Consider the following 53,745-nt stretch of genomic DNA (forward strand, 5'->3'; position numbering starts at 1 on the left):
CCACTAGGAAGGATATAATAACAATAACAACAATAATAACATGAAATAAAATGTTGGTGAAGATGTGGCAAAGTTGGAACTCTCATACATTGTTGGTGGGAATGTAAAATGTTGCAGCCACTGTGGAAAACAGTTGGGTATTCCTCAAAAAGTTAAACATAGAATTACCATATGACTCAGCAATTCCACCCCTAGGTATATACCCCAAAGAATTGAAAGCAGGGACTCAGATACTTATACACCAAGGTCCATAGCAACATTATTCACAATAGCCAAAAGGTGAAAACAACCTAAATACTCATCAGCAGATGAATGATAAACCAATTGTGGTATGTCCACACAATGGAATATTATCCGGCCATGAAAAGGAATGAAGTACTGATGCAGGCTTGTCAAGAGTTTAGCTAAGCCACTCCTGGGTATTGCTGCCTCAGCATCCATTTAGTTTGGCCAAGTTGCCTATAAGGACCTTAAACTGACACTATCCCCTCATGCAAGCACATACCCTAGATGGCATCCACAGAGTTACAAGCATATGTAAGTTCCTGATATGTTTCCCCAACAGCCCTTGTGATCAACAGCCTCCCCACTGCCCAGCACTTGTGTTCCTTAGGCATCCCTTAGGAGATACCCACTGTGGAGCTTACCAAAACCCTACTCTTTTGTTATGAATTGACCAATCTGGCCCTAAGCCAGGCACCCCAAAACACTCCACCCATGTACATATCTGAAGGGAATTAAAACATTAATTCTAAAAGATACTTGAACCCCAATGTCCATAGCAGCATTATTTACAATACCCAAGATATGGAAGCACCTAAGTGTCCATCAACAGATGAATGAATAAAGAAGATGTGATGCGGTGTAGATATATACAATGAACTATTACTCAGCCATAAAAAATAATGAAATTCTGCCATTTGTAACAACATAGATGGATCTAGAGGGTATTATACTTAGTCAAATAAGTCAGACAGAGAAAGGTAAACACCATATATTATCACTTATATGTAGAATCTGAAAAATGAAACAGATGAATGAACACAACAAAACAGAAACAGACTCACAGATACAGAAAACAAACTAGTGGTTACCAGTGGGGAGAGAGGAGCGGAGAAGGGCAAGATAGTGGTAGGGTATTAACAGGTACGAACTACATTTATAAAATAAATAAGGATATCTTGTACAACACAAGGACTATGACCAATATTTTATAATAACTTTAAATGCAGTATAATCTCTAAAAATATTGAATCACTGTGTTCTACACCTGAAACTAATCTAATATTGTAAATCAACTATACTTCAATTAAAATAAAATTTAAAAAAAAAGAATTCAGGAAAGATGACATGGAATAATAAAACCCTTCTATGGCAAAACAAAAACAAAACAAAGCAAAAAAACACTCCATCCATGGAGCCTAATAAAGGCATGTGCCCCGGGTCTTGCCTCTCTCTATCTGTCCCCGCCTTGACCCGCCCACATGGCCCCTTGAGGTATGCCATGCACTTCCTCCAGGACCTGTGGGTAATGAACGTCTCTATTTCAATTTCTCTTGTGGTCTGTTGAACTAGGGGACTCACCAGCACCCTGTGCTCCACTGAACAAATGTTCATTTCACAAAGTCATAACAACACTAAACATGGATGAACCTTAAAAACACTACACTAAGCAAAGGAAGCCAGATACAAAGGACCATATATTGTATCAATACAATTCCATTTACATATAAGCAATATCCAGAAAGTAGATTAGTGGTTGCCAAGGATTGGGTTGGAGGGGGGAGTGGATGAGAAATAGGAGTGACTGTTTAAAGGGTATAGCATTTTCCTTTGCGGTAATGAAAAAGTTCTGGAACTGTATAGTGGTGATGATTGCATAACATTGTGAATATACTAAATGCCACTGAATTGTACGCTTAAAGTGATTTAAATGGTGAGTTTTATGTTATATGAGTATGACCACCAAAAAAGCAAAACAAAACAAAAAACATATGGAAAAGGAGTTGGCATGGAGTGAGGGGGAGTTAGCCAGCCGCAGGAAACAGGGAGAGGTGCTTTCCTTGGGGCAACCCAGGCCAAGGGGAGCTGCAGGGCAGGGACATCTCAAAAGTCCAGACGTGCACCTGCAGTTTCCACATAACTGCCTAAGGTGACCCTTAGGCAGTTGCCAACTAAGCACAAAAAAGACTTCAACAAATTCCTATCGAAGGGCTGGAGACAGAAATGAAAGAAACTTCCTGCCTTTGCGGTGAAGAATGATACGTTCCCCTCCCCACTTCACCTGCAGCAGAAGAACATATCCTTTCTCCCCTGAGAATTCCGCGTGTGCCCTGGAAATCCTAAATCATCCTCCCCCAATCACCACCACCTGAAGAATGCCTCTTAGAAGGTGAAAGGCAGGGCGTTGTCGCCCTCCTCTGGTCACTGAGCAGCTTTGGTTTTCTCCCTCTGAGAAAACCACCGGGAAGGTGGTTACTACCCGCTGGCTGAGGCACCAGAAGTTCCCCCCTCACTCTGTGTGTGCATTCCTGGGTCTTGAGATGTTCAGGAAGCTTGAGGGACTGGGGTTGTGAAGGCAGCACACCCTTTGCTGTCCCCTCACCCCTTCACACACATACACACACACACACACACACACACTGGTGTCCTGCACCCTCCACCCTCCCACGCGGCAGGCTCCTGGGTCCCAGCCTGTCCTCCTCTCCCATCTGACCCTGCAGACACCCACATCCCTCCGCTCGCTGCTCAAAAGAAAGGTTCACGCCCTCCTCCATGTTCACAGCTAATCCCTACTGAGAACCTGGAGAAATTACAAAGATATAATGCCTCCCATTTGCAGTGCCACACTTCTCCTTTGTGGGGTGATATATTGGGGATGACCCCAGCTCCCATTCCTAGGGAGGGAACTCTCCTACACCCTCACCTTCAATCTGCCCAGACACAGTGAGGGCCATTGGGACTGCTCACCACGAAGACTCTTCTTCCCAGGCCAGTGAAAAAGATCAGACTGGCAAACAGTTGTCCCCTTTGTCTCAGGTGGTCTCATTTCATCTCTGAAGACCTAACGGGGGGCTGCCCAGACCACAAGAACTTCTGCCCTGGGCCTTTTATGTAGATAAAGAGCTGCCTGCTCAGGGTAACAGGAGAGATCACGACTAGCTTGCCCGCCCAAAGATACAGCCTTTACTAGCTGACCACTTTACTGTGACATATCCATAAACCACCAGAAATATACTCAATCTCACAATTGATAAGAGAAACGCAACATAAAATTGCAGTGAGATGCTATTTTTTACTACCAGATTGGCAGAGATCAAAAAGTCTGATAAGGAAATTCCCTGGTGGTCCAGTGGTTAGGACTCAGCACTTTCACTGTTATGGCCCAGATTCAATCCGTGGTCAGGGAACTAAGATCCTGCAAGCTGCACAGCCCGCCAAAAAAAAAAAAGTTTGATAATTTACCAAGTTGGCAAAGCCAGGCTGTTTCCTATTTGTTGCACATGGTGGTGAAAATTAGTGCAGCCTCTACAAAGAACAACTTGGCAATATCTGTCAAAATTTTAAATGCACAGATGCTTTCACTCAACAATTCAACTTTCACATATCATCAAGTATATATTCCTCTACGTGGATGAAATGATAAGGATGTTTATTGCAATACAGCTCATAATAACAAAAGATGGGGAAATCCTCAATGTTCAATAGGAGATGGGTTAAATAAATCATAATACAACCGCACAATGGAGCACTACGAGTTTATTTTTTTACACTCACAACACATCTTAATTCAGACCAGCCATATTTAAAGTAGTCAATAGCCACTTGTGGCTGATGGATACCATACTGGACTGTGCATACTAGAGTCCCAGGACACAATGCAAACATCCCTGAGGAGGGTACTACTGCACAATCACTGTTCATGTGTCATAATCCAACAGCTCTGTCTCCTTGGAGGTCAGAGGGAACAGGGCCCTTATGAAATAGGATATGGAATTATTGATTATCGATTGTAATAGAGAAAAGTCAAGGCCAGACTAAGAAGTGCAGGTTCACCTGGGGCTGCTGCCACCCGCCTCTGGGCAGGGGTCCCACACTAGAAGTTCTCCACCCGGACCCATGGTCTGAGATAGCAGGCCAAGGGGCTGCAAGAGGGTAATTACACCCAGGGCTGAGGGCCCCTGGCGACGACTTTCAGAAGAGGAAGTGAGAAGGGGTGTCGCGGGGCCATACAGAGAAATGAGGAGGGCCTCACGCCTCCATCCCCATCCAGCTAGGCTGCCTCAGCTGACAACATTGTTAGCCGTCATCCACTCAGAGCACCTCTCGTCCCAGGAACATTCCATGTAGCTGAAGTGAAGACGTTAGCTCATATCAGCCCAACCACGTAGGCAGAATCCTACAGGCAGCACTTCCAAGTGGGGTCCCACGGAAAGAGCAGGAGTTCTTAATATAGAACGCCTTCCTCAAGAGATCAAGAGGGCGCCAAGGTCCTGGATGGTCTCTAAGGGCCCTGAATGTAATGAATGGATCAGAGAAGGGATTTATCCCTAGAGCCCAAAAGTAGGTTGTCAAATCCTAAGTGCCTCAGAAGAAAAAATAGAGAAGAAAAAATGGGAGCCCGGCTAGACTGGGCTATTTGTCGTGGTGGGATGGAGGTGGTTTTAAAGCACCTGCACTGAGTTTTCTAGCACTCTTTGTGATACAGGTTCCTTAATAAGTAGAGTATATTTGGAAGAGTTTTTCTCTCTGCAGTTACCTAAACATACCTTGTACACACACACACACACACACATTCATGCCCCACTGATTTTTGGAATTAATACCAAAGAAATAGGTTTAAATTTGGCAAGAAATGACAGTCTGATGGCAGGAGGGGGTGTACAGCGATCCTAATTGACTATGCTTGCCTTCCTTGCAGATTCTGTGTGGTTAGTTCAACTTGTGCTGTTTATTAAATAGTCCTAGAAAGGACAGGGCAGCGTGAGGAACTCGGAGTTCTTCAGGCAACCTTCAAACTTGCCATAACAGGCAGGGCTACAATTAATAACCCAGCAGAAGAGTACGAAGCCTAAACGGAATAATAAGTGTTCACTCACTGAGCTGACCTCAAGCGAAAGGGCTGTGCTCAAAAGAACAAGGAAAAATGCCTGATGGGCCCCTGAGGGCAGCTCTGTTCGTAGTGGGGAGGGAGGAGTTGAGTTTTGAGGCCAGAAACGATTTCTACCTTCCACCCAACAGACCCAGCAGGCAAATCCCATCCTAGTCAGACCCCCACTTCCGGTGAGCCCCCTATGTTGTCTTGTCCACCACCCCTTCATGCAAGGACATCACATAGCACAGAAACTGCATTATTCAGCCCAGGGGAGCCAGGGGAGGGCCAGAAAGGGGAGACTGGAGGGCTGAGCGAAAGAAGAGGCAGGGGGAGGTTGCCAGTTTGTTTTTTTATTTTGAATCGTTGTTTCATGCCCACGCATGTAAAAGAATTGCCTGGTGCCTTTCATTGTTTGAGAGATCACCATTCACTGCTCTTATTAAAGAGCGTTATAAATGAAGAAAGCCCCAAAGCTCAGTCCCCTGCCGTGAACTGTGGGTCATTTGCCACACCACGGGCTCCAGCTCTAGAAACACCTAGAAGCATGAAGGGTAAGATTTGGATGCCCCCTTAGAAAAGGTATAAGCCCACGTCCCCCCTTCTGACACCTCCCCATGCTACAGTCTGAGAAGTGCCTTCCCAGGAGCCAGCTGGGGACAGCCTTACATTAATGTTGGGGAAACCAGAAGTTACAGGCTTTGATTTCTCAGGCAGACTTCATTTACTGACATGTAAGTTTAAATCATATTTAATAAAAAGCCTTGTGAAATCCAAAATGCTAGGCCAGCCATTACTTTTCTTGGGAAAGGTAGAGCGAGGAGGTCAATCAATAGTTAGGTCCAGAAATAAACCAAGTAGGGCAAAGGTCTTTTAAGTTTATAGACATACCTCAGAGTTATTGCAGGTCCAGACCATTGCAATAAAGCGACTATTGCAATAACGTGAGTCAAATGAATTTTTTGGTTTCCCAGTACATATGAATGTTTCCACTATACTGTAGTCTATTAAGTGTGTAATAACATTATGTCGGAAAAAGCAATGCACATACCTTAATTTTAAAATACGTTATTGCTGAAAAATGCTAACAATCATCTGAGCCTTCAGTGGGTCATAATCTTTTTGCTGGTGGAAAGTCTTTCCTTGATGTTGATGACAGCTGACTGATCGAGGTGGTGGTTACTAAAGGTTGGGGCAGCTGTGGCAATTTCTTAAAATAAGATGTATCGAGTTTGCCACACCGACTGACTCTTCCTTTCATGAACTATTTCTCTTAGCGTGCAATGCTGCTTAAAAGCATTTTACCCACAGTGGAACTTCTTTAAAATTAGAGTCAATCCTCTCAACCTTTGCCACTGCTTTATCGACTAAGTTCATGGAATATTCTAAATCCTTTGCTGCCATTTCAACAATCTTCACAGCATCTTCACCAGGAGTAGTTTCCATCTCAAGAAACCTCTCTATTTGCTCATCCATAAGAAGCAACTCCACCTCCACCAAAGTTTTATCGTAAGATGGCAGCCATTCAGTCACATCTTCAGGCTCCACTTCTAATTCTAGCTCTCTTGCTGTTTCTACCACATCTGCAGTTACTTCCTCCACTGAAGTCTTAAACCCCTCAAAGTCATCTGTGAGGGTTGGAATCAATTTCTTCCAAACTCTTATTAATGTTCTTAGTGGCATCTAGAATGGTGAATCCTTTCCAGAAGGTTTTCAATTTACCCTGCCCAGATCCATCAGAGGAATCACTATCTATGGCAGCTATAGCCTTAAGAAATGTGTTTCTTTTTTTTTTTTTTAAAGAATTTTATAGTAATCTTTTTTTTTTAAATTTATTTTTATACTTATTTTTGGCTGTGTTGGGTCTTCGTTTCTGTGCGAGGGCTTTCTCTAGTTGCGGCAAGCGGGAGCCACTCTTCATCGCGGTGCGCAGGCCTCTCACTATCGCAGCCTCTCTTGTTGCGGAGAACAGGCTCCAGACGTGCAGGCTCAGTAGTTGTGGCTCACGGGCCTAGTTGCTCCGCAGCATGTGGGATCTTCCCAAACCAGGGCTCGAACCCGTGTCCCCTGCATTAGCAGGCAGACTCTCAACCACTGCGCCACCAGGGAAGCCCATGAAATGTGTTTCTTAAAGAATAAGACTTGAAAGGCAAAATCACTCCTTGATCCATGGGCTGCAGAGTGGCTGTTTTGTTACCAGGCATGACAACAACATTAATTTCATTGCACATGGAGCATCAGAGCTCTTGGGTGACCAGGTGCATTGTCAATGAGCAGTAAAACTTTGAAAGGAGTCTTTATTTCCTGAGCAATAGGTCTCAACAGTCAGCTTAAAATATCCAGTGAACCATGTTGTAAACAGATGTGCTACCATCCAGGCTTTGTTGTTCCATTTATAGAGCACAGGTAGAGGAAATTTCGCATAATTCTTAAGAGCCTTGGGATTTTCAGAATGATAAATAAGCATTGGCTTCAACTTAAAGTCACTGGCTGCCATTAGCCCCTAACAAAGGGGTCAGCCTGTCATTTGAAACTTGGAGGCCAGGCATTGACTTCTCTTTAGCTATGAAGTCCTAGATGGCATCTTCTTCCAATATAGGGAGGGCTGTTCCATCTACATTGAAAACCTGTTGTTTAGTAGAGCCACCCACACTGGTTACCTTACCTAGATTTTCTGGATAATCTGCTGCAGCTTCTACATCAGCACTTGCTGCTTCACCTTGCACTTTGATATTATGGAGACGGCTTCTTTCCTTAAACTCCATGAGCAAACCTCTGCTAGCTTCAAACCTTTCTTCTGCAGCTTCCTTGTCCCTCTCAGCCTTCATAGAATTGAAGAAAGTTAGGGCCTTGCTCTGGATTAGGCCTTGGATTAAAGGAATGTTGGGACTGATTTGATCTTCTATCGAGACCACTAAAACTTTCTCCACATCAGCAACAGGCTGTTTCACTTTCTTATTATTCTTGTGTTCACTGGAGTAGCACTCTTCATTTCCTTCAAGAACTTTTTCTTTGCATTCACAGTTTGGCTAACTGGCATGAGAGGCCTAGCTTTCGGCCTGTCTGTGCTCTCAACGTGCCTTCCTCACTAACCCTAGTCATTTCTAGCTTTTGATTTAAAGTGAGAGATACGTGACTCTTCCTTTCACTTGAACACTGCGAGGCCACTGTAGGGTTATTAATTGGCCTAATTTCAATATTGTTGTGTCTCAGAGAATAGGGAGGCCCAATGAGAAGGGGAGAGATAAGGGAACAGCTGGATGGTAGAGCAGTCAGAACACACACAACGTTTATTAAGTTCGTCGTCTTATATGGGCATGTTTGTGACCCCTCCAAATCAATTACAATAGTAACACCATAGATCACTGATCATAGATCACCATAACAAATACAATCATGAAAAAGTTTGAAATATTGAGAGAATTACCAAAATGTGACACAGAGACATGAAGTGAGCAAATGCTATTGGAAAAATGGCACTTGTGGGCTTGCTCAACGCAGGGTTGCCACAAACCTTCAATTTGTAAAAAATGCAATATCTGGGAAAGGCAATAAAATGAAGCACAATAAAATGAGGTACGCCTGAAAACAGACTTAACTGTGTATATTCCATTATCAAGATAATATCTTTTCTTTGTTTACTGGTAGCTAATAAGAAGCAACACATAAATAAAATAGGTTAACCATCTAAACAAGTAAACTGTGTTTAATACAGGAAATTAGATTGTTCCCTTAAGTCATAAAATTTTTGTTTAGGGAATTGAATTCATTTGCTAAGGTTGTAAGATGAGCTCACTAGTGAATTAATTTAATCCAGCGTTCTGCACATGGTGTAGATTTTCTTGCTGGTCAGAAAATCTCCAATTCCTGGGTTCGTTTTTCTCAGGCTTATAAGGGTCTAATAAATAAACTGTCACTCTAGCAGCTTTAAATCTAAACAGATTGAAACTTTTATTTTTCCCTAACAGAGTCATAAATGTTTTGAGTTAAATTTGATCCCAATATTCGAGTGATCCAAAAGGAAATCACCATGATTTCTGAACATTACTCTTCCTATCATATAGAAAAGGTTTGGGTGTAACTAAATTGTGCAAAATAGATCCATGCTGAACTTGTAAATGGAATCCTATTTCACAGAGTAACAGGGGTACTTGTTATCTGGCAAAGCATCTTGATGTAAAGCCATGTACTGTACCTAATTTTACTGTTTTCATATTTTTAAGATTTTTATATGTAGATTTTTTTTTGGGGGGGGGGTTGCATCAGGTCTTAGTTGCAGCTCGTGGGCTTCTCTCTAGTTGTGGTGTGTGGGCTCCAGAGCGCACAGGCTCTCTAGTTGCAGCACGCGGGCTCTCCAGTTGTGGCTCACGGGCTCCAGAGCACGTGGGCTCAGTAGTTGCAGCGCATGGGCTTAGTTGCCCCATGGCATGCTGGACCTTAGTTCCCCGACCAGGGATCGAACCTGCTTCCCCTGTATTGGAAGGCGGATTCTTAACCACTGGACCACCACGGAAGTCCCGATTGTTTGTTATTTTTAAATAGAAACCTGTGTTAATATTGTATTTCATTCTTTCCACCGCTTTCCCTTGTGTAAATAGGCTACAATAATGAGTGGCTACCATGTAAATAACACCTCATCTTGGGGTAACATTTCACAGTTTACACAGAATGTCTCATTTGATTATCAGAATATCTTGTGTGGTGAGTTTTCCTCCCACTTCACAGATGAAGGAACGGAGGCTCTGAGAGATTACGTGACTTGCTGAAGGTAATAAGCCAGCAGGTGACAAAGTCAGGGTGCAGGTCTTCTGTTGCCAAGTCCTGTGTCCTTCCAGTGCACACGATGTCACATTTGGGAATCAAGTTTCTCTCTTTCTCCAGGGAAGCTATATCTGCTGATGCAGTCAATATAAGCACACGGAAAGCTTTGGACTTCTGGTCACATTTTTTCTATGGCAGAGGCCTGTGCCTCTAGTAGCATGGGTTAAGAAATGACATTTTAATTCTCTGATCTACATTTCTGAAAAACATTTCTTCTTGCAGGGAGACATTTGGGCCATTTCCTGGTTAACATTTGCTGCAGGAAACTCATTAGCTCATTAGCTTGAAAGGAACATGATTACAGCAGTCACATTTGGAAACAGAAGGTAAGGCGTTAACTATTAACAAGAGATCACTCCCAAGATACAACACAGAATGATTAACAGAGCTGTTGGGACTGTTAGGACGGAATGAACAGAGCCCTTGGAGCTATCTCTGGAGCAAGAAAAGGCCCACCTCCTGCTCTGAGGAGTCACAGCACCCCAGCAAGAGCCCAGTGGAAAAGAACAACTTGTTATTCTTATTCAGTTACGATTCATTCTTATTAAGATGCATTAAGCCATTCCAACACCTACAAGGTGACAGATTCAGGCTTGGTTGAGGCACCAGCATTTGCAATTCAATAAACTCAACCATCTTCAGTGAATATGGGTGGGGGGCCAGGCTCAAAGCTACAGTCTTGGGGGCCTGGTGAGGAGCAGGATGCACAGCTACCCCTGGGACTCCAGTCATTCACTGGGGAGAATTGGGATGAGACTCACATCCCCATACTGCAGGCCAGAATGGACCTTGCTGAAGACCCGGGTGCCTTCAGAAAGAGAAGGAACAATATCTGGAGAGCTGGTTGCAGGTGAGGAGCAAAATTAACTAGAGTTTCCAGAGCACCTTCTATAAGCCAAATTTGTTACCGAGTCCAAGCTCGCTCTGCTTGCTGCACGACAGGCCAATAAATCGGAAGACGGGGTGTTGAGGCAAGGAATAGCGACTTTATTCGGAAAGCTAGGCATCTGAGAAGATGGCAGACTAATATCCTAGAGTACCATCTTATCGAGGTATGGATGCCAGTTTCCTTTATAGAACAGAGAGGGGGAGGAGGTGAGGAAGTGAAGTGAAAAGGCCATTAGTCTTGCAAAATATCTCTTGGCTTGGCCAGCATCAGGGAGGGGATGTGTTAATTTCTTCTTTTCTGCAGCCATTCACAGGTGGGCACAGTCAGAATGTCTCCCTGTGAGCTGAACAAAGGCACTTTAGTTTAACATTCAGGCAGATGGGCAGGGTTCCCCTAGGCATGACATTATTTATGCCAACAGCTATAGACAACATCATTTTAATGATTATAGGAACAAAAAGCAACAGAGAGCAAAGGTTAAATGTAAAAGAAACAGATCCAACATGGAGTCAGATTTTGTTCTTCCCTGTTACACAAGCACTGTGTGAAGTGCTTAGTGTTATTTAATTGAATATTTGTAGCACAGCAACTCTTTGAGTTGGGTTATTGTGTCCATTTCAGAGATCAGCAAACTGAGGCTTGGTGCCCTGGCTTACCCAGAGTCACATGGGTAAGTGGCAGAGCCAGATTCACACTGGGAGGAGGGGCAGGAGGGTGGCTAATTCCAGGCCCCATCCTCCCAACTGCTTTGTTCTCCCTCGGAAGAATAAGGGCATTTGGAATCAGCCCAGGGAATGGTGGGTGGAAACAAGGACATGGAGGGTGAAGTATTCAGGAAGTAGGAATTTAAGAAGGGAAATTAGAGGTTGCTGTCTCTGAAGAGTCTTATACGTCAGGCTTGGAAGTCTGTGCTTAACTTGGTAAATAACAGGGGGCTTTGACTCTCACCACTATTATTCAACATAGTTTTGGAAGTGTTAGCCACAGCAATCAGAGAAGACAAAGAAATAAAAGGAATCCAAATTGGAAAAGAAGAAGTAAAGCTGTCACTATTTGCAGATGACATGATACTATACATAGAGAATCCTAAAGATGCTACCAGAAAACTCCTAGAGCTAATCAATGAATTTGGTAAAGTAGCAGGATACAAAATTAATGCACAGAAATCGCTTGCATTTCTATACACTAATGACGAAAAATCTGAAAGTGAAATTAAGAAAACACTCCCGTTTACCATTGCAACAAAAAGAATAAGATATCTAGGAATAAACCTACCTAAGGAGACAAAAAACCTGTATGCAGAAAATTATAAGACACTGATGAAAGAAATTAAAGACGATACAAATAGATGGAGAGATATACCATGTTCCTGGATTGGAAGAATCAACATTGTGAAAATGACTCTACTACCCAAAGCAATCTACAGATTCAATGCAATCCCTATCAAACTACCACTGGCATTTTTCACAGAACTAGAACAAAAAATTTCACAATTTGTAGGGAAACACAAAAGACCCCGAATAGCCAAAGCAATCTTGAGAACGAAAAATGGAGCTGGGGGAATCAGGCTCCCTGACTTCAGACTATACTACAAAGCTTCAGTAATCAAGACAGTTTGGTACTGGCACAAAAACAGAAATATAGATCAATGGAACAGGATAGAAAGCCCAGAGATAAACCCACACACATATGGTCACCTTATCTTTGATAAAGGAGGCAAGCATATACAGTGGAGAAAAGACAGCCTCTTCAATAAGTGGTGCTGGGAAAATTGGACAGCTACATGTAAAAGTATGAAATTAGAACACTCCCTGACACCATGCACAAAAATAAACTCCAAATGGATTAAAGACCTAAGTGTAAGGCCAGACACTATCAAACTCTTAGAGGAAAACATAGGCAGAACACTCTATGACATACATCACAGCAAGATTCTTTTTGACCCAGCTCCCAGAGAAATGGAAATAAGAACACAAATAAACAAATGGGACCTAATGAAACTTAAAAGCTTTTGCACAGCAAAGGAAACCATAAACAAGACCAAAAGACAACCATCAGAATGGGAGAAAATATTTGCAAATGAAGCAACTGACAAAGGATTAATCTCCAAGATTTACAAGCAGCTCATGCAGCTCAATAACAAAAAAACGAACAACCCAATCCAAAAATGGGCAGAAGACCTAAATAGACATTTCTCCAAAGAAGATATACAGATGGCCTACAGACACATGAAAGAATGCTCAACATCATTAATCATTAGAGAAATGCAAATCAAAACTACAATGAGATATCATCTCACACCGGTCAGAATGGCCATCATCAAAAAATCTAGAAACAATAAATGCTGGAGAGGGTGTGGAGGAAAGGGAACACTCTTGCACTGTTGGTGGGAATGTAAATTGATACAGCCACTATGGAGAACAGTATGGAGGTTCCTTAAAAAACTACAAATAGAACTACCATACGACCCAGCAATCCCACTACTGGGTATATACCCTGAGAAAACCATAGGTCAAAAAGTGTCATGTACCACAATGTTCATTGCAGCTCTATTTACAATAGCCAGGACATGGAAGCAACCTAAATGTCCATCGACAGATGAATGGATAAAGAAGATGTGGCACATATATACAATGGAATATTACTCAGCCATAAAAAGAAATGAAATGGAGGTATTTGTAATGAGGTGGATGGAGTTAGAGTCTGTCATACAGAGTGAAGTAAGTCAGAAAGAGAAAAACAAATACAGTATGCTAACACATATATACGGAATCTAAGGGAAAAAAAAAAAAAAAAAGGCCATGAAGAACCTAGTGGCAAGACGGGAATAAAGACACAGACCTATTAGAGAATGGACTTGAGGATATGGGGAGGGGGTGGGGTGAGATGGGACAGGGTAAGAGAGTGTCATGGACATATATACACTACCAAATGTAAAATAGATTGCTAGTGGGAAGCAGCCGCATAGCACAGGGAGATCAGCTCGGTGCTTTGTGACCACCTAGGGGGGTGGGATGGGGAGGGTGGGAGGGAGGGAGATGCAAGAGGGAAGAGAAATGGGAACCTATTGTATATGTATAACTGATTCACTTTGTTATAAAGCAGAAGCTAACACACTATTGTAAGGCAATTATACTTCAATAAAGATGTCTAAAGAAAAAAAAATAATAAAAAAAAAATAAAAATGGGAAAAAAAAAAAAAAACAAAAAACAGGGGGCTTTGAATATCAAACCACCTCTCCTCAGTAAATTGGGATGTATTGGGTTTATCTAGAACCCAAGGATTTTCTAAGAACATTTAACACATAAATAAATATAGAAACAAGAGACTTATTCTCCTATGGTCAGACTGGAAGAATGTAAATTCAGTAACATCAATACCCTGATAATTACCCATAAGCCCTTTTACTTGTCAACAAGTTATGTCATCAACAAGGTAAAACAAAAATGCCATGAAAGGGGACTTCCCTGGTGGTCCAGCAGTAAAAGAATCTGCCTTCTAATACAGGGGATGCAGGTTTGATCCCTGGTCGGGGAACAAAGATCCCACATGCCGTGGGGCAACTAAGTCCCTGCTCCACAACTACTGAGCTCGTGCACCTCAACTAGAGCCCACGTGCCTCAAACTACAGAGCTCATGAGCTCTGGAGCCCCTGCACCACAACTAGAGAGAGAAAAACCTCATGCCACAACTAGAGAGAAGCCTGAGTGCCGCAATGAAGAGACTGCATGCCGCAACCAAAGATCCCGCATGCCTCAACAAAGATCCCATGTGCAGCAACTAAGACCCGATGCAGCCAAAAAATAAAGAAAAGAGAATGCCACAAAAGGGCAAAGGCAAACACATACTACTGAGAGTAAACAATAACCATCCCAAGCTTTCCAAAATATATCACTTTACACACCAGTAGGCATTTAATTTTTACCTTAAAAGAGCATTTTGGCATGTGTTTTATGATTGTAAAAGTAATACATGCTTATTGCAGAAAACTTGGAAAATATAGAAGAGCAGAAATATGTGTCTGCCTTATTTACCAACACTACCTTCTGGCTCTCCTATTCGGCTGCCCATTCCTCTTTACAAACCACACTCTAGTGTTCTTATAACGTGTGAAGCATTCCCTCAATTACTCCCCAGGATTCTGTTCACACCGATGACCAGTACTGATCACACTTGTTAGGTCCTCAACTTCCTTCTGTGTCTTTTTCTCTCCCTTCTCCTCTCCCTTTAAAAAGACCGATTTCATGAGCGACCTGAAAGCCGGGACCAAGTTTTATGCACACCCCTCCCTGACCACTTAGCATGGTAGCACTTGAACTTTCCTTTCTCTTTCATTCATTCAACTGTCCTATGTCTAGTGTTTCAAAGTAAGAAATGTCAAAGCGTTGTCTTTAGGTTGGCATTCAAATTAACAGGTATCTCATGGGGGAAGAGAAACTTTAAATACATAAGCGTAAAAGGAACCTGTAAATTGGTTATAAGGAGAGAAATGATCACCTTCACTTGTCAAAATGGGCTCCTCCCAAGGGCCAATAGCTTCAGATGACTTTCTGACTTTTCCCCCCAATCAACATTCATTTACTAAGCACCTACTAAGCACCTTTGAGGTCATATAGGAGATACAAAAATATACAAGATAGGGCACAACCTTTAGCAGCTTCAATCTAACAGAGGGGGGAAAGAACTGTAGGTTAAAAAACTTTCAAATGAGGTAAAACATGTTAAGTGGCAGAAGACTGCTAGAATATTCTGGGCATTCAGAGATGCGAGTTCTTCCCTGATTGAGGGGATCAGGCATTTGACCCAGGTCTTGGAGTAGGGACAAGAAATACACACGAGATGTGCGTGTGTGTACGTGTGAGTGTGCCTGGGTGTGGGAGTGAAGGGATTCGAAGCACAAAGTACAGACTGAGCAAAGGCGGGGAACCTAAGAGACCCAGCAGTGTTTAGGGAAGAGATGGGCCAAATTTCACTGAAGCAGAGAGAGTAACAGAAGAAAAAGCTGGAAAGGAAGAGTGTGAGCCCATGGCTGAGAGCCCAGAATGGCAAACTAGTGTTTGGACTCTATTCCCACTTGTTTGGAACTATTCAGTCATTTAGCAAATGTTTCCTTATCATCTGCTATGTGCTGGGTGCTGGGATAGATACAGTGAGATACGGAAAGAAAATCAAGGCATGGACACTTGCTCTCCATGTTGACATTCCATGATGACATAATTTTCTAGAAGTATAAACTCAAAGAGGACTTATTAAGAGCAAAACAAAACTGGCCAAAAGACAACACAAGTGACAAGGAATTTTTTTTTTTTTGGTTACTTATTGCTGAGTGACAAACTATCCCAAAAGTTAGTGACTTAAAATAACACTCACTTGATTACTTACTCACAATTCTGCAGTTTGGTATGGGCTTGATGGAGACAGCTGGTCTCTTTTCCACACGATGACAGCTGGAGTAGCTCGAATGACTGGGGTCTGGCTGGAACGGCCAACTTGTGTCATATGTCTGGGTCTCAGACCTCACCAAGGGTTGGTGTTGGGCTGCACCCCGCAGGCCTGCAAGCCTTGTAGCTGCCCAGCCTTGAGGCCAAAGAAAGAGCCTGGAGACGGCGGCGGGGACATCAATGGTTTATTGGACAGGGGGATCTTACGCAAAGGGTCCTGGAGCAACACCCCACCATGTGCGGCAGGCACCAGGCAGGACATGCCAGCAGTCTTGCTACTCAGGGGAGAAAGAGGCTACCATTTATAGGCGGAATTGACATCAGGTGGGCTCATTGGTTACCAGGGGCTAATTAAGCCCTATAATTAAGAGGATTGGATAGTCATGTGAGTGAAGCAGGGGCTGGCTGAGCAGGGCATGTACAGAGAGCAAGAGAATAGCCATCCTGAGTGGCTGAACCGTATAGTTGGGTTCCTCAATTCTCCTCCACGTGGCATCTCCATGAGGTTAGCTTAGTCTTCCTTCCAAAATGGAGACTTCAGACATTCTTCTTCATTTCTGGTAGTCTGGCTTCTTACATGGCAGCTGGCTTAACCCAGACTGCAAAAGAGGAAGCTGTTGGGCTCTTAAAGCATAGCCTAGAACTAGCACATGGCACTTCCAGAACATGCTAATGGTTAAAGCAGGTCCCAAAGCCAGCCCAGATCGGAAGGGAGAGATTTACACAAGGACATGAATATCAGGAGGCATGATTCATTGGAGGCCACCGAAGCAACAGTCTACCACAAGTCTTAAAGTCAAAGAATTCAACAGCATCTTCCACAATTTTAATCAACTGAGGGGCATTCAGTGCACAGATGTTTGTACTCTAGAGCATGTAACCTGCCTGCCCCGCTCTACCCCTGCCTTTTTGAAAGCTGGCAGAATGCAGTCATTTCTCACACCACTTACTGATCACTTACTAGAACTGCATCAGATTCTAGAATGAACCAACCTTGCGATATAGTTTCAAACAAGCCAACTTCTAGGAAGGAAGAGGGCTCTTAGCTCAGAAGCATCTCACCAGCTCACTCCTGAGCCTGGGTCACTCCCAAGACCTCCTGGTCAGGTACCCAAGCTTCAAAACAGGAAGAAAGAAACCCCATTCGTGTCTGGCTCCAACTGCCCCTTCGGCCACCTCCCACATCCCATCTCTTCTAGAACACACCTCGCCCCTCATCTGTGTTACATGGTCCTGTCTCTGGAGAGCTAGGGCAGAAAAACGGAGCTCCTGGTTCTCAGACCGACATTAAGATCCCTCTGTAGCATGTGTGACCTTCTTGTGTTTTCCATTTTCAATACTGGACATAGTTGTTCCAGGTTTGACCCAAGCACCAAGTTCAGTGGTAGTAACAGGATTTCCGGGAGAAGCTTGGGTAGCAATCTGGTTGGAGGGAAGGTGAGAGGAACTCTGAGAGTTTTCTTGAAACTTTTTATAAGAGTAATGTGACCCTATTTATAACTAGGATTGATCACCAAAACATTGACATAATAGCCAAGACATGATTAATAAAAATATAAATTTAGCTCACAAATTAAATAAAAATGTGTACTTAGTACACACAAAAGCAGAAGTTAACTGAGTCAAACAGAAGAGCAGAAGTGGCGGGTTTTTAAAATTTCTTTTATTTTTTTACATTTCTAACCATCGGTCAATTATTCCATAACAAGGCAGTATCACACGATGACTGAGCGTAGGCTCCAGAAGTCAGGGTTTGAATTCCAGGTCCATCAATTACTGGTCATCTCGGGCAAGTTACTCAATTTCCCTGTGCCTTAGTTTTCTCATCTACACAATGAGGGTAGTAACAGTACCTTTCTCACAGCTTGCTGTGAGTATTAAGTAATACTCGCAAAGCGCTTAGAGAGTGCCCAGTAAACTACAAACATTCTTAATATATGTTATTTATTATTACTATTCCACACATTACCATTAACTTGAGGTTTTTCAACACATGTTCATCGATTTTTTTCTCTTTATTAATTCTTGTTTGGAATGATCTTGGAGGCACTGACTGTTGAAGATGATGAGAAGCTAATTATCCCCCTCCACACCAACGTCTTGGTACCTTGGCCAACTTTAAATAGGTCTCGTCAAGAAAAGGTGTTAATAGCAAGTGGCAAAGTATCAATAGCAGATTAAAAACAACAACAACAACAAAACACTTCAGGTAGTAGTTATTCTCCTAAGCCTTAGAAATTAAAAGTAAAATTAAAGATAAAAATTGGTGACAGGGATACCCTTAAGAAGAAAAAAGCTGAGAAATAAGCACTGAATCTACATATACTTCAAATGTTTTTTGTTTTTTTTTTAATTTTTATTTATTTATTTATTTACTTATTTTTGGCTGTGTTGGGTCTTCGTTTCTGTGCGAGGGCTTTCTCTAGTTGTGGCAAGCGGGGGCCACTCTTCATCACGGTGCGCGGGCCTCTCACTATCACGGCCTCTCCCGTTGCGGAGCACAGGCTCCAGACGCGCAGGCTCAGTAATTGTGGCTCACGGGCCTAGTTGCTCCGCGGCATGTGGGATCTTCCCAGACCAGGGCTCGAACCCGTGTCCCCTGCATTAGCAGGCAGATTCTCAACCACTGCGCCACCAGGGAAGCCCTCAAATGTTTTAAAGTATGCACCTTCTCATCAAATTTGTGTGGGGAGAAAATGAGACATACAAAAGCTATTTAGAATTTACTTTGGGTGTAATTATACAATTCCACAGTATCATTTTTTGCCATCAATTGCTCTCCCAACATCCCCTTTTCTATCATAATCACAAGAAGCAGCGGAAGCATCCAAAGAGTTAAAAGGGGGAATATCAGCCCCCAGCAATGTGTTCACTGGAACCATTTCCCTGCTGCTCTGTGTTTACAGGATTTTATTTGCATAGAAGAACTGCAGGAGCTCTGGATGATAGTGGCTCTGAAAGAAATTGGCAAAGGGACACGTGAGGAAGGGAGTCAGTAAACCTCCTTGCCTCTAGAACGAGTAGACAGTTGTCAAAGGCAAAGCATGAGGATAAACAATCTTCAGATTCTCAGAGGAGGAGGAGTCATTATCCAAATGATGATCTAAACTGGAACTGCCAATATATTTCACCCAATGATCTCAGCTGGCACTGCCAATATATTTTATGCATAATCCTCTGGGTGTTTTGCCATTTACATCGCATTATGTGTCAATTACAGTTGAAACATACTTGGCCTGAGTCGTTTTATGGGGGTAACTCCCTGGTGTGCCCGACCGCCTTCTGCATTAACACTGGGAGGGCAGGGAACCTGGGAGAACCTCTCCTGCCCTCGCTCACTCACCAGCTGCCGGCAGAGTTTAGGGTTCCTTTGATCTTCTTCACTCTGGAAGCTGTAGTCCTTCCTTTGTCTCAGATACGGAGAACAGGCTCGAAAAGTTGTTTTGCAAGCCTGAGAGAAATAATATTACCATTTTATTGTCAAAAATATTAGAGAGTTTTATAATCCCAAGCAAGGAAAAGTGTTGCACCCAATCTGTGGTCTGGGGGCCACTAAGAGTGAAAGTAAGTTCCAGGAAGTTTGAAAACTTGAATCTTAAAGGATTTATGCTTATAAAACGACCATGTCTATAATTTGGGGCTGGTGGGGAGGGCAAAGCTTTACACTTTACCACAGCCCTTATTGTCTCATCAAAAGTAGTGCTGGATTCCTAAATTCAATCTCAACCTCTCTCTCCCTCTCTCCCTCTCTCTCTCCCCCTCCCTCATGTGTGACCTTAAAGAAGACAGGTGATTTGGTGGAACCTTTGCTCCTGATGGGTTTGAAACACTCACCTGCTCCAAAGCAGCCCTGAGGTTGATCCAACCCCATTAGGACACATTTTCTCCAAGAATAAAACAAAAGCTTCACAGAAAACTAAGAAGCCAAGGGTGGGAAATCCGTACCAGGTGCAGTGACGAAAGCTAACTGGGTATGAATAAATCTCCTCTGATAGGAGGTGTTGCCCCACGGAGCAAGCAGCACCTCCCTGCCCCCCCCCCCATTAACCTGAGTGTATCTGGCGTTGACAGGTCCTGGGACCGGGCAAGTGGGGCAAGAGCAAATGGAAAATAACACTCCTGCTCGGAGAGAGATTAACCATCGAGGAGGCACTTTCTCCAGGATTCACATGGATACACAGCTGAGTGTCCGAAACCGAACTGGCAGGAACTGAGGGCCTGGCATCTCGACTCGGCAGGGCTGCATTCCAACTCCCTTGAGGAATGGCATGGAGGTTTCATGCGGTTGGTTAGAGTCACGGACTTACCTTGGCAACCTGGGGATTCCTATCCTGTAAATGGGTCAGGAGAGAATCCTGAGTCTGCTTCACCTGACGGGTGAAAAATCTCTTCCATTTCCGCCCAGCAAAGGCAGCCAGTTGCCCAAACAAGACAAAGGCCAAGTATCTCAGGCTGTCATTCTCCTGTGGGTCCCCCGTGAACAAAACAACAAACCTCGGGTCAGTACCAAAAGGCAGCTGCATCAGAGAACAGCACAGCCCTGGTTCCTTGCTGCATGTTACAGGTGGGCCATCAGTTCCAGTCTATGGCACTCAGCCAGCTGGGCTCGGGGACAGAGAGGAGACGGGCTAAGTCTTCAGTGAACCTCTTCTTCAGCAGACGAGAGGGTTAGACTGGGGGCTCACTGGTGCTACTCCCAGCTTCCCAGCTTTTTTCTTCATTATTTAACATTTTGGAGATGGATTATATTTACTTGGTTCGAAATTCAAAATAACCAAAAAGGTTTATAAAAAAGTAAGTCTCCCTTCCTACACCTCTCCACCTGCCACCAAATTTCCCTCCCCACAAAGTCATAAATTTTGTGTGATTCCTCCAAAAAATAAAGGAGAAAAAAATGAAATATATATTACATAGCCCTTTCCCACATTTTTAAACAAATGGATGTGGACCATCCCACTGTTATACACCTTGATTTTTCATCGTTCTCTCTGGGAGCTCTTGCCATGTCAATACGTAAAGGGATTTTCTTTTGGCTGCATCATAATTCATTCGACCCATCCCCTGCTTACTACTTCCAGCGTGTTTGCCAGGCCGTCTCTCTTTACCCTGGTCTGAGTTTCTCCCACCTGCAGCAGAAATAGCAATTCTGTTTCTTCCCTGACGCCCTGCCGGCTCTCCCTGCTTTGGGTTTGATTCACTGGTTTGTCCCTGACTGCAAGGCAGTGGCTTCCGCCCTTCCTCCCTCTCCCAGGGGAGCTGTCTGGTCTGAGTATCTCCCTGCCCCGGTGAGGAGACGGAGGCCCAGGGCATTTCAGTGATTCACCTAGAGTCACACCATCAGGGAACAGCGAATCAGGGTAGCAACCCAGCCTCCTGACTCATGGTGAAGGGATTTTTATATCAATGTCTCTTGATCTTGTCCAGCTCCAGGTGAACCAGAAGGGACTGGTCTGGGACAGGCCTCCTCACCTAGAAATGGGGGTCACAGACACTCAGCAAGAGTGGAGACCACTGATCATCTTCTGAAGTATTTAAGACAATTTTTTAGCACACGTGACACGTACAGAAACTGCTTTAGTGTTGCACTTTCTTCACTGTTCTACGTGTGTGTGTGTGTGTGTGTGTTTAATTCAATTCAACTAGCACTTATGGAGACCTAACTCTATCTGAAGCATGACCCTAACGCTGTGAGATGTACAGAGATGTGTAAGGGGGTGCCTGTCCCCCTGGGAGTCTGACAATCATCTGATGGGGCGGAGCCCAGGCAGGCAGTGAAGAGAATTATGACAGGGATACAAACTGTCAGAAACAGCTCCCCATGAGTATTCCTAGGTTTCCATATGACAAGGAGTTTCTGATCAAAAATTACAGTCGAGGGCTTCCCTGGTGGCACAGTGGTTAAGAATCCGCCTGCCAATGCAGGAGACATGGGTTCGAGCCCTGGTCTGGGAAAATCCCACATGCCGTGGAGCAACTGAGCCCGTGAGCCACAATTACTGAGCCTGTGCTCTAGAGCCCGTGAGCCACAACTACTGAGCCCGCATGCCACAAGTACTGAAGCTCGTGTGCCTAGAGCCCATGCTCCGCAACAAGAGAAGCCACCACAATGAGAAGCCTGCGCACCGCAACGAAGAGTGGCCCCCCGTACGCCACAACTAGAGAAAAGCCCGCGCAGCAGCAGCGAAGACCCAACACAGCCAAAAATAAATAAATTTAAAAAAAAAAAAAAAAAATTACAGTCGACCTGGGTTTAAAAAATACTTTCATGGCAAACAAGCCCTGGCTATTAAGATGGCACCTCCAGAGAGATTTAGAGACACTTACCCGGAGATATCTGCTTATATTCCAGGGAGGTGGAGAGAGACCTTCCTCTCCCAGCCCCAGAGAGAGCTGGTTTACATCCCAGAGCAAAGGCCTCTCTGCCTCCCTGAGCGGGAGGAGAGGCCAATGTGCCAGCAGCTCCTCTATGTGCTCCAAGTTTTAGAATTTCGAGGTTTTTCTTCCTCCCGTGAGGTGCAGGCACCCCGCTTTTGCTGGGTTACTCCTGGGGAATTAGGTGTGGGGAACTCACGTGAGACGCTCTGCGAGTAAATGCAAGTTTCCTGTCTCTCTGTTCCCTGTTCTAAAGGTCTTGTCTTAGTGTGTGTGTGTGTGTGCGTGTGTGTGTATGTGTGTGTGTGTAACTGGGGTAAGCTAACTGATTAGCTTCTGAGTCCTCGCGTTTTCTGTATCTGTGAACTTTTTGCTCCACCTGCCTTGTCACCCGGCAGTTAAGAGTGCAGGCCCTGGGCAAAGGGCCTGGCTTCATGTGCACTTACTGGCTCTGTGAACCGTGGGCAAGTTACCTAACCTTTCTAGGCCTTGGTTTCCTCCTCTATAAAGTGAAGATAACAGTGCCTGCCTCACAGGGTTATTGTGAAGATTAGATGAGACAATCCATGTAAATTGCCCAGCACTGTGCCTGGCACACAGTAAGGGCTCACTAAGCGCAAACTACTCTTATTGTTGCATTTATAAGAGAGCACTGAGTACACACGTGCATCACCATCATCAGTGTATATGTACTCACTGCTCTATTACAGTGAAAACTCCTTGCGGAGTGGTGATGAAATCCTACATGTCTTTATACGTCTTCCATAACCCCCAGCACGGTACCAATCTCTCAACAAGATTTCTTAATAAATAGTGAACAATAGAGACCTTGTTTCCTGAGCAACACGCCAACCAGGGCTCACATTTGACTTTAAGAACCTGGAATCTTCCTGCGTTGTCTCACTTACGTCATCTAACAAAGTCCTGGTCCGAAGGGTGATGTCTATGAAGAAGGAGCCCAAGCCTTTCCCCTGGATCTTGCCCAGGATGATGGTCAGGGTCTTCAGGCTCTCGTGGATGACTTCAGAACTCACGGGGTCATACAGTCCATGCACCAGCAGGTCCAGGACAATCATTTTATACTTTCTCACCTGTTACCAAGGTTTGGAAAGCATTAGCAGCACAGGAGTTGCTCCCCATGAGTTGAAAAGTATCTCCACTCCTAATCTTCCAATAACCCGGGACTTGAACTAAGAGGCCATGGCTTTCTTCAGCACCTGCTGCCACAACTCTCAGCAAAGTACAAATGCTTCCGTTAACCCGACCCAAGAGCCCAATTCGGTCTTGGAAGAAGAGCAGTCTGGAGCATGGCCTATGGGTGGGTGAGGCTGGGGAGGGCAAGTCAAGGAGGGTGGTGGACCTGGACGATCTAGCGATCTGGGTGTATTGGGTACCTTTACAGGGGATAAGGCGAAATGGTCCCTTAAGTTTACAGATGCTGAAGGAAGAGGTGGGGAAAACATCTTTTACTAAACAAGCATTAATTATTAGAAAAATTAAATTCACCGGAGGGTGATGTCTAGCTGTGTGTTAATCCTACCTGCAGCTCTGTTTCCCAAGGCTGATGATACTGAGGTGTGATGACCCTAAGATGACCCCAAATGAGTCATGTGTGCCTTTGTACAATCTCCTTCCCTTGAGTGTGTAAGGAGCCAGTGACTTGCTTGTGGCCTCTCAAACATGACAGTGGTGACGGACGTCATTCCCATGGTTCCCTTACATTATATGAGACTCCATCTAGCAGACAGGAGTGGGAGACACTCTCCCACTGGCCGTGAAGAAGTGAGTTGCCGTGTTGTGAGAGGGTGGCCTCAAGGAGCTGAGGGCGGCCACTCAGCAAGGAAATAGGGACCTTAGTCCTACAACTAGAAGGAAATGAATTCTTCCAACAGCCACATGAGCTTGGAAGATGACCCTGAACTTCAGAAAGGAATGCAGTCTGGCCTACACCTTGATGGCAGCCTTGCAAGGCTTTGAGTAGAGGACGCAGCTAAGTGGTACCTGGACTCCTGACCCAAGGAAACTGTGAGATAATAAACACCAGGCCCCTGATGTACTGTTACACAGCGGTAGACAACTAGTACATGAAGCCCCACATCCCAGTACTGAGGACTCCAGGCCATGAGGGCTGGCCAAGCGCCCCCTGCCCTTCCTACCTTGTCCGGGGTCTCACAGGCCATAGTTCCCAGGCTTCTCATTGCCATATGACGCTTTTTAACACTGGAGTCCCAGACTCTCTCTGCCAAGTTGAAAAACACATTCTTCAAAGGCTCCTGCTTCTGGAGCCTCAGTTTCCAAGAGACCTGGGTGGCGAGTCAAAAATGTATTGATTTGGGAGTGTTCAGAGTCACACCCTACCCATCGCCAACCCTAATCCTTCCCTCTAAAGAAAATCCTGTGTTGCCCGCTCAATTTTAATCCTTATTTCTCCACCTAAAGACATCTGGTTTTTGCTGGGAATATATTAGTTTGATCTACATAATGAAGAAATGGATGGAGGAAGAGGAAAAGGGTGGAGAAAAATAATGCAGAGCTAATGTTGAGGTAGGTTTGGGGGCATTATGGAGAGAGGTGTCTAGACAGTTGTGGGTGTGACAGAAATGAGAAAAGGGGGCTTTAGAAGTGTTGATGTGATCTGAGAATAGGGATCCCTTTAAGAGGACAAGGTAAGCTGTGTTCCTCCTGTCTCAGAGTTTCCTTGACCCTTCCCCCTCCCCCAGCCCTTCCCCATTTTTCTGCTCTACTTTGTAGCTAAAGCTTGAAAGACATGTCTATACTTGCTTTCTTCAGCTCCTCTCCTTCATTCTCCCTTGAACCTTCTGCAATCAGGTTGATGGCATCCACACCCACTCCCCACCCCCTGCCCCCCAGTGTAATTAAATCCCAGGGTCAGTTCTCAGAGCTCACCTCACTCAGCCTCTCAACAGCATTTGACACAATTAGCAAAGCACATCTACAGGCATTTCAGGGCACCTGAAGGATGTCCTACCTCAGAATGCGAGCATCTGAGCAATTAAGATTAGGAAAAGAAATGCATAAATAATGCAAATTGGAAGCGCTTTGTGGCTGATGCAGAAATCTGTACTTCAAGGACTAAACTCTAATTAAGTGCAAGGCAAGAGATAGGTTTTTAGAGCATTTAACCCCTGATGCTAGGAAGGCCCTGGTGTTCTGCGCATCACAGGACATACCAACATGTCCTGGAGTCAGAACCAAGATCCAAGAACAAACCACTTCCTCACCATCCTTATTAGTGGGTGGGGGCTGGAGAGGAGACCCACAGCCCTATATGGTATTCAGGTGATTACCAAGTCTCATCAGTATTTCTGAATATTCACTGCAGTTCATTCTATATTTTTATCATTAAGTTCGCAGCAAGCTAAATTCTTCCCAGCTCATCTTCTTGTTATCATATAAACATCCTATTCGTGTTAAAAGAGCTGTCATCAAACTTTTTTTCAGGAGAAGGAACCTCAGTAGAAGGAATGGAAGGAACCAAACGAAGGCAGAACAGCAAGCACACAAAGTGGCTGCTGAGCAGGGACATTTGTTCATAATAATTTGTCTCAGACCTTGGAAAAGAAAGATATCACTGATGTCCTTTTCTTCTTGGGCTGGGCAGTGGGGATGGAAAGGGGCTGGTCCAGCATTCTTCTCTGTGTTTGGTCCATGGAACTAAAAAAAGAACAAATCATCATACGAGCCACAAACACTCTTTGAAGCCTCATCATTAACAAGCATCGTCACACAAAGCCCTGTGCCAGGGTAAGAATGTAAAGAAGCAGCATCCCCGAGGCCTCCTCAGGATGTCACCTTGGTGAGCAAATGGAACAGTTGCATCAAAAGATAAAGAGCAACACCAACATCACTAATCATCAGGGAAACGCAAACCAAAACCACAATGAGGGGTCACCTCACACCTCTCAGAGGGCACTGTCGGTCAAAGACTGCAGTGGGTTAGGACTTACTTCTTGAGGAACTGGGTGGTGAGCAATGCTCTTCTTTTTTTTTTTTCATAGATCTTTATTGGAGTATAATTGCTTTACAATGTTGTGTTAGTCGCTGCTGTATAACAAAGTGAATCAGCTATATGTATACATATATCCCCATAACCCCTCCCTCTTGAACCTCCCTCCCATCCTCCCTATCCCACCCCTCTAGGTCATCGCAAAGCACCAAGCCAATCTCCCTGTGCTATGTGGCTGCTTCCCACCAGCCAACTATTTTACATTCAGTAGTGTATATATGTCGATGCTACTCTCACTTCGCCCCAGCTTCGCCCTCCCACCCCATGTCCTCAAGTCCATTTTCTATGTCTACCTCTTTATTCCTGCCCTGCAACTAGGTTCATCAGTAACTTTTTTTTTTTTTTTAGATTCCATATCTGTATGCGTTAGCACACGGTATTTGTTTTTCTCTTTCTGACTTACTTCACTCTGTATGACACACTCTAGGTCCATCACCTCACTACAAGTAACTCAATTTCGCTTCTTTATATGGCTGAGTAATATTCCATCATATATATGTGCCACATCTTCTTTATCCATTCGTCTGTTGATGGACACTCAGGTTGCTTCCATGTCCTGGCTATTGTAAATAGTGCTGCAATGGACATTGGGGTACATGCCTCTTTTTGAATTATGGTTTTCTCAGGGTATATGTCCAGTAATGGGATTGCTGGGTCATATGATAGTTCTATTTTTAGTTTTTTAAGGAACCTCCATACTGTTCTCCATAGTGGTTGTATCAATTTACATTCCCACCAACAGTGCAGGAGGGTTCCCTTTTCACCACACCCTTTCCAGCATTTATTGTTTCTAGATTTTTGGATAATGGCCATTCTGACTGGCATGAGGTGATACCTCATTGTAGTTTTGATTTGCATTTCTCTAATAATTAGTGATGTTGAGCATCTTTTCATGTGTCTCTTGGCCATCTGTATGTCTTCCTTGGTGAAATGTCTATTTAGGTCTTCCACCCATTTTTTAACTGGATTGTTTCGTTTTTTTTGCTATTGAGCTCCATGAGCTGTTTGTATATTTTGGAGATTAATTCTTTGTCTGTTGATTCATTTGCAAATATTTTCTCCCATTCTGAGGGTTGTCTTTTTGTCTTGCTTATGGTTTTCTTTGCTGTGCAAAAGTTTTTAAGTTTAATTAAGTCCCATTTATTTATTTTTGTTTTTATTTCTGTTACTCTAGGAGGTGGGTCAAAAAAGATCTTGCTGTGGTTTGTCTCAAAGAGTGTTTTTTCCTATATTTTCTTCTAAGAGTTTTAGAGTGTCTGGTCTTACATGTAAGTCTTTAATCCATTTGGAGTTTACATTTGGGTATGGTGTTAGGTAGTGTTTTAATTTCATTCTTTTACATGTAGCTGTCCAGTTTTCCCAGCACCACTTATTGAAGAGGCTGTCTTTTCTCCATTGCATGTTCTTGCCTCCTTTGTCATAAATTAGGTGCCCATATGTGCGTGGGTTTATCTCTGGGCATTTTATCCTGTACCATTGATCTATATTTCTGTTTTTGTGCCAGCACCATACTGTCTTGATTACTGTAGCTTTGTAGTATAGTTTGAAGTCAGGGAGCCTGATTCCTCCAACTCCGTTTTTCTTTCTCAAGAGACCCACAAAAACAAACCCAAAACAATTAAGAAAATGGTAATAGGAACACACATACCAATAATAACCTTGAACGTAAATGGATTAAATGCCCCAAACAAAACAGACTGGCTGAATGGATACAAAAACAAGACCCATATATATGCTGTCTACAAGAGACCCACTTCAGACCTAGGGACACATACAGACTGAAAGTGAAGGGGTGAAAAAAGATATTCCATGCAAATGGAAATCAAAAGAAAGCTGGAGTAGCAATACTCATATCAGATAAAATAGACTTTAAAATAAAGACTGTTACAAGAGATAAGGAGGGATACTACATAATGATCAAAGGATCAATCCAAGAAGATATAACAATTATAAATGTTTAGGCACCCAATATAGGAGCACCTCAATACATAAGGCAAATGCTAACAACCATGAAAGGAGAAATCGACAGTAACACAATAATAGTAGGGGCTTTAACACCCCACTTACGCCAATGATCTAATTGATATTTATAGAACATTCCACCCCAAAGTGGCAGAATAAACTTTCTTCTCAAGTGCACATGGAACATTCTCCAGGATAGATCACATCCTGGGTCACAAATCAAGCCTCAGAAAATTTAAGAAAATTGAAATCATATCAAGCATCATTTCTGACCACAATGCTATGAGATTGGAAATCAATTACAGGAAAAAAACTGTAAAAAACACAAATACATGGAGGCTAAACAGTGTGTTACTAAATAACCAAGAGATCACTGAAGAAATCAAAGAAGAAATTTTTAAAAACATAGAAACAAATGACAACAAAAACATGACGACCCAAAACCTATGGGATGCAGCAAAAGCAGTTCTAAGAGGGAATTTTATAGCAATACAATCTCACCTCAAGAAACAAGAAAAATCTCAAATAATTAATCTAACCCTACACTTAAAACAACTAGAGAAAGAAGAACAAAGAAAACCCAAAGTCAGTAGAAGGAAAGAAATTATAAAGATCAGAGCAGAAGTAAATGAAATAGAAATGAAGAAAACAATAGCAAAGATCAATAAAACTAAAAGCTGGTTCTTTGAGAAGATAAACAAAATTGATAAACCCTTAGCCAGACTCATCAAGAAAAAAAGGGAGAGGATGCAAACCAATAAAATTGTAAATGAAAAAAGAGAAATCACAGCTGACAGTGCAGAAATACAAAGGATTATAAGAGACTACTACAAACAACTATATGCCAATAAAATGGACAACCACAAAGAAATGGACAAATTCTTGGAAAGGTACAATTTTCCAAGACTGAACCAGGAAGAATTCGAAAATATAAGCAGACCTATCACAAGTAATGAAATTGACTGTAATTAAAAATCTTCCAACAAACAAAAGTCCAGGACCAGATGGCTTCACAGGCAAATTCTATCAAACATTTAGAGAAGAGCTAACACATATCCTTCTCAAACTCTTCCAAAAAATTGCAGAGGGAGAAACACTCCCAAATTCATTCTACGAAGCCATCATCACCCTGACGCCAAAACCAGAAAAAGATATCACAAAAAAAGAAAATTACAGACCAATATCACTGATGAATATAGATGCAAAATTCCTGAACAAAATACTAGCAAACAGAATCCAACAACACATTAAAATGATCATACACCATGATCAAGTGGGATTTATCCCAGGGATGCAAGGATTCTTCAATATATGCAAATCAATCAATGTGATACACCACATTAACAAATTAAGGGATAAATACTATATGATCATCTCAATAGATGCAGAAAAGGCTTTTGACAAAATTCAACACCTATTTATGATAAAAAACCCTCCAGAAAATGGGCATAGAGGGAATCTACCTCAACATAATAAAGGCCATATATGACAAACCCATAGCAATCATCATACTCAATGGTGAGAAACTGAAAGCATTTCCACTAAGATCAGGAACAAGACAAGGATGTCCACTCTCACCACTCTTATTCAACATAGTTTTGGAAGTCCTAGCCACAGCAATCAGAGAAGAAAAAGAAGTAAAAGGAATACAAATTGGAAAAGAAGAAGTAAAACTGTCACTGTTTGCCGATGACATGATACTATACCTAGAAAATCCTAAAGGTGCCACCAGAAAACTACTAGAACTAATCAATGAATTTGGTAAGGTTGCAGGATACAAAATTAATGCACAGAAATCTCTGGCATTCCTATACACCAACAATGAAAAATCAGAAAGAGAAATTAAGGAAACACTCCCATTTACCACTGCAACAAAAAGAATAAAATACCTAGGAATAAACCTGCCTAAGGAGGCAAAAGACTTGTACTCAGAAAACTATAAAATACTGGTGAAAGAAATCAAAGATGACATAAACAGAGGGGGAAATATACCATGTTCTTGGATTGGAAGAATCAATATTGTGAAAATGACTATACTACCCAAAGCAATCTACAGATTCAATGCAATCCCTGTCAAACTACCAATGACATTCTTCACAGAATTAGAACAAAAAATTTTACAATTCGTATGGAAACACAAAACCCGAATGGCCAGAGCAATGTTGTTTGTTCTTTGTTTACGAGGTATAGAATTTGTAATTTTTCCATGTGTATATATATTTAAAATATACATTATAAATAAATACAGCTTACAAAGTGATTCTGATCTACAGCCTGACTTGAGACCCACTAAAGTAAACCAGTGTGTCTCAGACTATAATGTGCACTTGAATCATCAGAGGAACTTGTTAAAATGCAGGTTCGGACTCAGTGGGGTTTGGGCGGGGCTCCAGATTCTGCCATTCTTATAAGTCCCAGGTGACACCAATGCTGCTGGGTCCCAAGTACCATGCTTTGAGGGATGCAAAGTTAGGAGCCCCAAGAGATAAGAGAGGAGTGTGGGCTGGAAGAGCTGGTAGAGACATTCCACTGCACGTGGGTGAGCTTTAATGGAGAGGCAGAAGCGTATTTCACACATTGGGATTCTAATGGGATTCTACGTAGTAAGTATCATGGTAGTGGTAGTAATAACAGTTAAAATAGGAGAGTGGTAAAAGATAAGGCTACAGGAAATAATTAAAGGCCAGCTGTGAAGGACTGACTGCTAAAGAGTTTAGTTTTAATTGTATTTTGTAGATAAGAGTGAGCCATTGAATTTTTTTTTTTTTTTTGAGATGAAATCCATGTAACATACAATTAACTATTTTAACAACACTGTGCAACCACCACGTTTATCTGGTCCTAAAACTTTTTCATTACCCCAAAAGAACACCCCATACCCATTAAGAAATCACTCCCCATTCTGCCCTCCCCCCAGTCCCATTAATTGGCTCTCTGTCGCTATGGATTACCTATTCTGGATATTTAATATAAATGGGAATCAAATAATATTATGACTTTTGTGTCTGGCTTCTTTCTCTTGGCATGACCTTTTTGAGGTTCATCCGCGTTGTAGCATGTAAGGGTACTTCATTCCTTTTTAGGTCTGGACAATATTTCATTATATGGATAGGCCACATTTGTTTATCCATTCATCTGTTGTTAGACACTTGGGTCGTTTTCACCTTCTGGGTATTGTGAATAGAGCTTCTCTGAATAATGGTGTACAAGTGTTTGGTATCTGCTTTCAATTCTTTGGGTATATACCCAGGAATGGAATTGCTGAGACATATAGTGAATCTACATTTAACTTTTTGAGGAACCGCCAAACTGTTTTCCACAGTGGCTGCAATGTGCAAGGGTTCCAGTTTCCCCACATCACCAACTATTGTTATTTTCCAGTTTTTTTAATTATTATTATTACATTCAGCCTAGCGGGTGTACAGTGGTATGCCATTATGGGTTTGATTAGCACTTTTTTTAATGACTACTGGTGTCTTTTTGTATGTTTGTTTGTGATTTGTGTACCTTTTTCAGAGAAATGTCTATTCAAATCCTTTGCCCATTTTTAATTAGGTTGTCTATCTTTTTGTTTTTTTTTAGTTGTAGAGTTCTTTATATATTCTGGATACTAGACCCTTATCAGATATATGATTTACAAATATTTTTTCCTATTCTGTATGTTGGCTTTTCATTTTCTTGATAATGTTTTTTATGCATAATAGTTTTTCATTTTGACAAAGTCTAATTTATCTATCTTTGTTGTTGTCATTGTTGCTCAGGCTTTTCGTGCTATATCTAAGAATTCACTGCCAACTCCGGTCATGAAGATTTACCCTTATGTTTTCTAAGATTTTTATAGTTTTATCTCTTAGACTGTTGATCCATTTTGAGTCAACTTTTGTGTATGGTGTGCAGTAGGGGTTCAACTTCATCAGAACCATTGACCTTTATTTGTTTTGGTTTTTAAATTTTTTTTAGTAGGAGAAATAACAGTGGTTCTCAACCCTAGCTGCATTAGAATCCCCTAAGGAACTTTTAAACATTTTAATGCCCTGTCTATACCCCAGACCAAGTCTACCATCATATCTGGAGGTGGACCTGAGCATCAGTAATTTTTAAAACTCACCAGGTAATTCCAATGGGCAGTCACTGAATAGGGTGACCAGTGACCAATCATCTTGTTTTGTCCCTGTGATATTGTGATTTCTAATAAGAAATATATATTTGGTCTTGGTCCCCATTCCTGGCACAAAACCCTTGGAATTTCCTAAGTGATTAAAGGTATCTTGTATTATATTAATGAAGTGACCCTAGGTCACCTAAGGGTGGGGGCTGACTGCCAGGGGAACCAATCCTGTAATTAGATGGTTGGAAATTTCAGTCTCACCCCCTCTTCTCCTGGGAGGAGAGGAGGGCTAGAGATTGAGTTCAGTACCCAGTGGTGAATGATTTAAGCAGTCGTGCCTAGGTAATGAGGCCTCCACAAAAAAACAAAAGGATAGAGAGCTTCCAGATTGGTGACCACATGGAGATTTAGGGACAGCTGTGCACTTGGAGAGGGCATGGAAGCTCCTTGCCCTTTCCCCATGTCTTGCCCTGTGCATCTCTTCCATCTGGCTATTGCTGAGTTACATCCTTTTATAATAAACCAGTGATTCAGGAAGTAAAACGTTCCTCTGAGTTTTATGAGCTGCTCTAGCAAATTAATCGAACCCAAGGACAGCGTTGTGGGAACCTACAATCTTTAGCATGTTGGTCACAAGCACAGGTGACAACATGGACTTGTGATTGGCCTCTAAAGTATGGGGACTGAGCCCTTAACCTGTGGGATCTGACGCTATTTTCAAGTAGACAGTGTCTGAATTGAATTGAACTGAATTGTAGGACACCCAGTCAGTATTCACTGAGAACTGGAGAACTGATTGGTGGTATGCAAAAAACACACATTGGAGCTTGGCCCTGAAGGCTTTCCTGGGACATGGGACCTTCAGTGCTAAGATCAGGAAAGTCCTGGGCAAACAAGGGCAAGCTGGCCACGCTGATTTTACTGGAGTTTGGAACTTATTTAATGCAAGTTACGGATAGAACCCAGTCCTGTTAGCCGTGCTTTGGAACATTTGACTCTGTTTGACCTGGAGGTACATGGGGATTTGGTTTCTCCATCATCTCTGTGCCCCTCCCCCACAGCAGGTTTAGGTCATGCTCTCTTGGTCAGAAGACACTCAAGAGAACCATGAATACACCTCTTCACCCCAGAGCCGCATTCTCTATTTCTTCTCCATCTCTGGCCAGCAGACCTCCCCTCACCATTGCAATGAGGGAGCCCAACCCACCCCATCCCCCCCCAGAAAATTGCACTCCCACTAACTAGCAAGATTTTCTTTGAGCGAAAAGGTGTTCCCATACACTTTACATTAAGCCAGTGGTTCACACACCCGAGTCCGCATCAGAATCACCTGGAGGACTCGTTAAAACACAGATTCCCACACCCAATCCCCAGAGCTTCTGATTCTGTACATCTGAAGCAGGACCCAGTAATTTGCATCTGTAACAAGCTCCCAGGTGATGCTGGGATGCTCCTGGTCTGGGGACCACACTTTGAGAAGCAATGCATTGACAGAAAGAAACCAGTATTACTATGCGATTCCTCTCCAGGACAAGAGGATTTAAAAATTCACACAGGACAAAAACATGCTTGGTTGTTTCTTTCTGGGGAATTTCTGGACACAACCTTCTGTATCAATGGAACCTGCCACTCCTCAGGTTGAATGCTCTGGATCGGAGCCGATGGGCGCCGGACAGTGGGTATGGGGAGCTTAGAAGAAGCAAAGTTCCCTCAAGCTGATGGTCACTCACCAAGGGGGGCACAGGTCTCATTAAAAAAACAGCTGGTGTCCCTGTTCTGAGGCATAAGAAAATCATGCCTGAAGCTTCCCTCCATTGGGAAGGAAAGCAAACGTGGTTCCCTTTTCTTCACACTGGCCTTCTCTTGCAGCGTTAGCACAGCAGCTGAGGGCTTTAGCCACACAAGGCCACTTCCCCAGGCCTCAGAAGCCAAGCATCCTGCCTTGTCACTTCTTAAAAGGCACGTCTAGAATTTAAGGTCATGGAAGGCTCTCAAGCAGAGCAAAGTACATGAGGGTTGAGCGCCCTGCTTGGGAGATTCAGCGTGTGGTTAGAAAAACACAGGGTGGGACTTCCCTGGTGGTGCAGTGTTTGAGACTCCGCGCTCCCAATGCAGGGGGCTGGGGTTCTCGATTCCTGGTCGGGGAACTAGATCCCACACGCATGCCTCAACTAAGACCCGGCGCAGCCAAATAAATAAATAAGAATAAATAAATAAGAATAGTTTTAATAAAAAAAGAAAGAAAAACACAGGGCTCACCACCTCCCACCTCCTGCCTCCCCAGCACAAGATAAAAACTGTGATCTAGTTCAATCTCGGGTCATCAGGGCTCATCTCCATCTTTGGGGCAGAGAAAGCAAAGCATTCTTTGGCTGGGCCTCCTACATCAGAATCCCCCAGAGTGCTTGTTATAAGCGCCAGGCCGGCTCCATAATTACGGGGTCAGAGTCTCAGGGAGTGGAGGGCCTGTGCGCTGCCCGTTTTTACAAGGTGCCTTGTGACGGTACACACATGCTGGTGTAGAAGGACCCCCGGAATACTCCAGAGGAAATTAACTACCTCCAGAAGTGGCATACTCCACTCACCTGAGGCCACTGGCAGGAGAGATCCCAGAAGTGGGAGGAGCAGCTGGGGCCAGAGGGCACAAGAGGGGAGAGGTCAGTGTCTTTGCAGAGAACTGGGGATGGAGGGCACGTGTTTGTGAAGCACATTGAACTTCTCTTTCGAAATAAAATTAAAATCACATTGAGCTGCACGGGCTATGATTTGTACACTCGTCTTGGATACTATTCTTAAATTAAAAGTCTGCTTAAAGAATAAAACAAAAGTAAAAGTTCATTCGGGGCTGCAGAGCCCCTTACCTGAGCTTTGTGTCTCCTGAGCTTGCAGCCTCTTAAAGGCCTCCCTCCTCCTCTCTGGCAAATTAAGTCCTTTTGACCCAACCCAATGAAACAAAACTGTTGCAATACAGGAGCTCCCAGAGGAATGCTGTAAACAAACTACGAAGAAACAGAGTATATGGATTCAAAGAATTCTTAGGTGTTCATAACTCCACCTACAAACCCACTCGCCCCCAAACAGTCGTTCTTTGCTGGGAGTGTTGGGTCCTCCTTCTGGCAGGTTGCTCTGGGCTTCCCAGGTGCCTCGTCTAGTGTGACTGAGTCCGGGAGGACACCTGGACACCTAAGGCAAGGCTTTGTAGTTTCATTCATCCCTGCGTACGTTCTTCAACGAATTCTTCCCCCTCTGGGAAGTCCTTCCCTCTGTGCTAACGCCCTGTCACCAATGGGGACAGTTTCACCGTCACCGCGACCCTGCAGCTTGTCTCCATTGCCATGTTGTGGTCCTACCTGGTCTTCCTGAACAGACATGGATTTGGGGTGACTTAGATGAGTTTTGTGCTTTATGCTGACTCCCAGGTGCCTTTGCAAATTTAAATCCTTCTGACTCAAAATCTTACGTTTATCGTCAATAATCCTTTAACTTATTAAAGCCAAAATCTATATTATGAAGGCCAAAATTACATAATACTTTGATCTTATCTGTAAAATGAGGGGAAGAAACTGTTAGATGTGTAACAATCCTTCCAACACTGAAGGTATTCATGCTAATAATATTAGTAGCTACTATTACTGGACACGTGTATACTAGGCACTGTACTTAGCATTTTGTGTACACGGCAGGAGAGCCTGTTTAGCTGACCTCTGCTTAACCAACTCGTCAGGTTAACCGTGTTCTGCAGGCCCTCCGTGAACGGTACCAACCAATGCTTGTGGCTGACAGTACCCACTGCTAACTTCTGCTCCACTAGTTCTCATAGGCTTACCAAACATCAGCTTATGACAGCTGTACTTGTTACTGTAACTGTGAAATTTAAATGTTATAGAAACTGATGAAATAGGAGTATACAAAGAAAGGAAGTTGTTTCTGTGAAAGCAAAATTGAATATTTTGGAAGGATTCAACAATGGGAAGCTGCTAAAAATAGCTGCTGTCCAATTAGGATTCGTGTGGACAGAAGTTTGGAAACAGTCTTAATAATCTGGAATGATTTACTGGAATTGGGATGATCTTACAGGAAGTGATTTTACACGCGTCTTCCCAGAAGCCTTAAAGTCTCACTACATTGACAGAAGCCAAAACTAGAACTCATAGATGTATGAGTATTATGCATGTGGCTTGTGCAAGAGAGACATATCAAAAAATGCCCACTAGAGGATCCATGTTCAAAGAAAAGGCCATGGCCCTACATTAAAGATTGGGAAATTCTATATTTTAAGGTAAAGTATTGGATTACGTATCATTTTTTATAATTCACTGCTTTAACCAACTTCTTCCGTAAGCTCTCTCAAATCCAATCTCTCAAATAAGAGGTCTTTTCTGTACTTCACTTAACCTTTACAATCATCTTGAGAGGTAGGTTTACTTACGCCCATTTTAGAGGAGAAACTGGGGCTTAGAGTAATACAAACAACTCACCCAAAGTAAAAGAGCTAGTAGTGGCAGAGCGGAGTTCCAGACTCCAAAATCTATACTTTCCATCACTGTGTTCTAAGCCTATATCCAGCTCCTAGACGGTGTCCTGCGTGCTAACCAGGTAAGGACACACGACAGAGACACTTCAGTTTGAAGCATCCATACCTTCCCTTCAGTTCCCTCCCGTCTAAAGCTCTTAATACAGTGATCTTAATATAATGATCTATAATCCATCTATTGATCATAGACGGATTGACATAGTTTGCGAAAAGAAAAAACGGCTTCGTCAACATTGCCTAGTACATTTTTACAAAGAGAACGTCAGCTCTCTGATACAACGACCTGAGTGACATTCCAGAAGGGACTGGGGAACCCAAGTGGACCTTAGCCTCTTCCCGCCGCAGCCCGGGCCGCCCCAGCCAGCAGCCGGCCCTTACCTGCGGCGGTCACGTGGTGAAGAAGGGCGGTTTGGCCGAAGCTCAGGTCCCGGGCGGCGCGGAGAGCGGCTGTTCCCGGGGGAGCAGCCGGATGGGGTGAGTCGGCTCAATTTTCCCAGCCCTCAGTTCCTAACATAGAAGAAGGGAAATGAGAAGGTGAAGCAGGGTCTGTTGAGGATAACGGGTCAGCGCAGAGTGTTGGAAAGAGAGACTCATACGAGGGAAAAAAAAAAAAAATCAAAGTTTAGATGCAATTGAAGTGGGGGAGGGAACTGTCCTCTGATACCCACAAGGTTGTTCTAGGTGGGAATAAGCATCCCTTGTGCCCTTTACTGCGCCAAACTGTGCTGAGGTGTTTTTCCTCCTTTCCTATGCTGTGTTTGCCCTCATTCCGAGTCCCTCATTCCGAGCCTCACCCACAGTTTCTAAAGAAAAGACTGCAATTCTAGGGTCCTGCCCCTGCAGCGAATGAAAGGACTCTGCCCAGCGCCGTTCCCCGTGAGACCACTAGATGGCGGCATCACTCAATGGACCGGTTCCAGGCGGCCTCCGTACCCAGCAGCCGCTGCAGCGCTTCCCTCCCTAATCCCTGTTGGAGCAGCTTTTAATCTCAGGACAGGACACTGTGCTCCAGGCCAAGTAGCTTCATTGTGACTGACTGGTGTACCACCAGCCAAAGCTTTAACCGTTGAAGCCCCTTGCAGCCCAACAAACACCACAGGACCTGAAACGACTGATTTAAACTCTCAACAATTTAAATGATTTATTGGGAAAACCAAACCAAAAAAACCTGGGTACTTGCAGATTTGGGGAGCTTCCTTCCCCCCATCCTTCCCTGGACTCTCCATCCAAGTGCGAGAATCTATTTATCAATAATTACTTATTGTCTGGCTCTGTGTTGGGTGACGTAGGCAATGTGTCCTAAAAGGAAAAAGTTATATTTTCAAAACTCTAGGAGCTTATTGTTATGCTAATAGGTAATGTTCATTGAATATTTCTATGTGCCAAACATTGGGGTAAATACTGCATAGACTATCTTGTTTGATTCTTATGTTAGTACTCTTATTATGATCCTCATTTTCATAATGGGGAGATTGAGGCACAGAGATGACCTTGCCCAAGGTCACACAGTTAATTAGTGGCAGAGTTAGAATTCACCCACAGGCAGGCTTATGTCAGAGCCTAGACCCTTAGCCACAATGCTAGGCAGTGGGCAAGTTTGGGAAATCTAACTAGGAGTCAGATGGGCAAATATAAACCAGAGAAGTACATCAGAGTGGAAGGTTGGAAGAAAAAAGCAGAGGGATAGAAAACCAATGCCCTGAGAAAATAAGAATGAGGCTAAAACAAAACCCCCTTTGGGTGCACAAGGGCACCCAGGTGACTACTGAGAATGCAATTTCAACAAAGAAGCTAGACTGCAGAGCTCAGGGGCTATGTGGAAAGAGGAAATGGAGGCATCTTGCTGCAAAAGGAAGGCAATAAATAGACTAGAAGGGACAGCAAGGTCAAAAAAGGCATTTCGGCTTTGTTGTGTGATTTTAAAATAGAAGAAAGCTTGGGCATGTTTGAAAACAGTTGCAAGGGAACCCTAAGAGGTGGGTAATGCAAGCAGTGAAAAGCGAAATAGAAAGAGCTGAAGGGAGGGATCAAGGGGACAGGGGACAGGGTTAGCTCTGGGGAGGAGGGAGAGAGATGCCTCCTCTTTTTATCTGAAACTGGGAGACAACCGCAGAGATGGAGATCCATCAGCGTGAAAATGAGAAGGATGGGCAAGTTCAGTTCATCCAAATCAGCCTCCGTCTTCTCAGTAAGACCAGAGTTGGGTTATCTGCCAAGAGTGAGAATAAGATTGGGGAGGTCATATCCTTGCATTGAACTAATCCGTGTAGTGCTTAGGATGACCAAAAAGCAGATAAAATTAAACCAGGCCACAGAAGCAGCTGGAGAAATAAAATCTGTGCTGCAAGTATTAGGATTCTCTGCTGAGTCTCACAGGTGACTCAGGACTGAAATCCCCCCCACACACAGCATGGACAGAAATACAACAGATAGACTCTTAATAACCCCTTGTGTCTAAAGTTTCTTTGTGTTCAGGTGTTGAGACATTTTGCAGAGAAATAATGTCTTCCTCACTTGCCAAATGGGAAAACAAAAGGGCAGACAAGTTTTCCTGGTTGGCTTAAGGTCACAGAGAAAATCAGGGCACAACCAGAATTGGTACCCAAGAGACTTATTGATCCAAATTCAGCTCTATTAAGCACTTCCCACAAAGGACACAGCTAACAGCCCCAAAGAGTCCCAGACACAGCACAAACTTGGGAAGCATCCAGACCAGGACATGATGCCAAAAGAACAAAGGTTCTCCTAACATGGCCTTAGGACACAGCACAGTTCTTCTGGGAATGAGAGGGGAAGTCTCTCTCATAATTCGATTGCAACAGATTGATGGGCTGATGACATGATGTCCTTCACATACCATAATTATTTAATTTTATTGTTTAACAACTCGGTTTTCACTCTCAATATTTCCTTATTGTCAGAAGTGCAAGGGCTGATGCCACTGGAAAAAATCAAAAGAGGGTAATTATTAGTCTGCATTATTGATGAAAAGGGCAACAGGCAGAACTAAATCAATCAGCATTTCACTTTTGATTTAGACTTGGGAAGTGAAGACAAATGATGGCAGCAATCAACATGGCTTGATCTCTAGTGTCAGGATTTTCAGAAGCCCCTCCTTGTGCGTAGTCTTATCAGGAAACTGTTAAAAGGAATGGTTTTTAATTTCTTCCCTCTCATCTTCTTTCAGGAACTACCCCCAGGTCAGGCCAAACTCTGTCTTGATTTTCACTTCGAAAAAGAAATCAAATTGGCTGTCTGCTGAGCCACTAATTGGGAATGCCAACTTCTCATTCATTCATTCCTTGTTCTTCAAATGCTTATGGAGATCCTACTTTCAACAAGGCAGAGCGCGCATATCAGGTGGCACTGTGCCCTCTGGAGACCACTGGGAACGCAGGTGAGATATGGTCTCGGTAAGGGCCATAGAGAGGAGGTGATGAAGAGCAGTCCCTCAGGATATCCTTTGTAAAAGAAGGTGCATCAGCACCTGGGCTTACTGGTTTAGCAGGGAGAGGCAGAGAAGAAAGGCAAAGGCGTTCCGGGAGACAGGAGGAGCACGGGCGCGGGGCCCCAGATGGAGGACCATGGATGAGCCGGGGAACCTCGTGCTCCCCAGACTCTTCCACGAGCCCCCAGCACTGATGGGAACCCAGAGCTGCCCGTGGCAGGTGGACATCCCTTGGGAAGCTCTTCTCAAACGTCACCCGCCACCCCGCCCCCCGTTTGCTTCCCACTCTACAACATATCTGGTTTATTTTCATATAAAAGCAATAGTCTTTTTGTTTCAAATCTTTGAATAGTAGATGCCACAGGGAGAAGCGCTGGCTTTATCCCTCTTCTTCAAATACCCTCAAGGCACAGAGAAGCAGGAGCCTATGAAGTCTCTCCAGTTCTACAAACTATGAACAGAAAGCTGCTCTCAGCCGTTTCCTTATCCAGCCCACCGTCCAGCTGTCCTGCCTTCTGTTTTCCTGACTATATTACTTGGCAGTCTTTATTAGTACCGGGATGCGAGAATATATTCAAACTCTTCTGTAAATAGCCTGCAATGATCTCTGAAAATGCTTCGCTACTCACTTGACCCAGGAAGCTGACAGAATCATGCAAATCGAGAGGTTCAAATCTCCATGTTCACTGCCCAAACCACCAAAGTGTGCATATCTTAAAAAAACCACCAAGTCTCTGAAAGATGTCACTTTGCAGAAGCAACATGTGCCCCTCCATCGTCACGATGGCGGAATGCCCAGGACAAACGGTGGGGCTGGCACAGCATTGGTGGCCCCCTAGAGAGTGCTGAGTGTTTTCTGCAAATGCTTTAACATGCAGAGAGTAATGCTGAACTTAAGTGCTCTGATGTCAATTCTCTCTGGGCATTGAGCTCATCCAGGTGAACAAAGCCCCAAGATGTGCCTCTGGATTTACAGAGCTCATGGTCCGATTCACCCCTGCGTGAACTCCCTCTGCCACCATCCAGTGAGCCTTACTGAAAAAGGGCAGATTGTTGCACAGAAAAAAAGATATCCCAGAAGAAACTGAAGAAGCAAAAACTTATGGGGCAAGAATAAATTCAGCATTAAACAAATGCAAATAAAAGTAAAAAAAAAAAAAGAAGAAGAAGAAGAAGTTCAAGTTTAAACACCTTTCCTATCTGAGACATTAATTCACACCATCACCAACACCCCTACTTCCAAAAATTAACCATAAACGTATATAAACATTTTCCAGCCCAACTGGTTAAATCTGTAGCAGTCAATGAACTGTGTTGAACTACAAGGTTTAGTAGAATCGGTTGAATCCAGAACATGTTCTGTGCTGTCTTACCTGAGCTGGGTGATGAGGCTTCTTCCTCAGAACTCATCCTGATAAAAGGCAAAGTGATTACCCCCAGGAACGCCGCTGTCCTTTAAACAAGGTCGGGGCCGGCTGTAAGCTGCATTTTGTCCTTGAAGATGAAACATTAAACAGATGAGAGTTTTATCACGAGAGGGAAATACATAATAACACTTTTTAGGCTATCTGCCCCTGATAGTTGCTAGAGATTCATTACACGCCAGGCTGTTTTGCAAACTTTGAAGATTCTCATGTTAGTTTCCTATTTCTGCAAGGGCCCAGGGAGAAAGCTACACGAGCTTCATCCTGGAAGAGAATTGGATCAATAGACAGCACCGTGAGAGGCAGATCAAGCCCACGGACATGACCACGTGTCATCTTGGCCCTGCTTTCAACATCCCCAAGCATTCTCATGCTCTTTGTCACGTTGTACCCCACAATCCTAGGAAGGGGGTCATTCTCAGGCCTCTTTGACAAGTAGGGAAACTGAGGGGCAGGCAGAGTGAGCAGGGGACTTGCCCAAAGTCTCAAAGCTGGTTGATGGGGCTGGGCTTCCTCTCCTGCTTTGACCAATCAGAGTCATTGGAGGGTTCGGCCACTCACCTCTACAGGCCATTCTTACTCTCTATGGTCTTCCTTTCTCTCAACTTTGACCTTTCCCCACCTTGGTTTCTTCCCCCCATCCCTCACCTTCCTTGTCTCCATTTTCAGTTTGCTGTGGACATTGCTTCACACGTTCCTTCCTCCTCAATGAATCTGTCTCAGGATTGCACTTACTTTTCCTTCAATTTTGCATTTACAGTAGAATCCAATAGAATTCCAGTGACTGACAAGTGTATAGGCATTTTATGACAATGAGAACGACGTCAGGCACAATTTGACCAACAGAACACTACATCCATGTCCAAAAGTGCCCTATAATGTGTACTGGATTAGAAATCCAGGCTATGATTGGGACAGCTGACTCTTCCTTGAGGGATTGGAGAAAACTACAGTAATAGAGCATTCTTTCATATAGCCCACAACAGATGTATTTCAACAATTCCATCTTTATCCCACAATACCGACCTCCCACCATAGCTCCATCACAGCGTTCCTGCACCTTTCCCAATATTGTTCATTTAATTCCCCCAGAAAAGAACAAAAAGGGGCTTCCCTGGTAGTCCAGTCGTTAAAACTACGCTCTTCCACTGAGATTCCACATGCCGCGTGTGTGGTGCAGCCAAAAAAAAAAAAAAGAAAAGAAAATAGAAAAAGAAGTCAATTTTATCAACATATATTTGTTCAGGAATCAAGTCTGCAGACTTTAGGTGCTCTGGGCCTAGAGCAGCTGCTTCTCTCTCCTACTGGTCTCTGTTCCTTCAAGAGAGTATACGTTAGATCGTCCCCTGAAAGGAAAGGAAATTAGGTAATGAGCAAATCACCCAATTTTACCCACTAGGAATTTTTTTTTGTAGCTCTTAAGTTTGGGAGGAAACTTGACAATATCTATCAAAAGTCCATGTGCATGTGCCCTTTGACTCAGCAGTTCTGTTGATAGTGGCTCACCCAGGGCGGTGATGATTTTGTGCAAATTAGAAAAAAGAACCCCTTCCTCAAGACATTTTATGTCTATCTGCCAGGAAAGTATCATAATAAGTATTTAAAGTTATGACATCCACCTGAAACTAACACAACATTGTAAATCAACTCTACTCCAATAAAAACTTTTAAAAAAAATATATATAAAATATTTTAAAAATAAAGTTATGATGTCTACAAAGTGATTGGTGCCCACACAGATGAGGCACTTTGTGCAGTGTACAACCTATGCAACTGTATACGTTAACCCTGGTTACCTTGTAAATACATACGAAGAATGACATCAGGATATATGTTAAAAGGTGTTCATTGAAATATTATTTGTAATATCAAATAAATTATTGCAATGTCCATCAGCAGGGGACAGTTTAAATAAATTAGGGTACCTTTATACAATGGAATACTAGGGAGCATTATAAAACAAATAGAGTAGATCTATATGTGCTGATATATCAAGGTATATTATTAAGTAAAAAAATCAAGGTTCAGAGGAGAATATATTATAAATCAATGTACATAAATTTTTAAAAAGAAATATGTGCTGATATAGCCATTTTTTTTTCTAAAAGGGCACTCAAGAGATCATTAACAGGAGTCTCCTAGGAGGAGAGTAATTGGGTGAAGAAGGAAGCTTTTAGTTCAAATGTATACCTTTTTGTGTAGTTTGAATTTTTCTTACCAGACGTATTTATTGCTTTCAATTTAAAAAATCAACAGGGATTATCAGAATAGAAAGTTCCAGGTGTTTTTTATTTCATGCACTTTTAAGCATAAAAAAAGTCTAAGACATACTTCTTAATTGCTGTGCACATCCCCCCAAGAGAACACATTAAAAAAAAAAAGCTGTAGTGTTTTGTTTTGTTTTTTGTAGCAGTGGGGCTGAGGAGGGGAAGGAGGGAGAAGGCTAGCGAAGAAGCAGGAAGGCAGAGTCCTCTGTACATCTTAGGGCATTTTCACCTCTCAATTTGTGCTTCTGAAAACAAATACTAAAGTCATTTATCTGTTAGACAATGAATATATTTAATCATAGATGAAGAGTATCATTAACTCACCTTTTTCTATTAATTCAGTTCTAGTTGGGTGTAAATTCAGTGCTTCCAGAGTTGCCCATTATTTAAAACCCAGGGACCTGGTAGAAAGCTACTAATTGTGTGTTACTTCACTTTACAGTACGAAGTGGGTGTAGAAGAAGGACATTAGCTGTCTTTCTCCCTTTGATTTTGATCCCTGGAGAAAAGAGAGTTCTAATTGTTCCTTTCTATTTGTTCCTGCATTTAAAACTCTATCAGAATAAAAGTAAAGCTGAATTCATTATTACAAATTTTGTGCTAAGAATTCACTTTCCCAAATGAATGTTTATTTAGGCCACAGATTCGTTATTCCTCAAAAAAAAAAAAAAAGAGAGAGAAGGAAAAGAAAGATTGTTCTTGGATGAGCAGAAGTGACATTTAATATAATCAAGTAACATAGCAACTGCAAATCTAACAATAGAGTGACATTTATATATTTTTTTAAAAAGAACTATTTGTATTTCTTTCAAAAAATATTCCCTCCAGGAACGAATGTAGGAGGAGAGCACACTGAATGTGATAAATTTTACAGAACATTTTTTCTACTTCGGAGTTTTACATTGTGAATCATGCATTTGTTCCAGTGTTAAGGGTATCAGACCAGTGTTAAGGGTATCAGACCAAGTTATACACATTCTACACATTGGAAAATAAGTTTTAAATACTGAACTCATTCCAGGGCAAGGTCTTCCCTCCACACATTAATGTAACAAATACTCTTTCTACCTTGCTGAATTTCTGTTTGGAGACTGATTATTTAGAGGCCAGTATTTATTTGCTGACAACATTTGCCTTGGTTGCCCTGACTGTGTCGTTAAACAAATATTTATTCATTCAATAAACATTTATTGAGAGTCTCCTTGGTGCCATGCTCTCTGCCCAACACGAGGGCATAGGGAATATAAAGATAAATATACAAATAAAAATATCAATACATGATCCCCGCCCTCTGAGAGGTCACAGGCTGGGAGCCTAAGGGCTCCTCTGGAGGTTTGTTCTGTACAATCAGGGCCAGGACTAATGTAAGGCAAGAGAGACACCTAGGACAAAATTCTAGGAGACGCCCGCTCTCAGGGGTGTGCAAAAAGCAGACGGCATTACCTGGCCACCTGGCTGCCTGACCTCCCCACATGGCCTCCTCTTCCTTTCTGCTGCCCTTCTCCCAATTCACTGACACACTCACTGTTATCTCAGTCACTTCCCCCCAAAATGTCTACACTCGGTGTCTATTTTTCATGCCCAGGTTACCCTCCCTGTAACCACCACTTGTTTAACCACTTCTTCCAGGTCTTGTTCAAACCCCACCCTGAAAGTCCTCCCCAAGCCTAACAGCCTGGTCAGTTTCTCCCCATGCACTTGCACTCCTGCAATGGCCTTTATCACTAGCCAATTTTTGAAAAATAATTTTGATTTTTTTGGAGACACTGCTTTGGGAGAGATCCTTGATGTTCTCCTTACTTGCTAGAAGTAATAAATCCTTCCTTCTCCTGAAAAAAAATTTTCTTCTAATTTTTAAAATTGAAGTATCATTTTTTTTTTTAAGATTTATTATTTATTTATTTATATTTGCCTGTGGCACGTGGAATCTTAGCTCCCTGACCAGGAATCGAACCCGCGTTCCCTGCATTGTAAGGCAGATTCTTTACCACTGGACCACAAGGGAAGTCCCGAAGTATCATTTTTTTGTTTGTTTGTTTGTTTTGTTGTTTGGTGTTTTGGGTTTTCTTGGGCCACACCACAGCTTGCATGACCTAAGTTCCCTGACCAGGGACTGAACATGGGCCATGGCAGTGAAAGCATGGAGTCCTAACTACTGGACCACCAGAGAATTCCCTAATTGAAGTATAGTTGATTTACAATGTTTCAGATGTATAGCAAAGTGATTCAGTTGTATGTATGTATGTGTGTGTGTGTGTATAAAATATTCTTTTTCAGATTCTTTTCCATTATAGGTGATTACAAGATTATCACTTGTATTCAAATTATTACATAGGAACCTATCTCCCTGACCCAGAGTTGGGAGGCTGCGGAAAGCAAGGCCTGTGTTCCAGTCTTTGCAGACCTCACTCCAAACCTGTGGAACTCAGCACAGTGCTTTACACATGTGTGTGTCTTAGTCCATTCAGGCTGCTATAACAAATTACTGCAGACTGGGTGGCTCACCAACAAACATTTATTTCTCACAATTCTGGAGGCAGTGAAGTCCAAGATCAAGGAGCCAGTAGATGTGGTGTCTTGTGAGGGCTAACTTCCTGGTTTGCAGACAGCTGCCTTCTTGCTGTGTCCTCACATGGCGGACAGCAGAGAGAGAAGCAAGCTCTCTCTCAGCTCTTCTTTGTAAGGGCACTAATCCCTTTCCTGAGGGCTCCACTCTCATGACCCAATCACCTCCCAAAGGCCCCGCCTCCAAACACCATCACATTGGGAACTAAGTTTCAACATATGGATTTGGGAAAGGATGCAAATATTCGGTCCATTAGAGCAGACTTTTAGCAAATGATTCCTTCATTTATCTGAATCTTTACAACCTTCAGCACATATTTAGTGTTTCTTTTTGCTTTAACAAAAGCAAACATTGGTTTGAGGCATTTGCAACACTTGAGTTTAATTCTACAGAAGCGAGATAGGAACTGTAATAAGTTAGCTTGCTAAAAAAATGTGTTTTCTTATTTCCCAGCAGCTAATTAAATGCAGTAAGAGATTAAGTAAATGGACATTTTGCTGAGCACTAATTTCATTTGCATGGGTGGTGTTGGGGGGGAAAGTAAATTGTTCATGACCAACTAGGCTCTCTCTTTATTGTATAAAAGATGGCCACTGGGTGAAGGTCTCCACGGCTACTTTGGGGCTGGCGGGGATAACACTACTATTGAATGGCTCCTAATAAGGAATCACACTGGTGACCCTCCTCAGATTGGGAAGCAACAGCACAATCTTCTCTTTACTGGTGTTGATAATGTGGTATGGAATAGAATTGGATGCAGCCAATTTTATAAGCAGCGTTCCCTATGTATTTCTAAAACACACCACTCCCTCATTGTTGGAAACACCACACATGCACCACAAATGGCCATCTAAGTGTACAGTTACAGTACTTCTCGAGATGGTGTCCTGGAGGAGTTAGTGGCCTGGGATCCTTAGCATAGCTCTACTAATGGCATTTGCTCTATACAATGACATTTGATCTATCACAATTATTTCGGTATTGATCCCACCTGAGCTTTTGTGAAACCCATCCTGGAATTAACTTAATGGCCAAAGCTTGAATCTGCCCAATCACTGGAACTCAAGAGTCACCCTTCCCTCTTCTTGCTGTTTCCTTACAATATGGACCTGCTGGATGAGATGTTTGTCTTCATGGTGTGACTTGATAATGCAGAGTAATTTTACCAAAATAGTTTAGGCAAGCAAATGCAAAATCCTGAATGGAAACCCCTTATCTTTTTTGGAAGATCTTAAGGCTCTTTGTTTTTCCTCCCTCCTCCCTGCATATCCAGGCATCACTCCTCTTCTACCTAAAATGTGTAGAAATCAAAATAAGCACCACATGCTGAATGTAGAACAGAACAGCGTTTTTCTAGTCCATGACGACTTTACAACTGCAATCAAAATAGGTCTTGTCAACCCGGAATGGTTCCAAATTTGGAAGTCCCAGAGCACATTCAGGAGATGTGCCTTGAAATGTAGCAACATTATAGCCAGAGGGTAAATAAAGGGAAACTGACACTGCTCAGTATATGTGCTTCTGAACTTCTGTAAGATCAATGAGATTTTTAAATTAGTTAATTGGAAGTTGGTTGTTTGAAAGGAGATAGGAATGAAGAATCATTGATTTTATCTGCTTACAAGTTTTGACTTTAGGGCTTCCTAAAAGTATGGAGGTTCCTCAAAAAATTAAAAATATATCTGCCAAACCTATCTATGAAGCAGAAACAGACTCAGAGAACAGACTTGTGGTTGCCAAGGGGGAGGCGGGGTGAAGGAGGGAAGGATTGGGAGTTTGGGATTAGTAGATGCAAACTGTTATATATAGGATGGATAAACAAGATCCTACTGTATAGCACAGGGAACTATATTCAGTATCGTGTGATAAACCATAATGGAAAAGAATATGAAAAAGAATATATATATGTATAACTGAATCACTTTGCTGTAGAAGAAATTTTGCTTCGCAGAAATTAACACATTGTAAATCAACTATACTTCAATAAAAGTTTTAAATAAATAAATAAATAAAATCTTTTTCATAAAGTCCAATTTTCTTTTTTGCAACTTATTTTTCCTCAATAAGTTAACTGTCTATATTTTTCCTATTAATACCTTTCCCACCTATTTGAACCAATATCATTCAATTGTTTTACAAACATTGACAAAGCTCTTATTTTCTACCTCATTCTGGGAATATAAAGATGGAGAAGAAACCATTTTTTTGTCTACAAGCAGTTTATAACCTAAGAGAGAGACAGATTTATAAGTCAATAATGTATAAGAAATAGGGTGTCATAGGTGCTACCAGAGAATTATAAAGGTGAAGGGGAGAGAAAGGCAGGAGTGGTCACTTCTTGAGCAGATAGAGTCAGAATTCTAAGAATCTGAGTCATTAACATCAGACAGCTTCTCCAGAACTAGCAGTTTCTGGTTTGAGTGTATCTTCGAGGGACTCGTTCAGATGTGTCTGCCCTTAGTTAATTGCGTATGTCATAAACTCTTCAGTTAAAGATTATTTGTTAGCAGGGGAAAGTCTTTGTGTTTTCAGTGATGACAGGTATATTAGTCATTGCCTATCATGATGATCTCTGGTTTATGGGAAGATAGCCAAAGGGGAAATTTAATTTCCCAGTTTCCTTCAGGGTCAATGGGAGATCACTCACTTTTCTGCCTTTTGGCCACGTGGCTCCCCTGACACACTTTTGTACACAACACTAGCAGGTAAGCAGGCGTCTACTCGTGATCAACAGCTTCTGAATTCACTCCCTCAACTTTTAGCTAAATATGGATGAAATTTAAAATTCAGTGACTTCTTATATCAACTAGTGTTTCCAAACTGCAGATCGTGACTCATTAATAGGTTATGAAATCAATTCAGTGGGTCTTCATCAGCTTTTTAAACAAGAAGTAGAATAGAAAAAAAAACAGAATAGAAAAATCAGAATTCCTTTCACCCAGTAAGATAAAAATCATTTGGTGAAACTTTTTTTCCAGTTTTGTGTGTATGTAGTCACAACATAAAACGTGTTTCTTACTGTGTCACAGGGAGAAAGTTAAGCCACTGAGCTAAATTCTAATCCTCATAAAGGCACTTATTAGCCATCTAGCAAATATTTGTTGAATTGACCGAATTTGTATGTGTGTTTGTGGATTTACTCAACAAATACTAAGTCTGCATGTGTCAGTATGATACTGACCATTGCAACCCCTCATTTAAATTTTGTAAAAATGAAGGACAAGAGCAGGTTTTCAAAGGTTAATCAGATTCGGTAAATGCTCTTTTTTTAGGGAAAAGTCATTCCATTTACCAGGACTGCTTTATAACCTTTAATCTGGCTTAACCCCCCACCTGCTGTATAAAACAGACCCTAAGGTCTCTAAACGATGTCCAGAAACAGATCGTAGGAAAGTGTGAAGCCCATGGGTCCTTAGCAAACAGAGCCTTCAGAGACTTACCTGTCCGCTGCTGGTCCAAACCCCTCCCTCACAGTCAACCCCAGCAGGTGGGTACAAGTGTCCTTGCCCCCAGCATAGAGGTTGTCCCAGGTGCCTGTCCCTAGTGTTCCTTTTTCAGGCCTTGGATGCTGAGTGCCGATCTTTCCTGGCTATGGTGGACCCCACCCCATCGGCACTGCCACCGGAGGTTTGGCTCTTCCTGGAAGCCACATTCGCACTGTCCCTCAGCGGGCAGAGCCTCTCTGTCCAGGACTATCACGATTCTCAGCGTCCATGAGGGTCACGTGCTGTACCCAGCTTGCCAGATCTGGGCCAAGCTGAAAGGTGCCTGCACCATCCCAACTAATCTTCTGTTTTTCCATCTCCCTGCCTGCGTGGGGTAGATTGTCCTACGAATTCTTAAGTTCTCACTGTGCCTGCGGGTGCACAGTGGGTGGGGGGAGGGCTGGGAACGGGCTGCGGGGAGAGGAGTCGTGGCAGAGGCATCCGGTGAAGAATGCAGCTGGTGACTAAGACGCAGCCTCCGACCACTTGCAGCCTGGTGGAGGGCATGGGACCATGATGGTCCACAGATAACCTGAGCAGCCAGGGTATTGGGCAAGACTCTCAGAGATCCCCTCCTCCCTCACCCTCCCTACTCCGAAACAGAGCGCACCACCTGTGCCCCAGTAGCAGGGACCAGGGTTCTAAGGTTTCACAGCTGACGCCACGACATGTGTGCGAGTGCTTCCTGGAGCAGGGGCTTATCACATCTCCAGTCCCCACCCCTGAAGGTCAGGCACGTTCCTATCAACTAAGCTCCAAAGCTTGGGCAACCCTTACGAAAGTTCACCCTGGGTCAGTTAGGCTCTGAACAACCTTTGCTGCTTTTCTGAGCCTTCTGAAACTCCCTGGCAAACAGGCAAAGTGTGAATGCTTTCACAGTAAGCAATCAACATTCTGAAAGTCCTCTTTGCCTCTGACCTGAACCCGATCTACCTTATGCTGAAGGTGAGTGGGTTTGCGGGTGTGTCTCAGCCTTGTTCCCAATCAAACCCTTGGCTGTGGGCTGGTTCTTCTTCCTCTCTGCCAAGACTTCCCCAGGCCCCGGGACCCCAGGGACATCTGTTGCCTGCCTCTCATGTGAGGCTATTCCTATCCTGAGTCAGGAAAAGAGCATCCCAGTCAACAGGCAGCCAGGGCTGAACTGTCTTGTCTTACAAATTCTCCCAGTGTCTCGTCATTGTGGACACTCCCTAGTTTGTTCTGTGCAGAGAGTCCAGAGCCCTCTAGATTTCTGTGGGGAGCACAGATGTGGCTCCAGCGGGACAGAACACCAAAGCCCGCTACCCAGACAGAATCTGCAGTGGGGTCCATTTCTGTGCCCTTGGTCCCAAATCCAAACATCCCAGCAGCCTTGTCTGTCTCTTAGTACAACCCAGAGTCCCAGCATCCCAAGGAGGACAACTCGTGCATGGGGCAACACACAAATGAAATAGACTCTTTGAAACCCCCTTAAGGAGCCCCTGCTCAGAAACTGAAGAGAAATTCGCTATCATTCCTGTGTGATCTGGAAGATCAATTACATTCCAGAATCTTCCTCTAATTAAAAAAAGCCAGCAACCAGCAAGGAGTTTTTAGGCTGTCAGTTGTCTAGTTTTTGGCACTGCAGCAAAATGGTTAAATCTAGATCTGAATCAATTATACCCCAATAAAAGTTTTTTAAAAATTAAAAAAAATAAATACTATACTACTTCTTAAAAAAAAAAAATCTAGATCTGGGATCAAATCCCAGCTTTGACACTTAAAATCACTTAACCCTCTAAGCCTCAGTTTCTCTGTCTATAAAATAGGGATAATTCTACAGCTTACCACATTAGGTTGTTATGAGGATTGATTGAGAGAACCTATCTTTTTTTTGGTTTTTTTTTTTTTGGCCTCACAGCACACGGGATCTTAGTTCCTGGAACCTGTGCCCCCTGCAGTGGAAGCACAGAGTTCTAACCACTGGACCCAAGAGAAACTATCTTAATTATAGAATATAGTATCTGACACATAGGAAACAATAAATGTTAATTATTGTTGTTACAATTATTAGCAATTATGAGAACTGGTAAAAGAGTAGGATAAGGTAATTAAGACTAAGACAAATGATAGAGAGTTTATAGACCAGGGTCCTTACGTCAAGGTAGAAATTAAATTGATTATATTTCAATGTAACCTACTTGTTTGCTTGTCCACACGACAATGCATTAGAGACACAGCACATAGTACAGTGGAAAGAACATGGACTTCGGAGTCAGACTGTGCTCACATCCCTTTCTTCTACTTCCTGAGAGATTTGGGCAAATTATCTAACCTATCTAAGTCTCAGTTTACTCATCTACAAAATGGAGTAATAATAATTAACTTGCAGGATTGTGCTGAGGATTTAAAAAGCCTCCTCTCATCCCCAGCTCTCCCAGGCTGGCAGCCCCTCCCATGGGCACAAACAATTCTTACCCTGTGGGAGCCCGTATCACATTGTACCATATTATCTCCCCCACTATAATGTCAACGTCTCGATTGGAGTAAGTCTATTTTGTTTGTCTTTCAATCTCTGGTATTTAGCGAGGTCCTTGGACATAGCTGGTGCCCAGCAAAAGCTTGCCAGCTGACTGAATGAATTACTGAAAATGGCAGAAAAATAGAGTTGATAGGAAAAATGACCCATGTTTATTACCCATATTCCAGGAACAACCTTAGTAGCTATATCATAAGCTAACTGTGTTGTATGCTGAGATTTTCTCACTGTAGTAGATGTAATTTGATTTATGGTTCATCCAAATCTTCATGATAAGTGGTATTATAATGCATCCCACCATATCCCTGTGTCCTCTGGGTTCTTTGTTATCTGACCTTGCGTCTAAGCATTCCTCCGAATGGAAATCTTTTCTTAAATTTCATTACACAAATAACACATGGTCACAAAAAAATCACAAGTCTGGATAAGCTAAACTAAAAATAAACCTAAAACACTCCAAATTCTACCACCAAATAATTATTGTTAACATTTTGGATGTAGCCTTCTGAAATTTTTTTTACACAGCCTTATTGAATTATAATTCTCATATTGTATTAGTTTGCTAGAGCAAGATATGAGTCAGGGTTCTCCGGAGAAACAGAATAGGATGTGTGTCTGTGCATGTGTGTGTATGTGAGAGAGAGAGGAAAAAAAAGAGACAGAGAGAGAGAGAGATTTATTGATTAATTTTAAGGAATTGTCTCACACGATTGTGGAGATGCAAGTCTGAAATCTGCAGTGTAGGCCAGGAGGCTGGAAACCCAGGGAAGAATTGCAGCCCAAATGCAGTATTCTGGCAGAATTCCTTCTT

At 42.9% G+C, this 53,745-nt stretch overlaps 1 protein-coding gene and 1 pseudogene across 1 annotated transcript; one reads left to right on the forward strand and one right to left on the reverse strand.

Moving 5' to 3' along the window:
* Positions 1 to 18,966: 18,966 nt before the first annotated feature.
* MRO (maestro) lies at positions 18,967 to 42,307 on the reverse strand. Its single transcript, XM_036823395.1, has 8 exons — positions 42,069 to 42,307; positions 37,626 to 37,754; positions 26,189 to 26,291; positions 24,773 to 24,919; positions 23,525 to 23,707; positions 20,552 to 20,707; positions 19,588 to 19,695; positions 18,967 to 19,198 (listed from the first exon to the last, which is right to left on the reverse strand). Exons 3-8 carry the CDS (start codon positions 26,285 to 26,287, stop codon positions 19,145 to 19,147), a joined length of 747 nt encoding a protein of 248 aa, XP_036679290.1. The 5' UTR covers positions 26,288 to 26,291; positions 37,626 to 37,754; positions 42,069 to 42,307; the 3' UTR covers positions 18,967 to 19,144.
* LOC118880038 lies at positions 41,309 to 41,812 on the forward strand (annotated as a pseudogene).
* Positions 42,308 to 53,745: the final 11,438 nt, after the last annotated feature.

Source organism: Balaenoptera musculus, chromosome 14 (genome assembly GCF_009873245.2).
Source record: "Balaenoptera musculus isolate JJ_BM4_2016_0621 chromosome 14, mBalMus1.pri.v3, whole genome shotgun sequence".
In the NCBI taxonomy this organism is placed as follows: Eukaryota; Metazoa; Chordata; class Mammalia; order Artiodactyla; family Balaenopteridae; genus Balaenoptera; species Balaenoptera musculus.

Excerpts from the sequence above, each read along its gene's own strand:
- MRO (XM_036823395.1), bottom strand. The coding sequence starts at position 26,287 with ATGGACCAAACACAGAGAAGAATGCTGGACCAGCCCCTTTCCATCCCC. Across the intron at positions 24,920-26,188 it reads TGATATCTTTCTTTTCCAAG|GTCTCTTGGAAACTGAGGCT; the intron begins GTCTGAGACAAA and ends CTCGCCACCCAG. Across the intron at positions 20,708-23,524 it reads CCAGGACTTTGTTAGATGAC|GAGAATGACAGCCTGAGATA; the intron begins GTAAGTGAGACA and ends GGGGACCCACAG.